Source organism: Crocuta crocuta, unplaced genomic scaffold (assembly GCF_008692635.1).
Source record: "Crocuta crocuta isolate KB4526 unplaced genomic scaffold, BGI_CrCroc_1.0 scaffold84, whole genome shotgun sequence".
Classification (NCBI taxonomy): domain Eukaryota; kingdom Metazoa; phylum Chordata; class Mammalia; order Carnivora; family Hyaenidae; genus Crocuta; species Crocuta crocuta.
The window spans coordinates 2,476,393-2,548,481 of NW_027530213.1; the positions used below are offsets into that span (position 1 = coordinate 2,476,393).

Sequence of the window (72,089 nt, forward strand, 5' to 3'; positions counted from 1 at the left end):
ATGAGTGAAGTATAAAGAAGTTGAAACACAGATCAAATTCTCCTCAAAATATGAGAAGTCTCACTCAAATGAGGAGAAGCATGCTTTGCAGAACCATGGTTTTGGTTTTTTTTGAACCAAAAGCACTTGAGCAGAATAGTTTGAGACATTCAGTAATTCCAAACTGTGGCTGGGCTCACTCATCCCTAATTTCAAGGGAAATTAAATCCATGTGTTTCTCATTCATTTACACTCAGCTCACCAAGATACTGTTCTGTGAGAGCGACGAGACTACCAGGAAGCCGCCCAGGCTGTTTTTAAGACATGTCCTCAGCTGGGAAGGGGGCCTGGCCAACGTCCCCTTGGATCAGCTTCTCTGGTGGCCGATATTCCACTCTGTGGAACCCACAAAGTCCTAACAGACTCAAAACTCTCTAGACTTCTAGATCCATGAGGGCTTGGGGAGGTCAAGAGTCCAGGTCCCTGCCTCAGAGAAGATCCACAGAGCCCTTGTTACTCCAGTTTAGAGTAATTTGCTAATCCGTTCATTTCATCAACAACCTCGCCCTTCAGGAAACACCTCCTTCCAGCTTCCAGAAGGGCTTCTGTGCTGTACTAGATACTGTCAATGCATCACTCAGATGTTCTTGGACGCTGTGCCCAGCTCCCAACTTCTGAAAGCTTTGCTGCTAGAGTCTCACCCTGGGACCCTGGAGCTGTCTTACCGTCAGTCCTGTAGAGAAACCATGTATTGTATGGAATAGTTGTGCTACTTAAAACAGGTTTCTTTGGTGATGGATCTGGGTGGAGACAGAATAACACAACAGAGAGAGGGGCATATGAAAGTAAAAGGGATTGATTATACTTGCAGGGTCTGGAGGGGGAGGCATAGCACAGAGCAGCACACAGTGACCACCTGGGCAGAACACCCAAGGGGTGGGCTCAACCAGGCAGGCAGGGAGCCAGAGGGGGTTACATCATAGGCAAGTGCCTTTAGTGAGGTCAGGTGGAGGACACCAGCAACAAGCACAAGGGTGGTTTACTGGTGCATAGGAATGTCACTAGGTCACAGTCAGAGAAGGCAAGGAGGGGACCTTGTGGCAGGGGCCAGCCTTATCACCCTGCTGCACCTGGTTGCCTGGGTGGGGTGCTTGCAGCCTACTTGTGGGGATATTGAGACAATAGGAAAATAGGAAGTTTTAAAAATTTACAATCATGAGACTTCTTGGAGGATGGATGATGAAACCAGGGCGTCAGTTCCCTCCCTGGAAACTGACTGGATATAAATGTTTGATGGGCCTCTGGAAAGAAATTCCAGAGTTTTCTCTGCCTTCTGCCTCACACACGAGCTCCATTACAGCAAGGAGATCTGATCAACACTCCATTCCCTTGATAGCAGGGATCAAAAGGGTAGCCCGAGACCTCAGAAGCTCGTATCATGGCTCTCCCACAGCCTGGGCTCTGGTCAGGAGACACTAGGGGAAACGGTGGTGTGGATTCTGATCTGACACAACTGCAAAACTAGGAAGACGGGAGGAGGGTAAAGAATGCCGGTTGGCATCCTCAACAAACCGCTCAAAGAGCAAACTGCCAGTGGATGCCGTAACTCCAGGAGCATACAGCAAGATCGCTGCCATCTTGTGGCTAAAGCCTGACCCATGGCAAGTGCTCAATAAATATTTGATGTGGAAGCAACAAAGCTCTCCCTATAGAACGACATAGCGGGAAGACTATTGGCACAGGTCAGTAGCTCTGACTTCCTTTCAGGCCAAACCCCGTCCCACTTGGAAGATGATTGTTCTTCTGAGGAGGAGACATAGAGCACAATGGTTATGTGGGCGATGACTAAGGCGGAGTCTGCCTCTTCAGGGGATAAGCTAAATAGACTTGGGCAAGTCCTTTAAATTCTCTGCTTTGGTTTTGGCACTTGCTGTTATAGGATAATGATACTACCTGCCTTGGCATCAAGGATTAAATGGGTAAATTCCTGTGCAGCTGTGAGAACAGTATCCGACACTTAGTATGTGATTGTTACTGCCATTAGAGTCTCACGGATTGATAAGGCTGTATAGGAGAAGTTGTGGGACATAACACAGCTATATAAGAGTGGAAGCGGCAATGCTGATCACACACGTGGAGAGGCTCTAAGATACTCTGCAGCTATATCTTCTCTAGATTGAGTCATGTGGTCCTAGGCTCCTGTAAGTGTGGAAGTCAGACTAGCACCTTGGGCATCAGCTGGGAGCTTGTGACAAATGCAGAATCTCGGGAGCCATCCCAAATCTAGAGAACCAAAATCTTCATTTTAACCAGCTCCCTAGTGGTCAGCCTGCACACGAATTCCTTCATCTGATTTATTGTGGTAAAATTAAGATACAACAACTGCATTCATTTAAATTGTCCTGGTTGTGTGTGTGTGTGTGTGTGTGTATAGCTTGTTGAGGTATAATTGACATACAAAACCAGAACATGTTAAATGCATATGTCTTTATCAACCAAAGTTCTAAACATATCTATTATTTCAAAAAATGACCTGATCTTTTATTTTGTGGAGTTGTTTGTTTGTTTGTTTGTTTTTGGAAGATCACTTAACATGAGGTCTAAATGCTTAACATATTACAAATGTTAAATGTTATAACAGTGTATTGTTGTTTATACATACTATGTCTACAACAGATCTCTAAGACTTAGTTTTGAGATATATAGACTCTGCACCATCACCACAACAAAAATTCTGGGCATGTCCCTCACCTTCAAGAGTTTCTTCATGCCCTTTTGCTTTCTGTTTCTCCACCCTTGACCTCAGGCTGATAAGCATCTGACTTGTTTTCTGTTAATATAGATTATTTGGAATATTTTAGAATTGTATATGGAATAAACCAGTATGTATTCTCCTTATGTGGTTTCTTTTGCTCATTATAACATGACTCTGAGATCCATCTATATTGTTGTCTTCATCAGTAGATCATTAGTTTTTATTGTATTCCATTTTACAGGTAGATGACATTTTGTTAACCCATTCAACTATTGATAAACATTTAGGCTGTTCACAGATTTTCTGGCTACTGCAAATAAAGCTTCTATTAACAATGATGTATATGTCTTTGAGTGGATATACATTTTCATTTTATTTGGGTAATGAGTAAAAGTGGAATGACTGGGTATCTGCTTGCTGGTACGTTAGACATTTCACGTTATCCATCAATTCCCTGGGCTTTGTTAACTTTTCCCTCTCTGTCCTTCAGTTTAGATAATTCTACTGATTTATATTCAGGTTACCTATCCTTGCCTTTTTCACTTCCATTCTGCTATTCAACCAATTAATAAATTTGTTATTTCAGATATTTTATTGTTGCAGTTCCAAAATTTCAGATTGGCTCGTATTTATATATTCTATATCACTAGTGAGATTTCTTTATTTTTTCATTCATCACCGTTGTATTTTCTCTACTTCACTGAGCAGTTTTAACAACTCTAATCTCGGGGTCAACCTCTATTAATTGTCTTTTTTCTTGAGTCTAGGTCACATTTTTCTGGCTTTTCATATGTCGTTTAATTTTGGACTGTACACCCTGAATATTGTCAAGGATATATAGTAGAGATTCTGAATTCTGTGTTTTTCTTATGAAGTGTGCTTATGTTTTCTCTTTCTTTCTTTTTTTTTTTTAGCATTTATTTATTTTTGAGAGAGAGAGACAGAGTGTGAGCAGGGGAGGTACAGAAAGAGAGCGAGATACAGAATCCGAAGCAGGCTCCAGGCTCCAAGACATCAGCACAGAGCCTGATGCAGGGCTCGAACTCACAGATTGCAAGATCGTGATCTGAGCCAAAGTCGGACGTTCAACCGACTGAGCCACCCAGGCGCCCCTATGCTTTTTCTTTTAACAGGCAATGACTTGGTTAGGGTTAAACTTCAAACTTGACCTCACCTGTGGTTATGCAGTGCCTATGTTCTCAGTTTGGACTTTGCAGTCTGTCTTGTATGTGAATGGTTCAGTGGTCACCCACAGATTTTTCTAGAGTTTATGCACAGAATTAGGGATTCCCACTTCATGTTCCTTCCTTTCTTAGATTTTTGCCACCCTCCAGGTACCCTGGTTGCCACGGGCGCCTTCCCTTTTCTCCAGAGCCAGAATAATAGTGACTTTTCTTTGGAGTTTTCTCTGACCTCTGACACATCCCAACTGCAATTGCCTTAGGGCGAAGCTACAGAGAAGGGAACTTTCCCCCATGCTTGCTGCTCCTGTGAGTTTCAAGGCTCCTTAATAGTTTACTCGCTTCTGTTCACTCTGTAGAATCCTTGGGAAGTTGATTTTATGCATTTTTTCCCAGCATATACAGCTGCTATCTGTAGGAGGTTAAATTTGCTACCTCGGACAGAACTATTGTTTGTGTACTTTTTATTTCATTGATTTCTATCTCGTTTTTGATATTTCCTTCCTTCCATTTATTCTTTTTCTAACTTCTTGAGGCTGGAACTTAAATAATTGATTTTAGGCTTTTCTCCTTCTCTGAAATAAAGACCTGAAGCTATAGATTGTCTTTTGAGCATTCTTATTGATCTTATAACTTTATTTAAAATTTTGATAGTTTATCCATCATGGATTTCTTGCATTAATTTTAATTTTAAAAAACACTGCTTCAAAATATGTGTCTTGATGACTCAGCTTTTTAGCACACCTTACATTTAGTACCCAAGGCAAATGTCTCATTATTTGACCTCACCCCACCTAGTTTTATAAGAGCCAGTGTTGAGTCAGTTACATAAGTGAACCAAGGCCTGGGAACAGCTCGTTGCAATGCCTGGCTCCGGAGGTACAGCTGGGAAGTTGTGGACTGTTATCTAGAGGCACTGTAAGCTCAGTCGCGTGTCAGGGAAGCCCTTCTGAGAGGTGAGAGCTATGCATCATGGGGAGTCCATAGAGTGGTCGGGAGCCCTCAGCTGAGATGTCATAGACATTTTCAAGAAAGCCATTCATACAAGGCTGCCAGGAGACCTAGCAGGACTTGGCCAGGGAAATCCCAGACAGAAGGAGAAGCATAACCCATAGCCTAGAGGCTAAAAGAGGAGGAAGCATTCAGGGAATCCAAATGACTCAGGGTGTTTGAAGACAGAGCGCAAAGCAAAGGGATGACAAGGGAGGAGGTTATCAGGTACAAGATCTCAGAAAGCCATCAATCCCATGTTAGGACCCTTGGCCTTTGTCCTGAAGAGGCAGGTTTGGTGTGAGGGCATAATCTGGTCAGATGTTAATGTCATCTGTTCTAGAACAACCACTCTGGGCACATCACGGGTGGGGGAATTGAAAGGGGGAAAGACTAGGGGCGCCTGGGTGGCTTAGTCGGGTAAGCGTCCGACTTTCGCTTGGGTCATGATCTCGCGGTTCGTGGGTTCGAGCCCCGCGTTGGGCTCTGTGCTGACTGCCAGCTCAGAGCCTGGAGCCTGTTTCAGTCTGTGACTCCCTCTCTCTCTGACCCTCCTCTGCTCACGCTGTCTCTCTCTCTCCTAAAAATAAATTTAAAAAAATTATAAAAAAAAAAAAAAAAAGAAAGGGAGAAAGACTAGAGATAGTAGAGCCAGTGCAAAACTTTTCAGAAAAACCAGATAAGGGATAATGGTGGCCTACGTGAAGCATGGAGCAATAGAAAGGGATCCATGCCAGGGGCTCTGGGGACAGGGACTGGCAATGCATTAGATGCTGGTGGAGGGAAGGTGGGAGAAGCCAGGTTGGGCCTCAGGTTTCCAGTACTGGGGGAGAGATGGTTTGGGGATGAGAACAATATACAAGAGCATCATTCTCAGAAACATGTGAATCCACCTGATTCAGCAAAATGATGCAAGTGTGAGAACCCAGCAGGTGTCCCTCAGCTTCTAAAGGGTGGTCCCTGCAAAGCCTCCTTCATGAAGCGCACCTTGATTAAAAGAAGAGTTTTTTCTAACCTTTGTAGGAGGAGACACAAATGCCAAAATTACAGACACATAATTATAAAATGCATCTACAAGTCAAGTACTTTCAAGTCTTGGGAAATCAGCAAACTCTTTGTGATAGCAGTCGGGATGATGGGGAACCCAGCATACGATTAACTTGTAGAGACTACAGTTAGTCTCTGGCTATTTGAAAACCAGTGTCAAAACGCCTTCTTTTGTATGAAGCAATGGAGAGAATTCCCAGGAAGAAGCCTCTTCGTTCTCTACACTGAGACCCAGAAACCCTCTCAGAAGGGGTGTCTAAGGATGTTCCTTGCCATGGATTCCACACAGCTGGAATCAAATCACAAGGGAACACCTACTGGAGGTCTCCTTTACCTGTCCGTTCCGCAGGACTCGGAAATCCAGATAAATGGGAGCCTTTATCTCTTCCAAGAAGAAGAAAAGGAGGAGTGATGGGTATGAATAAGCTTGCAATGAAGAGGACAGGAAAGAATAGTTGTAGGTTGAATTGTCCCTTCAAAAAGATATGCGGAGGTCCTACCTCTTAGAAGCTCAGAATGTGACCTTATTTGAAAAATAAGGTCTTTTCAAAGGTAATCAAATCAGGATGAGCTAATTACATCGTCCCTAATTTAATGCAACATGTGTCCTTGAGAGGGAAAGACACACATTATTGGGGCAATCACAGAACTCCAAAGGACGTGGCTTTGTAATAGGTGTTTGTTAAAGCGTCTGGCTTGACTGAGTAAATATTAAGTGAAAGAAGGAACCACGTTTTCTTTCAACAAACTACACACCATGTCTGTAAGGGTGTGCTTGCCTCCTGGCCTCTGAGTTTTGCTTAGGGAACCCTGAAGCATGAGCTCTGGATTCCAGCTTTGACTCCTTCTCAGGGAAAGTGAAGATGCAAGGGGCCATTGGGTCCTCACCAAGTCTACCTAGGCTTAGGTCCTGCTCACTGTGACCCCTTCTTTCCAGGGAGGAAGCCACTATATTTTGCCCAGTTCCTTTCCTACCTTGGCCAGCCTCTTTGTGCTGGCCTGAAGTTCCAAATTCAGGGTTTTTTTTTTTGTTCCAGAAATAAGATTTGCCTTGTTTTTCTTCTTCACTGACTCCCTCCTAGGGACAGGGCTCTGCTTCTGATTTGGAATCCCTAGGACTGGAGACCTGCTCCTGAACCCTTGATCCCATCCTCTGTTGTGGATTCATACCACCCTTCCCTCCCATTTGCCCATGAAATGACGTCAGGACCCGTCCATCAGAACCACCTTCCACAGTTAGCTTCTAGAGACTCTTCCTTGTGACCTTGCCCATGTTTCTAGCTTTTCTCGATGTCTAGCTCTTGACCACTCTCGCTCCAACCCTAGTCATTATTACAGCAGTGTGCAGAGGCCACTCCTTGCCCCCAGTAGGACCGAAAACTTAGTATCAGATTCCAGAGAGTTCTGCTGATTCTGTGGTCTTTGCTAATCTCTACAAAGCTCTCTGTCTCTTGTTCAATCAGCCAAGACCCTGAAGTGGTTACCTACCTCAGAGTTTCACTGAAGTTCCCGGTATCAGTCCTTATAGCTCATGTCTTCAGCACCCAGCAAAACAATCAGTAGGAAACGTAATGTCCCGTCGCCGGTAGGCAACACTCAAGCGAAATCCATATCTGTGCTGCTGTTGTTCATTATTAATTTTGGACTCATGGGCCAGGTCTGTGGTAACACAGCAACTCAACCATGGTTTTGTTTTCACTTGGCAAAAACACTTGAAGGCCAAGCAAATGCAGCTTTGTTTGCTCCAAGAACATCAACCACTAAATCCCTTAGGCTCCTTTGGATGCCCACCTGGGAGGCAGGGTAGAGCCTGGGGGAGAAGACAGGCTTTCACCTTGGTCCATCCTGGGTTTTATGCCTGGCTCTGTTACTTACTGGCCATGTAACTTTGACCAAGTTACTTAATTTCTCTTAACCTTGTTTTTGTCTTCTGTAAAATGGGGAATCCTAACAATGTTTACTCATGTTAAGGAGATATGATGCAGTCATAATGAATATAAGGAACTTTGAACCAACCAAGGTATGGAACTCATGAACCGAGAGGTTGTTTGCTTGGTCACCATGACCTTCCTCCAGGAAAGTACAGGTGATCAGACCTGTGCTTTCTTCTTCACCAGGTATGCAGCAAACTATTAAATGTTCAAAGTTGTTGAAGTATTCAGAATGAAAGCTATAAGGGTAGTATGGTTTCTTCTCTGTCAATTCAAGGTGTGGCCAGAAGTCATGAGACGTGTGTGTGTGTGTGTGTGTGTGTGTGTGTGTGTGTATGAGCAGAAGAAACGTGCAGGCAATATAGCAGATCGGGCATATTCATGTGGGGGGATAAGGGAAAGGACGCATTATTCTGTGTGGGTGTAAAACTGTGAGTCCGTAGTTTGTAGCCGACTTGTGGTAGATCTTTTAAAAATTTTTGTTAATGTTTATTTATTTTTGAAGGAGAGACAGAGCGTGAATGGGGAAATTATAGAGAAAGAGGAAGACATAGAAACTGAAGGGGCTCCAGGCTCTGAGCTGTCAGCACAGAGCCTGACACAAGGCTCAAACCCACGAGCGGTGAGTTCATAACCTAAGCTGAAGCTGGACACTTAACCAACTGAGCCACCCAGGTGCCCCTGTGGTAGACCTTTAAGTCACATATAAACAGGGTTTATAGGAAGGCATACCTGTCAAGAGCAAGAGTTTCCGACAGACTCAGTAGAGATGAACCAAGAAATATAGACAGTGGTCCTTTAGACTTATGAAAAGACATTTGGGACACTCAAATATACTACAAGTTGAGTCCTGTGATAGGTATATTAAATTCAAGTAAATATATAGAAAATCTGGTTTAAAAATATTCATATAAGTACAAATCTCTAGGAAGAATGTGGATTTTTGCGTGAAAACTTAAACCATTAAACTTGATGCCTGACAGTTTGGAACGCAGGTTACCAAAACCAAGGATTTTTGAGAAGAGAGATCACAGCTGCTAGGATGCCTTGTTTTCAGCCCAGAAGCAAAGCTTTGCACGCTGCTGTGACAAATGCCTATCTTCACTGGCCCAGCGACATGGTGCAGAGAAGGCAAAACTATCGTATGTCTTAGACATGGCTAACTTGGTTCTTGCAAAGGCAAGGAGATTCTTGAGAAAATGGGTTGTAAAAAACACATATCAGCACAAATTAAAATTAATAAAATAGTTCCTACTCCCAAGCCTCATTACTGTGTTCCAAAATACTGTGCACTTTCTGGAAAACATTTTGTTTTCATTCCCAAACAGCCTTCTCACATTTGACTTCTTACTATGTGCACTAGCCTTTTTTTATTTCTAACTCACATTCTCGCTCAATGAACAGTCTTGCCACTACTGAGACAGTGGCAGTGGGTGAGTTAAAATTCCACAAGAGAAGGTTTCGAAAGAGACACCTGTCAGGGGTTTAGAGCTGCAGCCGCTACTTTGTTGTAGGTGTGTGTGGTTTCCCTGCAAGGTGCTTCCAGGAAGATAGCTGTCCCCAGTGCATGTCTCTGCCATGTGGATTTTAAACAGTTGTGCCTTTAAGGGTTATGTAACTATGTGTTCTCTTTCTTTTAATCCATTAAAGCAAAAGAGCAATGAAACATAAGGGACTTTGGTAAGGGATGAGGGGCAGAAAGGATGCTGTTAAATAGTTACTTGATCTTTAATCATTGATGAAAACGAAATGATCACTAGAGCATCAAGACAAAAGAAAGAGATGAGACAGGGCTTTCATCTTCTTTTCTCTGATTAAAAAAGAAGAAAAGTACATTCTTTCAGGCCCTGACAGGTAACGACACCTTAGCAAGGTTTTAGGACCCACTCACTCCCAAATTATTGTGGTTGCTGCCATTGGTAACAGCCTCTGAGGTCTCCAGGGAAATACTAAGTCCCTCTCCATCAGAGTTCCATTGGTAGCACTGTTACCATTCCAATGAAATTAGGAGACTCTGTCTCTTTTCCTCCCAGAGTCTTGCAGTTCAGCGTCCTATGGCTTCAGCCCTTCTTTGTTTGAGAGATGCGGGCAGGTGAAAAGTACAGAGCTCCCTACTTCTCTGCCATCTTGCCTCACCTCGAGGAGGTCCCGATCCAATGAAATTTTTAAAAAATGCTCAAGTCTATAAAATCAACTTTATTGTATTTGCTATTGCTTCACAGACTGGAGAGATTCCACATGTAAACAGGAAGAGGAGGAGATACTTACGAAAGCAAGAAATGGCTTGACAAATAGGGGTGTGGGTTTTTAGAGCATAAAGGTACATATGCCAAGAACAATCACTGATCGGTCAGAGGTTGGCTGGGCTTGGTGGTCTCATAGCGTACATGTATCAACAGTCACCAGTGGCAGCTCCATCTTGAGAACTGGGAGTCACGATTCTGCTTAGGCAAATGCTTAATCCTAAAAACAGCTCAAAAGTCATGGGCAAGCAAGGACAGTCATTCTGTGGCACAGTGTGGCAATCAGACATAGTGCTGTATGTGGCAAGATACTGAGGCGTGATTGAAATTTCACTCCACGCACACGGCCAGGGGTTTATAAGTCGTGGGACCATTTGCTTGTGAAATCTGCACGGCATTGGGTCCTTTTGGAATGGAACTATTTACCAGAGTGAAACATGCTTTTGGTAACTTGCAATTCCATGACACCCTACAGAAATAATTCTTCCAAAATAGATCCGAGTTGGCTGTTACCCTATCTTCCTGTCCTGACTGCTATTTAATGCTCTGTGTCAGCACACAAACACAGCTTCCTCTTGTGATCTGGAAGTTTGTTTTTGTAAAAAGTCCCTGATACAGTCATACTTCCTGTAATGATTGGATTTAATGCAACATCCTTAATCTTAAGATTTGATTGCAGATGAGAGAATAAAGTTAAATTACAGTGATTTTTTTTTTTTAAATCCCTCCTTTGAGCTTTCTAATCACCTTCTTGGAAGCTTTTTACTTTTTCCATCATATTAAGAACATTTGCAATATAAGAATAATAGTAGTTAAGAGCTAAGGGGTCACATTTCTTAGCTCAGAGTCAACAACTTCTGATTTTTTTTTAAGGAGATAGGTAACCTATAATCAATTGTGGTAGCTTCCTTAGAGTCTAATTTTTTTTTAATTTTTAAATGTTTTATTTATTTTTGACAGACATAAAGCAAGCAGGGGAGGGGCAGAGAGAGAGGTAGACACAGAATTTGGAGTGGCTCCAGGCTCCAAGCTGTCAACACAGAACCCGATGCAGGGCTTGAAGCCACAGACAGTGAGACCATGACCTGAGCCGAAGTCGGATCCGTAACCAACTAAGCCACCAGGACACCCACTTGGAGTCTATTTTTGAGTGGGTTCTACATTTACTTGAATATTTTTGAGGGGTGAAATTGGGTATCTTCAGGGCATGGGTGTGCCTGGATGCTAGACACGGTTTGGCCTTGAATGAAGATGAGACTGTGGTAAAGTACATACACCATGATGTAGTGGACGTGCTGAGAAAAATGCTTGGAGATGGACTTTGCTGTTGACTTTCCCATCTTTGGCTTTGCACCCCACACCCCACCCCACCCCCGCCGCCCAATGCTCATCTAGAATCCATCCTAACCTAACAAGCCTGATTCTCTTGAAGGCGGTAGGAAACCGGGATTTCTGTCCACCATGTGGCCAAGGACTTTGAACCCATTACCTTTGGCCTCCTTGATAGACAGCCTCAGAGAACATGCTGTTTTGCACTGCATGGAATGTCTCATAGACCCTCTGTGTTTTGCTGAAATTTACTTTCACTGATGGGGCAAGCCAGGAAAATCCCTTTCTGGAACACTCCCTTTCTTTATTATCTGCTGTACGAAGACTGCAGCTTCTGAGTGAAGGCTTCTTCTAAATATGAGCATAGTTCTTCTAAAGATGAACATATGTGACTACTCTCTGCAGGACTGTCAGATTTAGTAAATAAACATACAAGACATCTGGTTAAATTTGAAATCTTCTTCCAATTGTCTGTGCAATTTTGTAAATGTTTTTGGGGGAAAATGAGTACAGAACACTTAAAGCGTTTTATTTATTTATTTATTTATTTATTTATTTATTTATTTATTTATTTTGAGAGAAAGAGAGAGCACGAGTGAGGGAGAGCAGACAGAGAGGGAGAGAGAGAATCCCAAGCATGTTCTGCACTGTCAGCGCAGAGCCCCATGTGGGGCCTGAGCTCACAAACTTTGAGATCATGACCTCAGTGGAAATCAACAGTTGGACGCTTAACTGACTGAGCCACTCAGGTGCCCCTGAACACTTAGAACATCTTAATAAAGTCCATACAGGATGCAGGTCAAAAAAAATAATTAAATTCAAGACATGTCCTAAAGACCGATCATGCCTGGCATTCCTCACTCTGGTATTATTATTAATACTTAGAATTCTACAGCCTTTACCTATCTATCCACTATCTTTGGCTTTTGTACTCTTATATCAATTAAGTCCATTGACTTCCACAATCGATTATTGTAATTTAATTGAGAATTAACTGTCAACTACAATTATCAGCTGTTCCTTGGTCTTCTATTTTTTTAAGTTTTATTTATTTATTTTGAGAGAGACAGGGACAGTGTGAGTGGGGGGCAGGGAGAGAGAGAGGGAGAGAGAGTCCTAAGCAGGCTCCGCACTGCCAGCACAGAGCCCGATACAGGGCTTGAACTCATGAAACCATGAGATCATGACCTGAGCTGAAACTGAGAGTCAGATGCTTAACAGACTGAGCCACCCAGGCACCCTGGTGTTCTGTTTCTTATACATCAGCAAATGCCAACTGAAAAGTAAAAATTCTTGTTCCCAAATTTTGGCCATCTAAATGTTCACAAGTTACTAATTTGAATCAATTATTTTTTAAAAATAATTTTTAGTTTTGAGAGAGAGACAGGGCATGAGTGGGGGTGTGGATGAGGGAGAGGGAGACAGAATCCAAAGCAGGCTCCAGGCTCTGAGCTGTCAGCACAGAACCTGATGTGGGGCTTGAACCCGTGAGACACAAGATCATGACCTGAGCCAAAGTCGGATGCTCAACTGACTGAGCCACCCAGGTGCCCCCTGAGTCAATTCTTTTTAACCCACAGAATAATTTGACTTGATAGAGTAGATAGCAAAGATGAAAAACAGCAAGGAACACACGGTAAGTGAGAGGAAGCCGAGCTCAGCAGAACTGACAGGGGAAGAAGATGAAGTAAAGTGGCTAACACCTCATTCCTGCCTTCAGTTTCTTTTTCAGTAAGTATTTACTGGAAAGCTTCAGGAAAAAGTTTGACTTAATTCATCAGTGCTTCTTCAAGGCTAGGAAAATTGCTGTCCACAGGCCTAAGTTGGAGTGGGCAACCCATTCTGATTAAGATAAACTGAAGTGCACAGAGGGTTAAATGTAGGTAATCAATGAGGAGTGAGATGTTAAGCTTCAGTCTTTCAAGTGTGTCTTCCTAGAAGAAGAAAGTTAAGTGCATCTTGGCTCTATCCAGAGTCAAATGCTGGAATTCAAGTGCACATCACAGAACATGGAAATCAAGCCTTAAAATGCTAACATTTCATTTTTAAAAACATCATCCCAGAAAGCTTTAATAAAATAACCTGCATTCCGAGTGTGTGTTTCAAATGTTTAACAGGCAAAGAAAAAAAGTCTAGCAAGAATGGAAACAAAGATTGAGACACTGGAAGCATTTGTTATGCTACTTGGTCAATGTCGACACTTTGACCACAGTGACAAAGTACAGAACCAAGCCCAAGGATTAGGATGGTCCTTGACTGAGCTACCAATGCAAAGACCTAGGGTCTTCTATGATTTTCCTCTCTCTTTCCTACTTTCTCCAGATGATATAAGTATTGAGGATCCAGGCAAGGACAAAAGAATAATACAGGTGTAGTAGTGCTACTTTTTAAATATTTCTTAATATACATTTAGTGGTATCAAAATCACCATCAATTAAAATTGAAAAATTAATTTAAAGAAAAATCAAATGAATCATCATTTAAATTCATCTCAATATCTGATCCTCTTATTCATGGTGTTTTTCAGCTTTAGCCCATTATTTTAGATTTCTGGAGTCTCATCTGGTGCTGTAATTTCCCCTTGAGTGGGAAAGGGAGTCAATGTGTGTCTCTACTTTGACTCAAAAGGTAGTTCCTGAGGAGGGTCAATGAGTGAATCTTGGCTATGCTGTTGAGACCGTTGGTACCAGGTACTTTCCCTGTACAATGTATTTTCTTACTGAAGTAAGACACAGCTTGTAGACTACATTGATTTGCTGCTATTGACTTCTGGTTTTCCAAATGGAACATGACATTTTTAAATGGTCTCACTGAGAAGCCTGATACATTGGAAATGTTTCAAAACGCAGAAGGCGTTTTGGGTCAGGAATGTTCCATTAGTTCAATTACTTCTTAGTTGGGTGTGGAGCATGAATCTGTTTCAGTCAAAAGACTGTCCAGATATAATCAAATAAGTTTGCCACCTACATCTTTGGTAAGTTTGTTAACACCAGAGCATTGTGCACCAAGTAATAATAATAAGTGTGCCTGAGAAATGCTAAGTTTCAAACCAGAGGCAAGTATAGAACTATTTACAAGATATCATATTACTGTATGATTTATCGTCTTATACAAGTATCGGCTTGTAAGATACTGCTTATTTGTCCTGCGAGTAGTGCCAAGGATCAGATGACCAAGTCTTCCAGATTTGGCTGAAATAGATAAACTCAGTGAACACACAAAAGATTTCTCCATCTCATGCTACATCAGTGTACCAAATACTATGTAGATATGCAAGATTTCTTATCTTGATCACATTTAAAGTAGCATTGACGTTAATACCTTAATAGTGCAACAGAAAACCTGTAAACATGTCTGTGGCATTACTTTCCTATTGATTACACCACAATATACAATTTTAAAAAACATATAATAAGTAAAAGGGCGAATGTCTAACTAAACTAACGTGATTTAAGAGAATAAAGATCTAAAACAATCTGCCATTAAATTATCAACAGAAAGAGAAAAAAGATTCCTGAACAATAAAAGAAAAAGCCTCTTGTGCATTGAGCTTGTGCTTTAAACCGCCTCTACCACTAACTTTACCCCCATTATTCTTCCATCTGCATTAAATGTTCAGTCCCAGGTGAGGGGTATGAGCCACATCTTCTCTTCCATGGAAGGACATTTGAAAATGCGGTAGCACAAAGGCAAGGCCGATTTTGCTGTGAACCATATCGTCATTTCACTGATAACCTGAACCCAGATTATTTTCCCTTGTTCCTCTGAGCCCCGGTGTCCCCATTTTTATAGAATAAGCCATATATGAGCACTTCAGTCGAGGATTTGCTCTCTTAATTGCAAACATCTTTCATTGATTATTTCCACAATTATGCTTGAAAAGCCAGGATGTGCATGTGTGTGTGTGTGTGTGTGTGTGCATCCGGTGTGTGTACACATATGTGAGCTCACGTGTATGTCTATGCAGTGCCTACCCACGTATAGTCACATTCCTCTTGAGGGAATACACAAATCGACCCCGGTTTGAATGAAATGAGAATTCACCTGTGGCACGTTTAGCTGGTCCTGGCCCATGTATATTCTTTGCCCCAAAGAAATGTGGTTCATGGCCCCTAGGTTCTGCCAAGAGCAAAATGTTACCGCCGTACGACTCAGTTGCATGAGGTTTATTTAAATATTGGGGGCATTCTTTACATGTTACCAGATGATCAAAAGTTTGTTCATGCTTCAAGGGGTCATCTGTATGTGAATTCATTATCCTCGCCCCTTTTGACCCTCGTGACCCCATCCAACCTTGTGGAGTTCAACACCTGAGCAAGTTTCCGAGTGTAATGCAGCTTCGTTTTTCTTTTGTGCTGATTAGAGTCAACTGCTTAGTGTAAGACAGCTGTTAATCTCAAGTAGTTTTTTCGATCTTGGAATATCAGTGGCAGTTCTTTTGCAGACGAGGAGGGAGATGACTGACACGAATATTGGCCCATAATAATAAGCTGAAGAAAGAAGGACAGGCCTGGGGGCCATATGGATTTGGGGCCAACAGGGTCCCACAGCTTCTGAAAGTTCCCAAGAAAACTTTGAGAGTGGACACTTTTCAGACTTTTATTTGTATACAAATCACTTGTTAAGGTACAGCTTCTGATTCTCTAAGTCTGGGTGGGACTTGAGCATCTAGAACGCTAATAAGCTCCCAGATGGTGCTGATGCTGTTGGTTTTGAATAGAAAATAGCAGCCTATTCCAACCAAAAAATTAATATGAACAATAGCGTCAACTCCATTTGTATGTTTTCGCAACTGTTAACTCCTGGCTTGATCAATTTCACTCCATACAATTCAATCCAATGAAGAAAGGTAGAAATGGAATTATTATTTTTATGAGTACAGAGTCCCTTCGCCCCTTTTTATGTGTTACCAGATAACTTCCATTATATATAACATTTTCTCTTCTGGAAAAAAAGAAGGTGTTTTAAAGCAATGGCATAAAGGAATATAGAAACACATTTCAACTCTGGGACATAATGTCTTTGATCATTGTTTTGAATAAATATCTTATATTATAGCCGATAACCTGATAGGAATGCAATTCCTTTCAATACCAGCATTGCTAAATGTCTGTCCACCAGGCAGGACATCATTCCAATTGCCCTATACCAAGTTTTTGGAAATGTAGCCCCATTTTAGAAAATACAGATTTTGAGAGTTTGCTCTAGACCAAGCATTAAAAAAGGAACTTCTCAAATGTGGAAATGCTTGCTTAGGCACCAGACCCAAGGGAGTGGGGATGATTGTGTATGCGTGTGCAGTTTTTTAGAATGAATCCACACCTTTGCATTTTCATGATGACCTTTGCATCCAAAGGGAGCTGAAATGCGGAAACAGCTCTCAGAGTTCAACCCGGGGCAATCACTGCCATCAGACGTTGCTCTGTTGTAACAAAAGAGTTCTCAGTTCCCTTTCCCTCTGCTCCTCCTGCCTGTACTTCTCCTCAAGTTTCTGCTTCTCAGAATCCGCGCAGTAAAAGGTACAATCTGGGCTCTTTCGGATCTGTTCGAACTGACTGAAATCAGCCACGTACTTTCCGTTCTTTGAGAGAGAAACTACAGGCACAAATTCAAAGCCCCAGTAGATCTCCTCTGGGATGTAAGATGTGCGGCTCTGGCAGACGGCGCTGGTGGATTCCACGGTGGCATTGAGGAGGACGACGAGTTCAAACTCCTTTTCCTTCAAGTTTTGGGGTGTGAGGTCTCTCAGGGGGCTTGTCTCATCCAGCACATGGTAGAATGTCATGGGCAAAATGAGGAATGGGCTCTCTGAAGAGGAATCCACGTGGAATTTGACGGTGGCTTGGTTGAGCAGGATCCGCTCCCCCTCCTTGGTGACATGGGTCTGCAGGAGCTTGCCAGAGAGCTGGCATTGGATCAGGAGGCTCTTCCTCATGTTGGCCACCTGGATCACCAAACACAGCTTCCCGTTCTGCTTGGTGATGACCGCGCAGTGGCTGAACTTGATGGTCTCCGCCCGCTTCTTGGGTCTGGCGATCTTGGCCAGGAAGGTGCCTGTGATGAAGATCTCAATCAAGGTTGTGATGACCAGCTGAGCAACCAGCAGGAAGATGGCATGAGGGCATTCCTCCGTGATGGAACGGACTCCATAGCCAATGGTTGTCTGGGATTCCAGGGAAAAGAGAAACGCCCCAGTGAGAGAGTCCACTTTCATGATGCAGGGGGTGTGATTCGAAGCATCCTCACTCGGCTCTAAGTCCCCATGAATGAACGCAATGGCGTAGTAGATCACGCCAAAAAGGAACCACGTCATCACAAACGTGGCGGCAAACAGGGTGAGCTTGTATCTCCACTTCATGTCGATGACGGTGGTCCACAAGTCTTGAAGGTAGAGTAAGTATATGCCGTCCACTTTGTCAAGCCTCACATTGCTGTGCCCGCTCTTAGACATGACTCGGGGTCGGTTGGTCTTGAGTCCAGCTCCTGAAGGGCGCTTCACCAGGGGAGCACTGGACATGCTGAGATGAATGGCATCCATTGTCAGGCTCTTGGGACCACCTAAGGAAATGACGAAGAAAGATGTTCCGTTACTGTCACATGTGGTAGGACACCCAGAAAGCAAAAATAAGATAATCGGGTGAAATACAGAGGAACGTACACAGACGTATATAAGAAAGGAGAATTTGGAAGGCAAGGCTAGTCTACAAGTGCTTGAAGAAGGCAGGGAGTGCAGTGGGGAGTATGGAATCTGGAGATCAGTAAATCCGGGCTAAATGCTGATTCTCCAGTTCATTTGCTGTGTGTCCCGGGGCAAGCTATTTAACCTCTCTGGATCTCAGCTCCTGAATCTGTAAAATGGGAACACAATCTACTTCTCAGAGTTTTGGTGATGGTTACATGAGATAATGGCCAGAAAGTTTGCCAAAACAAAGCCTCACCCTCAAAAGTGATGCTACTCTTCTCATTGTGAAATCACACACACATGCATCTACCCCACAGAGATTATGAATATTTATGTATACTCAATTATCGCAGATTTCCAATTCTAGAAAATTTAAAAATACATTGACTGAGCATAGAGTCAGTACCAACTAAGATGTACCATCTATAAGATAGTTTTGATGCCATAATGGAGAATATGAATATACATATTTTTAAAACATGGGTAATATTAATAAACTTTTTAAAAACTTATTCTTTCGTGTGGTATTCTTTACAACAGAAATTCATTCCCCCCCAATTCAATGAATAATTTAGAATCTATTGCCTCTCCTACTTCTTGATTATATCAGAAGGGATTAAGCTATCAAACAACCAACAACAAACACATAGTGAATAATTACGCTTTCTTAATAGCTTGGTTGCTATGCTGGTTATTCCTAGGAAAATGCCATAAAATCCCACATTAGATATGATTTAAGTATGGCACAAAACTTCTGCATCACTCCTTTAGAACTAAGTAGAGCCATCATAGGAATCTCTTTTCAAGAGCTAAGGAACAAGTAAGCAAGGACAGGCATCCAACATCGTGGCAGAATAGACCCACCTAGAAGCATCAGTCTCCCACGCTAAGTCCCAGGAACACTCCCCTCTGCCTCAACAGACAGGAACAGGCTGGGTGTGGGGCCACGCAGCATCTTATACCACCTGCCTGGTGACTGAAGGAAATCACCCCTACATTCCTTGAAAAAGATCATGTGAGGGAGTACAGGAGAACTCTACCTGGTTGGCATGGGTTTTCCCACCTCATCGGTATTTTAAGGATAAAGGAAACCCATCCCTCCCCCTTAAAAAGGAACTGGATACAGTGGTCTGTGATTCATGCAATAATCTTTGCTGTTAGAGCAACATCATCTCAATAGAAGTTTTGGAAGTAATCTTCTGGGCAAACCCCTTCGAAGACACTGAAACCACCCATTAGAGACTACTGCTTGTTGAGCGTACAGTAAGTTGTTGCACTTTTTAATTTTCCTGTTATATTAAGAGTGTGTCATTTACTGAATGGCCCTTGAAATGGTTGTTTTTTTTTTTTTTCCTGGAAAGGAAACTTACCGTTTCATTTTCATTGCAAAGGAGGGCCCTACGCTATTTAGAATTTATTTTTCTTGTTGAAGCCTCTTCCACTCATTTGGAGCTCGATTTAAGAGAAAAATACAGGATGGGCTTCACTTTATCAGCCTCCCACACCCACTCCAGGAACTGAGAGGAAAGTGACCACAACAAAAGGTTGGAAACAAGATGCCAAGCTGCTGTGCCCGAAGGCAGAGCCACGCTCTGAACCTGAGCGCTGCCAGAGCCGGAGGCAGTTTATGTGCAAGTAGGCGCATGCACTCCGTGCTCTTTAAAAAGAGAGAGACAGAGAGAAACTGCTAGGGGAAAGTGCATGCCATTCAATCCACTGCAATAAAAACAGAGGCTTAAGTTTTCAAGAGTGAGTGACAGGCGAGGGGCCTGCGGGCATGAGCGAAGCTCCACGCTCAGACGTCGGCCGGGTTCTGGAGACGTTGGCCCTGTGTATGTGCAAGCAGGGCCATGAAGCTTCTGTTTTAACCTCTCTTTAAGAGGGGCAATGGGCAAGGCTTGGGATGAGTTGGATCTTTTTCCTCTTTCTGCAGAAAGCTCCCTTTGTTGCATTTCTACACATCTAGCATTGGAGGTGATAACACCAATAGCTATCTGAGATCTGTGCTCTTAAGAGGAAAAACATGGCCGACAGCATCTGGGGGAGAGGGGGTCTTGGGCTCAGCCTCTCTCCGTGGAAGAGTCACTGGAGGACCGCACTCATGGGGGAAACACATTTTCCCTCCCTCTCAACACCCCATGCCCCTCTGATTGTTTACTACCTGGTCACTCCCTCAGCAGGTCAGAAGGTTTCTTCTTCAAAGCAGGTGGGATGTCTTCGCTCCCCTTCACCCACCTGGCTACCATGGGATGCTGCTTCTGCCTGAAAGAAAGAGGGACGCGTGGCATTCACAGGTGTTTACAAAGAGACTGACCCTTAATGATTCCCCCCAGGGCTAGGGCCCTAGCGCTCACCTTCCAATCCCTGGTAATCTGGCACGGTGACCAGAATAGACCAAAGGCTCAAGGAGTGGTTTAAGAATTAAATTGAAGCCCCAACCACAGCCCCTCCTATAGAATTCCCACCCTCTGGAGGGAGCTCAATAGTAAAACACCCTGAAAAGAGTGAGTTAACTCACCCCCATTGAGGCCCACACTCAAGTGACCAGCAAACAGGGAGGCAGGAAGGGGAAGTGCAGAGGAAGTAAACACTGAGCATTGGAAGGGAAGAGTCTAGAATATTTTTACCGCCTGTGGAAATGCATTATTACTGTTGAGTCACAGAACATCAGAGCTGAAAAGACTGTCAAGCCCAAGGCATCTGACACACATTTCTCAAACGAGGACACACAGACCTGGGAGGTCAGAGTGACTGGTCTTCATAACACAGATGGCTCAGAGAGAAAACAAAGTCCAAAGTCTTTAAAAGCTAGACCAGAGCTCTTGTCAGCACACCACGAATGCCTTTTCAACCTCCAAAGTTTAATATAACCTGTTCGACACTCTGAAGGCTTTTTTGCAGTCTTCTTTTCTAGATAGCTTCTTCCTACGGTACGTATCTGTGGATCTCCCCACATTTCTGTCTGTCTTACACGCAGGGGCATCCATCCCCCTCCCACTTCCTTTCTGATCCACCAGCTACTATAAATAGTTAGAATACGTACTCTGTCCTCACGTCGGTAGCCCCAGTTATCAACCTGTATAGCCTCTTGCACACTCGATTCTCACAGTGTGTTTACGGTGTTTGGCAAACTGTCTTTTTATCACCACCTCTATTATCACCTGTAACCATCACCTGTGAAGGTCCCGCGTCTCCTTCTCTGCCCTCATCAATCTGCCCCCATCAATCTGACCCGTGTGCTTTACCATTCACACTTCATCACGTGCGCCGAATTTACAGTATTGTATTCTGTAGCAGGCTTCCTTCTCGAAATTGACTTCATTGTCTATACACACACCCATTTCACATAATTTTATGTCATGGCCTTAGATTTTTCCCCCTACCAATTCTGCAATCTAACTGGCTTCCCTCATAAAATGTTAAGAAAATAATAGCCGTTTCCAAAAGCTAAGGATGGAAAGAAGGATACAAGATATTCTCCCCTAACTTCTCCTCTCCTCATTCCACAAATAGGCAATATTCCATACAAACCATTAGAGTCTTCTTTAGTCTCTGAAAATTGTATCTATTTCTCCAGTTTTCATTATCTTGTTCCAACAATTGGTTGGGAATGTAATCTTAGAAGGGTAATATCTTTACTAAAGTGTAGTCCTTGAAACTACTGAATGGAGAGGTCCACATTCCTCTCTACTTCAAGCCAATAACACACTCATGGAGTGAAGTCATTTATTGCCAATGGTGTGTAGCATTTATTTTCTGGAGATAAAGAAAAGAAAAACACATTTTTGAGACAGAACGAAGCAGCAAGTACATTGACAGGTATTTAGTTATGTGACAAACTGCACTTCCAGTCTTAGGGACAAAACAATAAGAATGGCAAAAAATAAAGGGAGTTCCTATCATGTCCTCTGAGAGAAAATGCTATCAAAGAAAGAGGGTCTTATAAGAATGGATGATCAAAGAAATCAGCCACAGTAAGCTGGAACACTCTATTCTATCAGAGAGAAGTCAGTCTATAAATGACCAGAAAGCCACTGACCAAGTAGAAGAAATAGGTATACAAATAATAAGCATGAACAGAGTCAGAATAGAGTCAGAAGTGGTCTAATGTGGGAACGATCCAGACAAATAATAATAATGGCAATGATAAGATATTCAGATCAATTATAATCATCATCATCAACACAGATAACAGTACAATGCCACATGCCAGCCATTATTCCCAGTGCTTTCCATGCATGTACTTAGTCAACCCTCACCCCGAGCCCACGAGGCAGACATCATTATTTGAATGAGGAGGAAACTGAGACACAAAGAGGTAAAGTGACTCACCCAGCTTCCCAACAGCTGGCACGTGGCAGTAGTGCCCCTGTGAAGCTCCCGTGCCTACCCTCTCTGCCACCTTGACCAAGGTCCTCCAGCTTTAGCTGCATCAGAGTCCCCTGGAAGGGTCAGAGTTTCCAATTTCAGTAGCTTTGGGATGGAGCCTAAGAATGTGTGCATCCAACAGTCTCCCAGGTGATGCTGGGAAACACACAGAAACACACAGTTGAAAACGACCACACTATGATATACAACATACCATAGTAGAATGTGGATATGTGGAATATATCATGTGGAATGATAGCAACAGCTTTCCCCTCTTAATGAAGACCCTAATCCCTTCACTTTCCCTGAGCATTTCCCTGTTGCACACAGGCACTGAGAATATCTGGTTGTTAGTTTTCAGAAATGTCTAATCTCTACCATCCTCACAGATGATTGTCAACTACCTAGTGGGCTGGTGATAAGTACTGATATTTTAAAGCATGAAAGAATGACCCCCACTACCACGCCACTACCACGTGTTGCAAAACTGATTCCTTCTAAAATGTTAGCACTCTGTTGAGTCAAATTTTGGGAGTTTTCAATTTGTCCGTCCTGATGAAAACTTCATTCTGTATTCCCTGGTGTGCAGAAAAGTAACTGATTTTCGCCCACAGAAAAATAGCTAATAACCAAATAGGGAGGCAGCAGAGATCCTTCAACCGAAACTCAAGTGGTGATGTTCCACATTACCGTCAGAGGGAATACAATCCAAATCAAACCAGAACTTTGGATTTCCAGACGAAAATTGCAATTTGAGGGGATCTGACTTGAAGTTCTATCAAAACAGTTTCCTGTTTATGAGAAAAGTTGCTTTAAAAGCTTTCTTGGATATCAAATATTTCTAACAAAACATTTTTTGGATGATCTGTCTCTCGACTATGAGTCCAACATACCTGGATTAAATTTCACTTTAAGGAACCACGGTTTGAGCTAGTAAGTAGAAAAAGAAATGCTCGACAAGAATGTACTTGGGGTTCACTGAACTCAAAAGGTTTAAAAATAATTGAAAATAAAATCAATGAGGCTTGGCTATCTTCTCTTTGGATCCTGTGACTGTGGGCACACAGATTCATGTGCTGGGACCTTTGGCCTCCTGCCATATTCTTCCCTGCTCTTCAAAGCAGTCTGGGACTCGCTTCAGTGGTTTGTCTGACTGTTCTTAATGCAGTTCTCAACTCCATCCATGTCAGCTGAGGACACAGATGACTTTTCCCAGGTAGCCTCAGAAATGGACATGTCTACCAAAAAAAAAAAGGTGGATGAAGTTGACTCTCAGCAGATTCCAAAGAGGGGCTCTTTCGTTCTTATCTGCCGGGAAAATGACTCTTTTCTTCTGCAAACCCATTTTCCCCCCCAGGCCTTTGAGAACTGAGGATGGCTGGTAGGAATAGAAGCTTCTGGAAAGCCATGGAATTGGTTTCTCTTCTCCATAAGAATCTTGGGAAGCAGCAGTTGAGATGATGTCAGATTTGCACCTGAGTTTCCTCTGTCTTGCTCTATGTTTTGAAGATAAGAACTTGGATTCTAATCGACAAAGCTGTGGTAACTGTTGGTTGTTGTAGCTGGTTGTGGCTTCCAGTTATTTGCTGTCACTTTCTGTGAGGTCCGTCTAGAAAGAATCCTTCCCCGGGTCTGTCCCTGAGGGTAGGGAATGAAGAATCTGTTTCCATCCTTTAGTGTCAGATGTGGTCATGTGACTGTGTTAGCCAATGGAGTGTGAGCTTCAGTGACTGCTGCCTGGCAGGGTCTCCTGTCAGTCTCAGATTGGGCTGCTCCTTCTGGAGAATGGGAGAAGGGAGATACCAGCAGCCAAGCTAAAGCTGAGCCAAAGCTAATTTGCAACATGGGTGAGAAACTCTTATACCTTAAGCCACTGGGTTCTTAGAACTGATTGTTGCTGAAGCAAAGTCTAGTGGAAGCCTGACCACACGGACACACTTCCTGTAAGTTATTGGATTTTAGTATGATAGGAGAAGACAGGATGCAGGGGGCAGGGAGGGAAAAATTAGGACCTGAGGTCCCAGGTGGGGAAAAACACCTACTCTGGAACAATGCTGGGAGTGTCTAACCACAGCAAACTCCCTTAGGTGTAAGGTTCCTGTAAGGAATGTAACAGACTCCACCTACTCCCCCTCGGGTTTCCCTCAGGAATTTGACAAAAGACGCTAGTATGGCCATAGACCACCCCTCATACAATGAAAACCAATCAGGGATGGACCATCCAGGACCTAGAGCCAATGAGGAATGCACAACCCCTCACCTAGAGCTATCAAGCCAATATGGGTAGAACTTGAGAAGGAACAAGGAGGAAGGGGTTGGGGAGGGCTGACCAGAACCTTCCAAAACAAGGACCCTCACCTATAGTCCTCAGGCATTCACTTTTGAATGTCCCCTCTCTGTAAAGAGAGCTTTCCTACCATTCTTCCTTTCTAATCTTATACTCTAACAAATTTTTGCCTGTTGCTCATTTTGGGCCCACCTCTTCTTTCCGCAAAGTGGCAAAACAAATCCCACGTATTGTGGTAAAAAATCCTGGAACGTTAGGATTATATGCCTGACCTAAAAGATACTGTATTTAAAGGAAATATATAAAGTCTTAGAACACTTCTACTGTAAACTCTGAATGTTGGTCTATGAATAAATACTCAGTAGAGAAAGAAACCCAGATATAACAAGATTCCAGTAGGAAGAAAGATTCACCTGACCTATAAGGACAATTAGGAAAGGTGAATAAATTCTCATTAAATTGCTTCTAAATTTTTTTAATGTTTTTTAAATTTATTTCTAGGAGAGAGAGAGAGACAGCGTGAGCAGGGGAGGATCAGAGAGAGAGGGAGTCACAGACTCTGAAACAGGCTCCAGGCTCTGAGCTGGCAGTCAGCACAGAGCCCGACGCAGGGCTCAAACCCATGAACCACGAGATCATGACCTAAGAGAAAGTCGGACGCTTAACCAACTAAGCCACCCAGGTGCCCCAAATTGCTTCTAAATCAACATTTAAGTTTATCTTGACAAGACAACTTCTCAGGGCAGAGAGAAGGATAGAAGGGCCTTAGATGCTATATCACTCTAATATTCTGTCAAGCAAGAAGCCCTTAGTGAAGGCAGCCTCAGAACCCATGATGAGAGACACACGTTATCATTACTGACAACTTTCATTTGGGAAAGGGGCTACTTTCCAAAGCAATTACAGACAGTATTATATTTAATCCTTCTCTTTCCCTCATGAAGAAAGCATTTTCTCGAATTTCTAAATGAGGAAACGAAGTTTAGACCAGGTCGTTGACACATATTCACAGAGTTCACACATGGAGGACCTTGATGGCAAATGAGACCTGTCTCCAGAGCTGTGTCCCTGTCTAGCCACTGTGACCCTCTGTTATCAAATTCAACTCACAAAGAGCATCTCTACACATGATGAACTTTCTTTTTTAAAAAAATCTTTTTAACATTTATTCATTGTTTGAGAGACAGAGAGAGACAGTGTGAGTGGGGGAAGGACAGAGAGAGAGACACACACACAGGATCCAAAACAGCCTCCAGACTCTGAGCTGTCAGCACAGAGCCCGACACGGGGCTCGAACCCACAAACTGGGAGATCATGACCTGAGCGGACGTTTAACTGACTGAGCCACCCAGGTGCCCCTATACGTGGTGAACTTTCATGCAGCATAATGGAAGTTCTTGCTCACTACATGTTAACATCCGTTACAGAATAAATTGCTAGGATTGACTTATTGCTGATATTGTGCCAGACCTTATACAGGGACCATGTATTAATTTGAATTCTCACATTGATTCTGAAAGAGGTACTGCTATTTTTGGAGGATTCCAGGTTAGGAAACTATCATGCAGCACATGGTTTGCTTAAGCCTGTGTTCCATGCTTCTCCTCTCTACACTGTGATGTCTCTAACTTCCATGAGCCTCAGATCAACCAGAGGTCTTGAAACATGGCTGTGACCCACCATGAGTTTCTTTTTTTGTTTTTTTCTGGGTTTTTTTTGTTTTTTTTTTTAGTTTTTCTTAATGTTTGTTTATTTTGAGAGAGAACACACGCACTGGTAAGGGAGGGGCAGACAGAGAGGGGGACACAGAATTTGAAGCAGGATCCAGTCTCTGAGCTGTCAGCACAGAGCCCGACATGGAGCCTGAATTCATGAACCGTGAGACCATGATCTGAGCAGAAGTAGGACGCTTGACCGACTGAGCCACCCAGGCACCCCACTGAGTTTCTGATTCAGTGGGTCTAGACTGGAACCTGAGAATGTGCATTTCTAGTGAGTTCCCAGGTGATGCTGGCCCAGCTGGCCTTGAGATCACACTTGGAGAGGGTGACCCATGCTAGGTACCACCTAATGAATTATATAAAATACGTAGGAAATTCCCAAGCACATAAATTGGGTTGCCTCAAACGTTCATTACTTTCGAACAAAGGAATGGCCCTTCGGTGTAAGAAAGAAGAGAAAGTCAGTGGGGTTAAATATACAATTATGGTAGCTGCCCAGTGGAGTTTTCAATTGCCAGGAGAAGTGTCCCAGGGGATAGACGTTCAGGTACATTATCTTGGAGGTGAAACATGAATGTTGGGGGAAAAGGAAAGTAATTAATTGAAAATTTCCCCAAAGTCTCTTCCCTGGATGGTGGGTATCATTCTGTTCATTGCCCAAGAATGTCAGAGGCCTAAGGTGTGAGCCTAGACTCTATGGCTGAAAGAGTTAGAGCTGAAAGGTCTTAGCAGTTTTTGTTCAGCCTTCCCCCAAGTGCATGGTGCAGGTATTTCACAGATAAACGGATCTGTGCTCAGATAATTCGGGGAAGTTTTGCCTACCGAACACCCAAACAGCTCACCATCTATACCCATCGGAGATTGATATCTCATGTTTATATATTCCAAAGTCTGGGAAGTCCTGCCGAACTATATCTGGCATTTCTATAACACTTTGAGGAGCGCCGATTCAGTTTACACTCTGTACTTTATATCTGGGGGGAAAGTGGATCAGAAAGGCTGAGTGACTTGTTCAAGGTCACTGAGCCAGTGGCTGAGTGAGGGATGGAAGTAAGCAAGGCTTTGTGCTTGTCTATACGTTTTACAGGCAGGTATCTGTCTTTGTTGTGATGAGTTAACCATCTCACTGGATCCTGAAGAGGGGGTACCGTAGAAGAGGGTGAATCTGTCGCCCCCCACCCCCCGCCACACACACACACACACACACACACACACACTCATACCCCAAAAGCGGTAGAGTCAGTACCACTCAAAAGCTCATTTGAAATGTCACTTCTTAAGTTTCACACTTCAACTGATGAATCACAACCTTGCAGGTGCTGACCCCGATACCTGTGTCTTAAGAAGAGCCCAACTTCTGAAAGGATTATACGGCCAGAGTTGGTCAGCAGTGGCCTGACGGGTCGACAAAGTCTTTGTTTCGCCCTCACATCCATTGAAAAGCCGTCAAGGACTCCTTTAAAGACAGGCCCTGCATTTTGCATTGCATGTGAGTGTCTAATGATCCAATTTGCCTCTGTGGTTGAATATTTAGCCTTTTCCCTATGTTTCCATTCCATTATTATTGTTTCAAATTCCATAAGTACAAAAAAAAATCCTTTTCCATCTCTCAATGTGGTTTTGCATAGTTATACCCTTTACCCCTCAATGCAGATTCTTTTTTTTTTTAACTTTTTTCACTCCATAGAACATCAACCCTTCTCTACTCGGCAAAAACAAGTTTAAACAGACACAGGGTTCAACAGGAGACTCATTTTCCATTTTCCATGGCAAAGACTCCAAGAACTGGAAGAAGGAAGGAGTATCATTTGCAGAATATTTTGGTAAAGACAGTTTAATTTCAAGCCCTTTATTTGTGAAAGAGCCGGCTAACCTAAATAAAACATTATACATCTGTCTGTTGTTACAAGTGACCAACTTAGCCGAACGTTATTATTTAATAACAGCTAACTTTCCTATAGAGTAAGAGCGTGCAGTAACTAAACAGCAAATGGAAATTTCCTTTGGTTTACCACCCTTGGCTTCTCCGTGCTCCGACATGTGAAGAACTTGGGTAATAAGCATACTCTCCCCTCTAATCACAGCATGGCTTGGACATGCATTGTTGTGGAATGACTGGTAAAACAGGAAAATTTATGTCTGAGGGGGAAAAACAAAAACCAAGGCGAATTGTATTGCATTAGCCTCCCTAATGCACTGCCCCTGGTTTTCTCTTCAGGGAAGAGAGTTCTTTAACTAACTCATGGATACACACTCTTCTTGTCTGGATGAGTTCAAATGCAACACAGAGAAGGCGGTTCAACAGTGTCCTGTTCAGATTTTAGCTAAGGAAAAGAAAATGCAGAGGGTTTGGGTTTGTCTGACTGTAACCTGAAATACGTTAGAATGGAAGGCATCTGCTTTTGCAGACAGCGCTTGTGGAGAAATAAATCTTTTATTTGGTGTATTGTGTCTAATAAAACTCAAGCTGAGCATAGTTGGAGCATTAAAAGCGGGAGGAAAACAATGGGAAGCCAGCCAGGGGATTCCTTTTCTATAACCTTCATCTCAGTACTATTCGCCAGAGACCAGAGCACTGTGTTGTTACAATGTATCATTACATCAAACTTTCACATTTAATGATTTTCCCCTTAATGAATCTCTCACTCACTAAGACATTGAATCCACCACCTTTAACCCTTCCCATCTTTCTTTGCCTCACATATATAATATTTTTACTATAAGAAATGCATAGGAATATAAAAAGAGTATCACATTATAAATCTACATACCGATTTCAGGCTGCCTTGTTTTTCTGGCTGCACGGTGACTGCTTTTTCTTCTGTTTAGAATACATTTGGAATTGTTGGTCTCTATCAATTGATGATTAATGGCCTTGGGGGTGATTCACCTGGACACAAGAGTGGAATTCTTCTCTTGGTTGATTTCCACGCACATTATTATCATAATTGGGATTTCATCCCAGACAAAGGCAATCAGGACTTTCACTTGATTTGGAACCTGATTACTTAACAATGGGATGGGTGTCCAAAGGTTTTGAAATTCAGTCTCACTGTCAGTCTCAACTTTGACCACATTTCTCTGATAGAGAATCTGGGTATCACAGGATCTCAGGGGAACACAGTTTATACCCAAATTCTTGGATTGTGGTCAATTGACTTGAAGGAATCCTCATATTTCTGAGCTGTCTGCTTGTCCCAAAGTTGAAAACATAGGTGCTTATGATCACTGAGTGATAATAAGAAAACTTCAAAAATCCCTTCAAATCCCTTCAAACTTCAAACTTCAAAATCCCTTTCCATCCAATCAAAGTCTGATATGCTTGACAGTTAACCAATCTGCATCAGTAAACAGCATAAGAAGACACTTTCTAACCATCTATAGTTAATTTGCTGGAGGACTATCAGCCCAATTTTGGAGTTTTTAGGGGTTACCAGGTGGAATATGAGATTCCCAATCAAAAATGAGTTTCAGGTGGGCCACCAATGATTTTCTAGGATAACTATGTCCCATGCAATATTTGGTATATACTTACACTAAAATTATTTTCTGTTTATCTGAAATCCATAAGTATGTACTATATAGGTATAGTACAAAGGAGACCTATATTTAAAAAATAATTTTTAATGTTTATTTATTTTTGAGAGAGATACAGAGCATGAGCAGGGGAAGGGCAGAGAGAAGGAGACACAGAATCGAAAGCAGGCTCCAGGCTCCGAGCTGTCAGCACAGAGCCCGACATGGGGCTTGAACTCACAGACCATGAGATCATGACCTGAGCCAAAGTCAGCCGCTCAACCAACTGAACCACCCAGGTGCCCCAAGAGACCTATATTCTTATTTTCTAAACCTGGCATCTGTAGGGAAGAGCAAATGTATGCTCATGGGGAGCTCGGAAGGTCAAAAACTGTAAAGACAAGGTTTAATGCACAGACATTCTTAGAAGGGCAGCCAGTACTGAGAGCTGTGCAGTAAATGTAACCATTGTCGGATGAGAAAGAGAGGGGCCATTTCATGCCTGAGTCACCAGAAAGTGTCAGACCATCTAGCCAGCTGGCCTCAGTTTTCATCTTTTAGCTTGGGGTCCTTCTCCACTTTTGCATTATGGTCCTTTTGGTCAAAATGCCTTCTCAGAATGGGTTTACGCAGAAAAGAATTTAAAAAATATGATTACAGGAGGGCCTGGGTAGGTCAGTTAGTTAAACGTCTGACCCTTGGTTTCGGCTCAGGTCATGATCTCACAGTTTGTGAGCTTGAGCCCCATGTCCGGCTTGATGCTGACAGCACAGAGCCTGCTTGGGATTCTCTCTCTCTCTCTCTCTCTCTCTCTCTCTCTCTCTCTTTCTCACTCTGCCCCTCCCCAGCTTGTTCTCAATAAATAAATAAATAAACAAACAAACAAACATTAAAAAAAGAAATGTGATTACAGATGACACTGGTAAAGCACTTAAAAACACAACTGGGCTTCTTTTTCAACCATTGATAAGTACTAACATTTTGAAGGTGCGGTGAGCAGAAACGGTTATTTCGAATCTGGGAAACAACTGTACTGTAAAGTGGAATTTTCCGGTTCCCTCTGATTCCCATTGTCACCAAATCCCAGGTGGGGCTGGAAGGATTACAGTGTGCTCCCCATTCATAGTGAAAAAGTATACATTTTAGTTAGAGGTGACTGAGAACGAGCTGTTCCTCCCCCGCCCCAGCCTAGGCTGTAGACGTTCTACCCCTAACCCGCCCAGGCTCCATGGACCTGGCTTTAAACCCTGTTGTGAATGAGGCCCCCTGGTGCAGCGATTCTGATACTGTCCCAGAAATTAAGCCAACATATTGAGTCCTCCTTGATTGATTTCCCCGGGGACGCTCCTGACATTCGTAACAATATTTGTCTCTTCCAGAAGCACAGCTGGGATACCAAACAATTAGAAGCACAGTCCATTCCTTCTCCAGCAGGACGTCACCGCACGGCCCGGGGGTGGCAGTGACCAGTACGCAGGTACACGTGCGACCCGTGCAACAGTCCCTGGGGGAGACATCCCAGCACCCCTTACTCGGAAGCCACCTTACAGTTTCTTCTTACGTAGAAACAAAGAGGGAAATGACAGCTGAGAAACACACAGAAGCCTTTGTCTTCAGAGCCTGACACTATATTTCTCAGAATTGTGAAGCTGGATTTTTACAGTAAATGTGCTATTCAGGCACATGCAGCTTGATGTTACCACGATTTCATCATCACTCTTACCAAGAAGAAAGCAAGCTTACTCATCTACAGAATAGTTGCTCTGACAACACTCCCCTTTTATAAATCTTCCTACTGCTGCCAGGATAAATCTTGCACACCTTTGTGAAGGTAAAGCTTCCACTAAGCCCCAGCTCTTGCTCCCTCTTTATCTTTCTTCCCTTCAGGATGTAGCCTCAGTGCATGGCTGCCTTTTCCCCACGAGTTCAATGCCCTTGGGGCTCCTTGTCTCCCACACGACATTCCTTCCTAAAGGTTCTCATTCTCCCCTTCTCGGTTAACTTCTACCTGTTCTTTAAAAGTCAGGTTGAATATTACCTCCTCTGTACTTAAAAAAAAAAAAAAAAACTTTCTTCATAAACAGCATAAAGGTTAAGTGTACAGAGCCCTGCTTCTGTTAATCGTAACTGTGTGACTTTCGACAGCTTACTTAACCCCTCTGTGCTCAGCTTCTCATCTGCAGAATCATGACAATAAAAATTCTTACGCATGATGGGGCCGTGTGAGGTTATAATACATAAAGCACCATAGCTCGCTGCCTGCTCACACTAGTTATTATAGAAGCGCTACTATCATTAGGTGTTAACTATAAACAGAACATTCAGAATATGATGTACCAAAAGGAAATTACGTTTCACACGGATAACAGGAACGGGTTCTTATTTTGATTATAGCAAGTTCTTGTAAATGGATTAAAAAAAAACATTGCCCCCCTTCAAACAGCAATCTTTATAAACATACACTTCAAAAAAAATTAGGGGTGCCTGCGTGGCTCAGTTGGTTAAGCATCCGGCTTCGGCTCAGGTCATAATCTCACGGTATGTGAGTTCCAGCCCCACATTAGGCTCTGTGCTGACAGCTCAGAGCCTGGAGCCTGCTTTTGGATTTTGTGTCTCCCTCTCTCTCTGCTCCTCCCTTGCTCACACTCTGTCTCTCTCTCTCAAAAATAAATAACATTAAAAATAATTAAAAAGGGGAAAAGGGGGCGCCTGGGTGGCTTAGTCAGTTAAGCGTCTGACTTTCGCTTGGGTCATGATCTCGCGGTTCGTGGGTTCGAGCCCTGCTTCGGGCTCTGTGCTGACTGCCAGCTCAGAGCCTGGAGCCTTTTTCAGTCTGTGACTCCCTCTTTCTCTCTGCCCCTCCCCTGCTAACGCTGTCTCTCTCTCTCTCCTAGAAATAAATAAAACATTAAAAATTAAAAATAAATAAATAAATAAAAAGGTGAAAAATCTGAAGATATTTCAATACTTGTTCCTTCATTTGTACACCAAGAGATTGCTGAGCACCTGTTATGTGCTAAGCTCTGCACCAGGTGCTGGAGATCAAACAGGGAATAAGGAAGACGAGAGTGGTGCTTGCTTTCCTGTGGTTTATAACAGAGCAGGGAAGGGAGCTACTAAAGAAGCCAGGAGATGAATGGTTAAAGGCACGTGTGGGAAGCCCTAGGGAGAAATTCAGGAATGGATGAGAGACTCGAACACAGGGTGTGTAGTACATTGTCGTCGGGGGTCCCAGGAAACCTTCCCTGGCATTAAGGTGGGGACATAAAGAACGAAGAGCCCTTGGCAGGTAGGTTGGCGGGCTTGGAGGGAGATGAGTGTTCTGGCCAGAGGGACACATGGTATTTGCCAAGGCCCCAGGTGGCACGGAACCTGCACCTTCCAGGAAGTTGGGGAGTGGAGCAGAGCCAGGCAGGAGCTCGGGGGAGAGCCGTGCCACGCAGGACCTGGGGTGCTCCTTGCGGACCATGCCCGTCATCCTAGGGGAATGAGAAGCAGCTCAGGGTTTCAATCAAGGAAGAGAGGATCACACTTGCTTTTAAAGTCATCATTATTGACACAGCACGTGGGATGAGTTGGAAGAGGCTAGCATAGAGGCTGGCAGCCTGGAGAGCTGGTGCTTTCAGTCATCCAAGCGGTAAATACCGGCGCGTGGACAAGGACAGCGTCCGCAGACTGAGAGGAGCTGGGGGCTCCAGAGTTCCGTGTTGCAGACAGAGTCAGTAGGCACTTCTAACGGGGGGGGAGCAGGTGAGGTCTCCAAAATGACTCCTGACCTCCTGGCATGAAAATAATGTGGATGGGATGTGAGAAGGGGGGTGGTTAAAATGAACATACTCACAGGGCCCTGGATCTTCCACTGGAATTTAAAAATCCTTCATATGTTCTCCGATACCCATGCTGTTCGAAGATTTTGATATTATATGTGCGTGGAGCTTACTCCGGGGCACAATCTTAGCACAGAAGCAGGAACCAGGCCTTCCAGGGGTGAGGTCTGGGGGACTGCTCTGGGGTATGGGTGGGACAGACATGAGCGAGATAAGACCCGGGGTCTGGGCTGAGGTTCACCAGAGAGGGCTGGGCAGGAGGGATGTCTTTAATGTTTACACCTGCAAATGGACTTTGAAACGTGCAAGTGGATGAGATTCTCCCGGGCGTGGAGTGTGGGAGAAGCAGTCCCGGTCTGAGCCTCGGGCAGCACCGGGGACTGGCCGAGTAGGAGGTGCTGGCAAAGGAGACCCAGAAGCCACCGGTCCAAGAAACACAGCTTTTCGCTGGTCAGGTCATCACAGATTTTTAAAGACATGTCGACAGCCCAACCTATCACCCATGCTCAGATAAACAGCTTTACATACGGCTTCTGATAGAGTCACTTGCACAGCTTTTTCTGCTGGAAATTGACAATGTTACACTCAAAGTTCAAAATTGTTCGTTTAGGGGCTCCTGCGTGGCTCCGTTGCTTAAGCCTCCAACTTTGGCTCAGGTCATGATCTCACGGCTCATGAGTTCAAGCCCGGCATCGGGCTCTGTGCTGACAGCTCAGAGCCTGGACCCTGCTTCCGATTCCCTATCGCCCTCTCTCTCTGCCCCTCTCCTGCTCGTGCTCTGTCTCTCGTCCTTTCAAAAATAAATAAACATCAAAAATAGAATAAAATAAAAACCTCTTTATTTATACTCTTTGACCCAGTGACTTTATGTCTAAGAATTAATAAGTGTGAGTTGAGATTATGTGCAAGAATGTCTTCTACATTAGTTACAATATTGAAACATTCAGATCAACTTGCATCGCCAATAAGAGAGAAATGGTTTGAAATGTATAAAATGTTTATAAGCTAAGATAGTGTGGGGTCTTTAAAAATGAAGGCAAAACACTAAACGTGTTCCATTGAAAACAGGAATTTGATAAAGCGGGACATATGCGCATTTGCTCCATGTGTCTCTCTCCAGGTAAGATTAAAACGAAATGCGTCTAACATGTCCGTAGGAGTTATCTCTTCAAAGGAAAACAAAATCAGGAAGGTTTTCAACTAGACTTTCCATTTTATGGAGTTAATCTGAAAATTCAATTTCCCTAGTACAGACCATTCCCAAACATTCCAGATTTTACTATAAATGAGAAGTATGCACTGTGCCCTACTGAGAAACTTTCCACACAATGTTTTGGCCAAACCATATGAAATAATTTACTTTCAGAGACGTTTAGATTGTACAACCCCAAGAACCTAGTGTTCAGTAAGTGTTCAGGGTTATTATTCAAGGTTATTATTTTATGTCAGCCGAAGGCTTCATTTAATCGACTGGGTCGGAGGAATTTGCATTCCACCCAACAGGCATGCTGAGCAAGCAGGTTTCCTTCCCCATGCCTTTGTTCGGGCAGGTCCATTTGCCCCAAATTCCTTTTCTGTGCCCTATGTCTGGCAAACTCCTATTCATCCCTCAAAGCCCAGCTGGAACGCCCCTTCCTTCAGCTTCCAGGGAGAGTTCCCTGGTTCATTTCCTCTGCCTTTTGCAAGTGGTTCACACCTCGCAGTAATAATTGTGGCTGTAGTGATGTGCTTGAGACTCCTCTTTCTCCTTAAACCGGGCTCAGTCAGGGGGTGTTTCATCGAAATTTTTTTAATTTAATGTTTATTTATTTTTTTGAAAGAGAGACAGAGAGACAGCGCATGAGCGGAGAAGGGGCAGAGAGAAAGGGAGACGCAGAATCGGAAGCAGGCTCCAGGCTCTGAGCTGTCAGCACAGAGTCCAATGCGGGGCTCGAACCCACAAGCCATGAGATCATGATCTGAGTCAAAGTTGGACGCTTAACCGACTGAGCCACCCAGGCACCCCAAGGGGGGTTCATTTAACTTTTAACCCTAAAGCCAACACAAGTACTGCCACATGGCAGAGACATTATGTTAGAGGGAAGAGCGGGGTGACCAAAGATATCATGCAAGTGAACTCCTAGCTGTCCAGACTTAGTATCCGATGAAGCTTATTTAAAGATATGCCAGCTGATGTTTTGGGTCAGAGGGGAGGCCAGTCCAAAGCCCGGCACATCAGAGAGAAGAGAGTACAAATGTGCCACTGACTTGAATCACTGAACTAGCAACAAAGGTTTAGATTTCCAATTTTGACTCATAGCTCAAAGAATATCCTACAATATCCTGTCTTGAAGAGAAAATGGCTCTTACGTTTCTCTCACCGATAACACTGACAAGCACAAGGGCATAAATGTATTCAGTTGAGCCTAACCCAATTACTTTCTATGTGTCTCCTGTTCTGCACACTGGCCATCATAAGTTAAAGCCTTTAAGATCCCTTTGAGCGCTAGCTCTCTGTTTGATTCCTCACAACAGAGGGCTCTGACATTTTGTGCCTCAGGAATCCAAGAGCCAGGAAGGAACTGAAATATTCAAACTGAGTTTCTACTTTATCCTTTTCAATGTTTGTTTATATGTTGTGCATCTTTAAAAATGTGCATAATGCTAAGTGTCCATCAACAGACGAATAGATCAAGAAGATGTGGTTTATCTATACCATGGAATACTACATGACAATGAGAAAGAATGAAATCTGGCCATGTGTAGCAACATGGATGGACCTTGAGGGTGTTGTGCTGAGCGAAATAAGTCAGGCAGAGAAGGACAGATGCNAAAATGTGCACTGAAAAAGTAAAAAAAAAATGAAAAGAAAAAAAGAAAAAGAAAAAGGTGCATAATATATTAGTACATACTAGTATACGTATATTAGTACAAATATGTACAAAAGGGTGTGTATTGTGCCTGTAAGTCCAAAATGTTCTTGTGGGGGGGGGGGGTGTATGTGTGTATGGTGTGTGTGTGTGTGTGTGTGTGTGTTCTTGTGTATTTATGGTGTGTGTGTGTGTGTGTGGTATGTGTGAGGGGCAGGACACTGTACATTTTTGAATCCAGTGTTTATTATTATTTTTTAATGTTTATTTATTTTTGAGAGAGGGAGCCAGAGAGAGAGGAAGACAGAGGACCCAAAGTGGGTTCTGTGCTGACAGCAGAGAGCCCGATGTGTGGGTTGAACTCAGAAACCATGAGATCATGAGCTGAACCAAAGTTGGACACTCAGGACTGAGCCACTCAGGCGCCCACAATCTGATGCTTTAGACCAGTGCTTATTACACCTTAATGTGCAGACTGATGTCCTGGGGATCCTGTTAAAATGCAGATTCTGATTCAGAAGATCTGTGCTGAGGTCTAGGAATGTGCGTTTCTAACAGCCTCCCAGTGATGAGATGTGCAGTTAGCTCTGATTTGCAATCAGCATTTCGTAACCAGAGTTCCTCATCTGAACTACACAACACAGAACACAGAGAATGGGTTCAGTGACCCTTTTCTCTCCCACAGATGGCCATCACCAGCTGCTTTCCCTCACAGAACTCTATTGAGAAAGAGCTTTCTTCTTTTCCAACGTCGGTCCTCTTTTATGAGAAGCATAGCTAGAAACCAATGTTTTGACCATTCCTAATCATCAAAGGTCCTTTGGTACTAGTACTAAGCAGAAGAAAGCTAAGTCAGAAGTTTCTGATGCGTAAAAGCTACCTCCATCCGCCCTCACCCTGATGGGACCCTAGTGTTGAAAGTCAGTGGGTTACAAACGTTCTTTGTCCAAAAGAAGAGGAGAAAAAAAAAACCACACGGACATAGATAGTGCTCAATGAATATTTGTGAGTGAAAACACACATGCATACACACACACGATATTGACAAAATGGTTCTCTTAATTTGCAGAGTCCACATAGCCATTCATGTGTGTCCTTGTACAACATTCAAAAGACTACTTTGGTCCAATTTGAACCACATGCCTTAGCTTAGTTTCTGAGCTACTTTCTACGAGGCAATAGTAATTGTAAACCCATTCTCCAATATCTGCATCTTCTCTGCTGTGGGACTGGTATCAAGGAAGAGTGACGTGTGATTGAATGGGAACAATACTTCCTCCGGATCTAGGCCCACGTCCCACACAAACATAATGCAACCCACAGAGCTCAGACTCAGTGCCTGAGATCACGTTTTCAGGATTAGCAAGGACAGTGGAGTGGATGAAAGAGAAATCCTAAAGGGCCATTACATTGGCCGTTTGACATGAGTTGGCCCCCAAATTACATCTAGTTGACCAATTCTTCATGTTCTATCTTGGATCCATCTTCAGCCCTATTTTCAGTCAAGAGATCCCAGTTTCAGAGGGAGGAATGGGGAACAAGGCTCTGGTTGCAAACCTTGGGCAATGTTTTGTGTGTTTCCTGCACGCTGTCTTTTGTTCCTTTTTGATCATTGGTAGATATTGCTCATGGAACAAGAAAAGCCAAATTACTGTCTTTGGGTCGTGAGGAAGGACAAAAGGTTTTGCTGAGGAGAACTGGCTTGCATCACACAGCCAAGCCTTGAGGAACCCTAGTTTACATCAATATCCCGTGAAGCTGCCCCTCTCACTTCTCACTCCTACTGCCTTGGTTTAGAGACACATACCTTCTTTCTTTGGTGACCACAGGAGGCTCATAACCAGGTGCCTGTCCCCAGTAGCCAGTCCTCTAAGGCATTCCCCATGGTGCAGCCCTGATGATCTCCTGAAATCTCTCCTCCACAGCCCAGCTCAGCAGCCCTAGTTATCTACAAACCAAGGTCTGATCCCCTGACCTTATGAACATGGTGCACGCCTCCATCAGGAGCCACCCCACCTACCTCTTGGCGCCAACTTCTCTGCAGCCTGTGCAAGCCGTGCTGAATGACTCACCATTGCCCAAATGGGCTGGTCTTCTATTGACTGATTTGATACCTTCAAACGTGCCAGGCCATGTGCTAGAAAGCTCTCTCCCTTTCTTCACCTGCTTCCTCCTGTCTACCTTTGAGACCTTGCTCATTCTAGGGATGGGCTTCCCCCATTCTCAAGGGTTTAGCACTTGCCCTACATGCTCCCCCTTCCTTGCGCTTCTGTCTCTTGGAATATTTATCTGAGGGCTGTGGAGCTGTTGGTTTACATCTGTATATCAAATTAACAACAGCCATTAGCTGAGAGTATACACGTGGCAGCACTGGCTTGACAGTTCATATTCCTGAACTCCAAACTTCAGAGTAACTCTGGCAAAACTCCGGTAAAAATAAGGGACTCTGATAAGTTAGGAAGCTCGCCTAAGGCCACACAACCAGTCAGCAGTGGTGACAATATTTAGATCCTGGTCTGACTCAAACTCCAGCTCAGGCATCACCCACCATTGCCTCTCATTGAAACATAAGCTCTCAGACCCTATGTGCATGTGCCAGTGTCAAGGTTCCAACAGGCACTTAATGTTTATGAATGAATGAATAAATGGATGAGTGAATGGAAGCAAAGGCAGCTTGGAATCTTCCAGTGCTAGGAGAAGCAGCGATGGGTGTTAAAATGAATGCTCCCATGTATTGGTGTATTGATGAGCAAAGCAGAGAAAGAGTTCCTTTGCCTCAGTCAACTTACCGCTGAAAGATGGAGGGGGGACCATGCCTATGAAGCCAGTGTTCCTTGGATCTTCACAGGGCTGCCTTGCAGCACCCTCACCCTGAAGCTGCTGCTATGCCTCTATGCTTTCTTTCTAGGAGCAACTCCACAGCTGGTCAAGCCTGACCCAGTCCACCTCTCTTCCCATACTTCGTTTAGAACCACAACACATCATCTTCAGTTATACCTGCAGACTAATTCTTGTTTCCATCCCCTGCTCCTTTGCCCTTTCTAGGCTTCACCCTGCTCACTGTGCCCCTGGCCTCCTTTCGGCCCCTCTTTACTCTGACTCCCTTTTAGAGCCAATCTCCCTTTCAAGAATGAGAATGTGTCTGTGTCAGTCCTCAAACTGCTTTTCATGTCTTACATGATAAAGTCTAACCTTGTTACACAGTGTCTGAGTTTTCTAGGTGAGAGCCCCTGACTACCATTTTGGGCACATCTCTGGATGTTCACGCCATCATCCGTGCCTCAGTGATGGTGATCTGCATTTCTCTGCACACTGCGTGCTGCCCCACATCTTCCCACCTGCCTTTGCTCCAAGTGTGTCCACTGCCTGAAAGGCCCCGTCTAGTACCAGAGCCCCCAGTTGAAACCCCGGCAGTTCCCCTGCTAACTCCTCCCACTGGGGGTTCATTTAAGACCTGCTTCTCCTTTACCGCTATAAGGTATCACTACACTCACTCCAGTATCATGACTTTCTCTGAATGTATCTGTCTCCCCTTCTGGATGGTGAGTTCTTTGAGAGCAGGAATTAGGACATGTTCATCTCCATATCCACAGAAATACAGTCCGTGGCATATAGTAGGTGTTCAAAAAAAAAGTTTTAATAACTCATACTTATGACTCTATAAATGAGTCAACAAATGAAACAAGAAATGGATTAATAACCAATCCATAAATTAAAGAATGAATGAAGATCAAAGACATGGCCCAAAACATATGAGTGGTTTCGACATATTTATCATTACATGTGCAGTTTTCTAAATTCTTTCTTTGAAGTGACGTGTAGTCACATGTTGTCCTATCTCCGTGGGAAGTGGGTTTCCACTGAGCTACAATTCACCGGGTTCAGGAATGCTTCCTTTCATCTGTCCTGACTCAGACGTTCCCGGAAGCTGGCCTGACCATTTCAGCTTCCTCTGTTGATGACCCTTATGTTGTGATTCACTGATGTCCTCAAAGAGTACATACATGGATGTTCAGATATAGCTCTTCTCCCCAAGGATGGCTTACTTTTCTGGGAATGATTAATCATACCTGTAGTTATTTGAAGCATTAGAAGTTTCAACTAAAGACGTATAATTACGTTCACATGTGCTTTGTTTCCTTCCTTATTTACTTCGTTCCCCAGATACACACATACACAAAATTAGCCTGGAAATTGTTGCAGAATCCTATCTATCTTCATTCACTTGGTGGCCATTTTAGCAGCTTTCTCAACACCATCCTTAAGAATTCTAAGGACTTAACTTGAAGACCATGGTAAAATCAGAAGGAAGGGAGGGAAGGCTCATGAATCTGTACAGTGGCTAGGTGTTTCTTCCAATCTCTCCCCCCACCCCCAGTTCTTCCCTTCATCCATCAAACCATCACATTTGATTCCTAGGATTTACTTACTAAAATCAAAGGAACTAAACATTATTTGGGGCAAACCATTACCACCTTCTCGGTCATGAGAAATAGGATCCAGTTTTTAATGCTATTTCTATGACCATTTTACATAAACTATGGAATGAATGAGTGAGGAAAACTAAAACCACACATAGCCTAGGATTAAAAATGATGCCATGGATTTTAAACTCCAATGGGACAACCCCTCCATCTGGGTTATTATTTCCTAGAAGCTGTTAGTATTCCCCAGGGACTCCTAATCACCAACATATCATTTATTCACCCATTCACTCTCTCACTCACTTACTCAGCAAGTATTTAACACTATTATAAGAAAAATATGATCTTATGCCTGGTCCTGGTCCTCAAGTTTTGTCATCTAATGGAGGAGATGACATTGTTATAACACCAAGCAGAGTAGGATCCTTTCTGGCTAACTCTTAGGGACACGTATAAACTTCTATATTAAACTTATGATGTTTTTTGGTTCACGTGTTTCTCCCATCCCACAAGTCTGTAAGCTGCATAAACACAAGGATTTTGTCTTATTCTAATACTCTATATTGTCCTTATCTAACAGAGTGTCTTTCCGGCTGACGTGAATGAATGTAATACGTAGAAACATATGGAAAACATCCAAGAAAAGATCGATTCTTTCCAACGAGAAGAATCACAGAAGTCCTCATGCATTTTCTGCAGGAAGAGTAAATAGAAGAAAGAGAGTTCCCTGTGAGTGGAACTGCCCAGGCAAAAAAAGTATGATGTGGTTGGCAAAGTACTTTTCTTGAGTAGGTTCATTTGATTGGATCATAGGTTGTATCAATAATTCCAACTACGGCTGCATATAAGAAACATCTGGGGAAATTTTGAAATGCCCTAATACCTTGACTTCCCCACACATCAACTGAATCAGAATCTCTCAACAGGGCGAGGGAAAGGAGCAACATATTATTAGGAGCCTGAGTTTTTGCCCTTTTTAAAAATTTGCTATTTGCTTCCAGTGTGTATTGATGCTTAAGAATCACTGTGGTACCTTAAGAAATTTAGGATGAGGACAAATTGAAAGCTATAGTGGCAATAGATTTTAAGTCTCTTGAGGTCAAACTGAAGAGTTTGATCTTTCAACAGGTAAAAAGAAGCCAGGCTCATGTAGCAAGACAGACTGAGATGGGAAGAGTAGATATAGAGAGATTGTGTAGGATGCTGTTAATGCAATAAAAATAAAGCAATACATGACCTTCAGGGCACCACCACCTTGGCTTGCCAACAGGTAAGACTCACACGCCTATTAGATGTGAAGTGGTGGGGGAAATAGGAGCTGGAGGGTCTCTATGGTTTGGTCCCTGGGTGAAGAGGAAGACTCGCATGACAGAGAGTATTGAAGGCAACGCCGTGAGATTGGCTCTCATCATGTTTGCTTTGAAGCGTTCTTCTCTGGGAAATAAATTTGGGGCTGGTGATGAAGATTTAGGAATCACCGCACAGGAGCAGAAGTGAACCACATGAGTCAATGGGATCTGTACAAAAGAAAAATACCAAAAGAAGAAGGAAGCTGAGGGCTGAATCTTGGAGACCACCTGCATTGAGGAGGATGGAAGACCTTCTGGCAACGCAGCTGGAGGAAGAGCAGCCAGATGGTCGGTTGGGCAGCCATGTAGCTCATCAGGTGGACAACTAGGGAAACAAGATTTCAGGAAAGAGGACCATGCACTAGGGGTCAAAGATTTGAGTGTGGACAGGAGACACTGCTGCCCCCAGGGGTAAGTCCTAGAAAACAGGGGACACCTGTTTCCCTAAGACAGAAAGGGAAGAAGAAAGGTTACACCTACTCCTCATGTATTTATTGAGCACCCACGATTTTCCAGACCCTTCCAAACACTGGGGACACCACAGTACAAGCAAAATGCTTATTCTCATGAAGCTTCTATTCCAGCTGAGAGAAAGGGGAAGAAAGATAGGAAAAGCTATAGAAAAACATTGAGCAGTAGATGATGAAAGTTGATGAACTTTGCTCTTAGTCCAGGGAATGGACTAATGATGGTCCTATGGGGAGATAGGAGAAGGGATGAAAGATGTGGAAGAGACCAAGGCTAGCTCTCGAGAGGCCAGGAGGCAAGGCAAGAGATGAAGGAGTTCAAGCAGCCACAGTCCTGGTCTCTTGGCTACACCTGCTGTGACTTTGCAGCTACCAAGGCCGAGCACCCTGGGAGCCCTGGCTGAGTATGAAAGACGGGAGGTGCTGGAGCTGGGGACTGGCAAGGCCTCAGCAGTAAAAGATTACCGGGACTCGGGATTACAAATGCCATGTTAGAAACATAAACATGTAAAAACCACAGAATGTAAATGCTCAAGGTCATGGCGCACTCATCAGCTCGTGGAATCCATATGGTAATTGAGCACATTAAGAAGCCTCCTAACTCTGCTATTGAGTTTTAGAAGGGCTGTAATTTAGTATCACCAGCTATCAATTAGGCCTGTTTTCCTCATCTGTAAAATGAAAGGGTTGGCCGAAATGGCCTCCAAGCTCTCTTCAGCATGGGCAGCAGTGAACATCAGAGAGCACGCGAAAATCTGAAACTTCATTTACTTCTTTAACGTGTACCTTGAATGTGTAACTACTGATCTCAGAAATGCAGCTACATAGCTAACACAGCTCTGAGATGACTAAGCCCTTGGCCTTATGGATCATCCTGGTTTTAAAGATAAATTGCCTGTGAAAATACACGCTTAAATTCCAGTGGGAGAAATCTCAGGTGTCATGGGTAATTGAGAAGTTATTGATAGACCATTGGAACAGACTGACAACATTCTTAGAGATGAAGAGGTTCTAATTATTCTCAAGCTGGGGAAATTGATTTGTCAATACTGGGGAAAAGGGGGAGACACTCATTAAAAGATACCAAGGAAGGAAGGAAGGAAGGAAGGAAGGAAGGAAGGAAGGAAGGAAAGAAAGAAAGAAGGAAGGAACTAAGAAACGAAAGAAAAGAAATAAAAGGAAGGAATGGAAAGGAAAGAAGAGAAAGGGAAGGGAAGGAGCTTTTCAAATATTACAATGAACAGCTAGGGATATTAAATAGAGTTATACACATACAAGTCATCTCTCAGAGCAAGAAGATGAATTTACAGCAATCTATGTAGGATCTTTTTCACTCTCAAAAATTGTGAATTAGAGTTAACCAGGCCTTAAGCAGATCCTAAAAGCCTAAGGTAAAATGTGATCAACTGGACAATCAGTTAAGGATAACCAGGCTACTAGCTAGCTATCAGCATTTAATATTTTAAACATCTTACCTCTTTTCACAAGCCATGCGTTTTGTGAATAATACAATACATGATATTGGAAGAAGGAAACCAAAGTATGTGCTTGTTCAAACAGCTGCATTTGTTAGACACCTTGTCATTGAAGTCAAGGTCTTTAAGTCTCAAAAATCAGCCCTAATTCTGCAAGTTATTTATTTGTGAATTTAATCTGAATGAGTCTCTAATTGCTATTTTTAGAAGCCTGCTTGTTCTTTACTCATAGTGGTATACCCAAAGCCTTTGTTCAGGAAAATAAATTAGGGCTTCAATCTTTACAGTACAGTACAAGTATTCATCATTCTTTCCTAACACAGTTAATACTGTATTTTATTTGAAATCCCATAGTGTAGTGCTTTCTCATATTTAAGCCCTAGAAGTTTCAAACATGGGAGTTTTCTTCAAACCAGTAAGATTCACAGTAGTTGAAATGGAAAAGAGCGGAGAGCAGGGGGGAAAAATATCATGCCTGAGGTCAAGATGAATCATTTGGGTTGGACCTTCCAGAAATTCCCTGGTCTGTTGAGGTTTGGATGTTTTCTTTTTCCCTTCCCTCCGTACCACCCTGGGTGGCCAGCGGGAAGCCCTCTGAGGGTCTTACCTTGAGTCCAGGTGCGGGGACCCAGCTCGATCAAAGGTCCCGGGGATCCGGGGCAGTGACCAGGGGGCCCGGCTCTGCCGGAAAGACCTGAGAGAGTGTGTGCAGTGCAACTCTTGGGCTCCATGCTCACGTGGTAGCAGAAGCGGGGCAATGGAGCATTCCTCACCCACTTCCATGGTGGATGAACAACAGAGCCCTTGGCCCGCAAGGAATTCCAGCCTGGGACTTTGGATTTTATGGGTGAATGACAGCCCCCTTGCAAAAAATAAAGGTACTTGTATCTGATTTGGCTCAAGATTCTTTTAAAAGCTATTTGACACTAGAAACTGCCCAACAGAACTACCACATAAGGCGGCACAGCATTTGCTCATGCTTCATAGGTGCTGGGGAACACCAAGCATTCTTCCTCTCTCTCGAATGCTCTCCAACTGGCTCTGGAGACTTGGAAACTTATCTGCCCAAGAATCACATTTTAATCATTCTCAAAGCTGTCGTGGACCTCATACCCTCCACCAAGGGACCGATCGTGGTGCTGGGTCACAGGTGGTGTGGTTTGTTTTTAAACCACTGGGTTACTGGGGCACCTGGGTGGCTCAGGTCATGATCTTGTGGTCCGTGAGTTCAAGCCCTGTGCTGGGCCCTGTGCTGGCAACTCAGAGCCTGGAGCTGCTTCAGATTCTGTGTCTCACTCTCTCTCTTCCCCTCCCCTGATTATTCTCTCTTCTCTCTCTCTCTCTCTCTCTCTCTCTCTCTTTCAAAAATACACAAACATTAGAACACCAGGTTACCAAGCAGCCCCTTGTGGTAGAGAATTACTATAAACAAAGGAAAACACACTAGAAGTTCCCTGTGTTGTTGGATGGATCTCGGGCACCATCATTCTTGATGACCTCCACATGCATTTCTACAGATGGTTCTTCTCTCCCAGCCTGTTCCCATAACGACCTCTGGACAGGATGTGGACTATCTGCCCGGAATAATAATGACCAGGCCCGCCGCCAGGGTGTAGACAGTTGTATCGTGGAACATGCTAGCACACAGGCTCACTGCTTTCTGCCTAGAAAAATACGGAAATGGTGCTCAGCTCAGCTCTCAGCACTGCCTTTATAGGATTGTCCCTGGGAATGACAGCATTCAGGGAAGGAACTATTAACAAATGTCAATAGTTTAGGAGAGCAGGGATTGTTTTGCTGTGTTAAACCTGTTCTCTCTCTCTTTCTCTCTCTCTCTCTCCACACACACACACACACACACACACACACACACACACACACACACTAGTCCGATTTACAGTTTTGGTCATCTTCCCTTGGTTTTGACGAAATCAGATGAATCATCACATATTCATTGAATATGATTCCATACTCAGATTTGTCTTGAGCATTTTGGTCATGGGGAAACAACATGAAACAGCAGAAAAATATAGGGTTGGAGCCAAACAGACTTGGGTTCAAACCTCAAGTCTTCTGATACACCAGTGGGGGTGGGGGGCAAGTCCTTAAAGTCTGGAAGCTTGTGCCAAGGCCCACCTGAGGGGGTTATCCTGAGGATGAAGGAAGATGCCCTGTGGAAGTTACTTGGGAAAGCGACTTTGGACAAGTATTCCATCTCCCTGATTTTCAGATTCCTCCTTTCAAAAAAGGGAGATAACAGGGCACCTGGGTGGCTCAGCCATTTGAGCATCTGACTCTTGATTTCAGCTCAGGTCATGATCCCAGGGTCATGGGATTGAGCCCTACATTGGACTCTGTGCTGAGCATAAAGCCTACTTAAGATTGTCTCTTCTCTCTCTCTCTCTCTCTCTCTCTCCCTTTCCCCCTCTCCCATGCTCACCCACAGTCTCTCTAAAAATAAATAAATAAATAAAAATAAATAAGGGAGATAATAAAGCTCATCTTCCATTAGACTAAGATCAAAAACAGCTAGCTGAATGCACCCAACACAGAGTGCAATGCAGGACTCTGAGAAGCATAGCTGGCCGTCATTCAGTCAAGGGCAAGGGACCCCCAGCAATCAGGGGCTTGTCATCTGCTTGGGGTAAGAGGCAACGCCTGTACTGAACAAACACCTACCTGGGGACCCAACATACAAAAAGGTCTTCATTGCACAGACACATTCTAGGTTTGGTGCAGCCTAGAGAGAAGGAAAGGCAGGGTGAGGTGGTGAGGCCCCCGTGGAAAAGAAAGCAAAGCCTCCTGGGCCTTGAAGGGAGGGTGTTCAAGGGGGATAATGAGACCAGAAGGGGAAAGGGGCCACACAGGCAAAGCCAATAAGGTGAGGACGAATCCAGAGCAACTGAACAGGAGGTAAGGAGAGGTGGGAGAGGAGCTTGGAAACTGAGGTCAGGTGATGGAGAACTTTGGCGATAAGCAGGTCAGTTAACAGATACCCTGGTCAGTGCTAATGACAGTCAGATTTCATAAGTCTGGGTGAGACCACTATTAGCTGCATGCGTCCCCGAGTCTCAGGGACACCTGGCGTTTTGGTGGCAAACTTCCTCTCCCTCTCCTTTTCACTGATTTTAGAGAGCACTGCGGTTTCTTTCCCCACCGGCCTGTGCAGCATGTACTCAATTTATAGTTTACAGGGGTTTCTCACACACCCATGTATGTTTTCCACTGAAGTCTGTACTTTTTCCTAGACCCACCCGAATTCCAGAGCATGGCTCATTTGTATGCCAAGTTCATAATATTTCTCTTTGTCACTCTCCTCTTCTTATAAAACCTAGGAGAAAGTTACCTTTTTAATGTTTCTGTGTGTTTTTAACAGCAAAAAAATATAAAGGATATCAAAAAAAATAATTATAAGGGTAATTTATGTTTCAATTTGCACTGAGAACAACCTAGTCAATGGGCTTCTGCCAAATCTAAAATCTTGTTTATCAGAGTTTGAGTACCTATAGGGGCATAATCCCTTTTATAAGTAAAAGAATAATTTAAAAGAATCTGTTTGAAGATTTTGTAAGAGTGGCGACCTAGGCTCTGGAATTCTGGGTTCCCTTATAAAGTAAGGCTTTAGAAAACACAACTGGATAAAAAGGGAGTTAGGTCTTCAGGGAGGAAGTCAGCTCATTTTGGTCATTTTGAGAATGCGTCTTATCTGTGGATTCCCAGCAGACAGAAGAGCCTTCCTGATCGGTTGATCAAACACATCTTCCTTAACTCCCCAGTATCACTGTGGCAGGAATTCCTCCAAGCTCACAGATGAGAAACTGAGAAGTTAGGTAACCTGCAGAGGGTCACACAGCCTGTAAGTGGGGGCTCCGATCCAGGGCTCTCACCTCCAAATCTACCTTTCTTCTTGCCGGGCACCAAAAGGAAAGGCCTGTGCTCACCTTGGGCTGGGGTGGGGGGCTGCTGAGGAATCTATGCGGGACGTGGGGACCAGAGGTGGAGACATAAGGAACCAGTCACTGTTGGTTGATGGCTTTCCATGTGCCCCAAATAGGCAAAGACACCGGGGCTCAGAATATCAGTGCACCTTACCCAGGGCTCTGTGGCTGGGAGTTCCCACCTCTGAAATTCACATCTAGAATATCTGCTCCCAGAGTCCACAAAGTCTCTTGTCACGAAAGCATCCTGCTTCTTTCTTCACAAAGTGAACTTCTTTTTGTCAAGTTTCTATCATTACCCGCCATGGGCTTTTTCTCTCTCACCTCTTGTTTTTGTAGGGCTTTAAGAATTCTTACCACCTCTGTATATTCTCCTTTCCAGAAGTTTCTGAAATATTACTCATTTGACTTTTGCTAAGAACACTAAGGCTTCCACTCTCTTAATCCAGGTATATATTTTTCAAAATGACTATAATACTACACTTTATGTTTCGCTGAAGTTTTGTTTAATCACAGCACGGCACCAAAAACCCAGAAGGTATTCCCTGCAAAATAAACTTCAAGGTATAGGCTCAATGCCAACAGCACTAATTGTTCAGAGGGAACTGGCATTGCTTGCTCATTCTTTCTCCCTCGTTATGACTGTCTTTGTCAGATCCTGCCTGTGTTCACAAGGTCGCTGATCTTATGAAAGAATAAACTTGAAAAGTCTTGCTTTAATCATTGCAGTAATTAGCAAATTTGGACACCGCATTATCTTTCCCTTTTTACTGGAAACACATTCAAGAATGGGCTTGTCGTTTCTCCAGAGCATCTCAGGAAGACTGAAGCTCGTAACTTGCAAAAACCAGGTATTCACCCGGCTACGAAAGAGCCTGAGTTGCTGGAATCTTCCTTTAGGAGCACGTGTCAGTGCCCCTCCTCACTAAGCCTATACTTTTACAGTCTTGATGGGGGTTGAATTATTGAATTACTTGGTGGACTTTCAGGAGGAAGAGGAATGGGCTAGCCACCCTTAGAATGGGGCATGGAGGAAAAGAAACTTTCACCATCAACAGGCTTAGAAGGAGGAATCCTGCAATCCTGAGGACTCTGATTTGCCAGCCGCAATAATGTCTCAGTCCTCTGAGTTTTTATCTGGAGTGTGAGTTGGGAAGAGGCTACCAAGCCTTCTCCACCATCTTTTCTTGTTGGCACCATCAGACCACCTGCTGCTTCTTCCCCTCAACTTCCAGACCTGCTGCCTGCCCGCTCTGATAAGTGAGTCAAGGCGGTATCAGTAAGAGTGTCTCCAGAAACTTCCTACTGTCTGTTGCTATTTTGGTCTTGTATCTGCTTCTCTGATGATTCATTCTCTTTCTGCCTGGTGTACTTTTCCTCTCAGCTATGTCTGCCCCTCACCGGTTATGTTACCCAAGGTCCTGTGCTCACCATTCTTTACAGCTCTTTATACTATCTCTCGTGTCTTCCACCTGATGCTCTTGACCATGTCTGGTCCTATTATGTTAACTGTTACCGACTGACAGCACCTCCTCTGAGATCCACTGTTTTTCCAACATCCCTTGGGATACCAGTCCTAGAGAAGTGCCCAGAACTGACTTGTCCCAAACAGAAGGCATATTATTTATTCTCCCAAAAAGCAGTTACTTCTCCTGATTTTTGGTTCCAACAATGGCACCTTCATTCTGCCACCTGTAAAGTCCTTCCCTCCTGCCTAATCTAGTGGGAGCGCTTGTAACGCACCTTGCGAATGCCTCCCTTTCCCCTTCTAGTATCGCTCTGGGCTCCAGGCCTTCATGCTTCTTACCAGCCTCTCAACACACCCTTCTAGCAAGTCACGTGGCCTTCACTGCCAGACTGATATCCCTAGAGTGCAGCTCAGAACCCCCCCAAACCAGAGCCTTCGTGACTCCTCACTGCTTACCAAACCGAACCTCAGACAGTCCTTGATAACCGGCCTACCCTTGAGTCTCATCGCTCCAGAGACTCAGCACTAAAGGCTGTGGACTCTAGAGGCCAATGACCTTGCATCAAAGTTGGCTTCACCCCTTATGAAACAAGTTACATAACCTCTACACCCTGCTTTCCTCCTCTCAGAAATAAGGCTAATAGCAAAGCCTACCAGATAGGATAGACAGCTGTTGTGAGGATTAAGGTGGACCTGGAACCAAATGGTCTTTAGTCAGCACTCAGCGTCACCTTGACTCTTGCCATCAGCCCTCCCCCGCCGCCCCCGTCCCTCTCCTCCCTGGTGCACCTGTCATTCTCCTCACTCTGATGGCTTCTCTCATCCTGACTCTCAAAGTCCTACCCATTCTCCTATGCTCTCTCAGACTCCCCAATGCCTTTCCCAACTGCCCCAAACAGATCTGGTCTTATCTCTTGACTCTCCCCAACTGTTTGCCTGTGCACTTCTTCTCTTCAGCCTGATGCCACAGACATTCTGCTCTTTGAGTGGATTCTACTTTTTCTCCACTTCTGTTCCCATCCACACGTCATCACAGAAGCAGACTGGGGGATCCCTGAGATCAAGGACTGAGTCTTTTCCCAACACAACTCAGCCTCCTGCTGAGCACGCTGCCTGCACACACGTGCTGGGCGAAGGGGCTTGGGGCTGGAGCCCAACTATCCAAACCCCTAATAGGATTTGATTAAAAACTCATTAAATATGCATTCCCACCAACTTTCGGGCTAACACATCATAGACTATTTCTAAAGATATTGAAAGTTAAACAAAGGCTGCTACAAAAAGCATGGTTTAGAGAACATTCCCAGGAGGCTGGGCTAGACAGGCCAATATCCAAAATAACCAAAATTTATTCTTAAATTTTTTAATGTTTATTTTTGAGAGAGAGAAACAGACAGACAGACAGAGAGACACAGAATCTGAAGCAGGCTCCAGGCTCCGAGCTGTCAGCACAGAGCCTGACACAGGGCTCAAACTCACAGACCAAGAGGTTATGAGCTGAGCTGAAGCCAGACACTTAACAAACTTAACCACCCAGGGGCCCCTATAGAATTTATTTTAAAATATACATACCCTCACACAGCCTTAGACTCTGAAACACCATGTACTGACATAGGCTGCTCCCCGTCAGAGTGAGATGTATTTGATTATAATCACAGAAAAGAGGCTCTTCTAAGTTTTAGTCCTATAATATTTCATTCCCAAATTGAGGAAATCTTAGAAAATTCGCTTTGACTTAAAATTTAAAACACACTGAGAGCCAAATACCCTGATTGCCACAAGTATGCTAACACAGGCCATAACTAAGCATGGCACTGAGGGAGACGAGAAACGATGTGATGATAGGATCTTGTCCCCTGGATTGGCCACACCGTGAATCAAATCCCTCTCTTCCTCCCGGGATTGCGGCAAATCCCTCTTCTTCTTTATTTCCCTTGTTTTCATCCCCAGGATCCAACTTTCAGTCCACACTCCCAGGCGAAAGCCAAGGAGTTTTATTTCAGTGTCCTTGTTTTCAAAATACTTTGCATGCTGCTTACTTTCCCTGTATGGGATTTATTCAACTACTTTGTCTAGGTGAGTGGTGCCCCATCTAAGCAATTCTAACAGCCGATCTATTGCTTTGAAATGTTCGCCAAGGGAAATAAATGCACCCGTTAGGCGTTTTCAGATATATGTTATTTTAAAACACTTTGGATAAAAAGTTCTCCATTGGCATAAACGCAGGTCACAGTTCAAGTGAAGATGTAATTATAGCCAAAATTCCACCTTCATGTCAATGCCTGTTGATTCAACCAGCATTGCCCAAGGGATTATTTGGACCAAGCTCTGGGAGCCCCGAGAAAGAATCAGGTAAATCCATTGTCATGGCGCTTACAAGTCAGTCAGTAGGCGAGAGAGACACATAGATTGCCTTGTAACGTAGGGCTGAGTGGGACTAGCCAGCTAATACGCGATGGGGAGGGATGTCTACAGGAACTTCCTAGCCTCGGCGTGGCTGGTCATAGATGGCTTCCTGGCACTAGTGCCAGACCCGAGTCTAAACCAGTGGAGAACATTTATCACCTCACTTGAGGACAATTAGATTATAGACACAGTGACAATTAAATTAGAGACAGTGATTTTTAAAAAAGGCAAAGAGCCAGATGCCGTCTTTCAAAAGAATTATAGAAAGTGATGCATGTGAAACTAAACACTGCAAGGGCCTATTGATTCCCAGTTTCAAATGTGAAATGTATTTGAAATTTGCATTTAATTCTGAGGTCACAAACAAGAGTCTGCCACTGTGGGCCTGTGTACATGAAATTTGTGGTTTTTAAAAAATAGATAAAACTCGGGGCACCTAGGTGGGTCGATTGAGAGACAGAGAATCAGTGGGGGAGGGGCAGAGAGAGAGGGAGACACAGAACCTGAAGCAGGCTCCAGGCCCTGAGCTGTCAGCACAGAACCCGACAAGGGGTTCGAACTCAAGAACCGCAAGATCATGACCTGAGCCAAAGCCGGATGCTTACCTACTGAGGCACCCAGGCGCCCCTTGAGTGTTTCTTGGTCAGATTATCCCAACTTTCATATGGATAAGAATCGACTCGTGTGACATAGCACCCAGCTCCTTTGTTAAGGAATGTTGTTAAGACCTACATCCCTATAATAACATTTTTTAAATACTGTTTAGAGGGAAGTTTGGGGGGATGTTTCATCTTTAATATGGACCTCAGGTGGAAGTTACAGATTTGAAATTTATTAAACAAGATAAGATGTTGAAAACAAAGCACCACCATGTGGTGATGTTGTTAGCATTGGGATACTCTCTATACCTACAGTTTCATTATTAATGTTCATGCTAAGTACTCACCCATGAGGCGTTTGTCACTTGCATATATATATTTGTATCTCATGTTGCCCCCTGTTTATATATAAATTCTTTCCATGGACTTTTGAAAATATAAAGAAGACAGGGCAGATTCTCATTGTGTAGTATTTAAAGAATTCTAGACAAAGGAACCAGACGCGTTAGCGGGTATGTGGGGGGTGGCGTTTTTAGGAAGAGTACAGATGATGTCAAATCTCAAGATGTTTCAAAGCAAAGGATAAACTGTTCTTAAAAGGTAGGAAGAAAAGGTAACTCAGGAAGTGAGAAAGCCAGAATTGGAAAGCCAATCTTGTATTGTTTGGCAGTGCGGAGTAGAATGGAGCAAGATATCAATGTGTCAACATTTGAAGGGACAAACATCGCTGAGTGGGAGCGTTATCTGGCGTGGTAGGCACGGGCTTTGCAAGCATTCATACTGAGAAATGGCGCTGTTAACTGCCTGCAGAGCTGGGAACAACATTAACAGAAACCGAGGCAAGAGACTCTCCCTTGCCAGACATGCGGACATTTCATGCCAATGTCAGGGGGGAACCTCCAGCCTGTTAGCAGAGAAGAACATTCTTTTTTTCCTTTTTTTTTAAATTTTAAGTTTATTTGTTTTTTGAGAGAGAGAGAGAAAGAGAAAGCAAGAGCACAAGTGGGGTTGAATTAGAGAGAGAGGCTCCCAAGCAGGTTCTACGCTGTCAGCATAGAGCCCCATGCAGGACTTGAACTCACGAACTGTGTGATCATGACCCGAGCCGAAATCAAGAGTCAGATGCTTAACCGACTGAGCCACCCGGATGCCCCAAGAAGCACATTCTTGATGCCTTTAATATCGTGCTAGGTTCTAGGCTCACCACTAGCATGGTGTTCTTTGAGTTTTAACTTGAGCGCACCGTGAATTTCAGCACCCGCACACTCTGCTGTAGGAAAAACAGAACTTTGATAACAGCTTGTCCTTGGGCCTAGTTATGGCCTAAAGGTTTGGCCACAGCACAAGTATCTACATTTCACGGCAACCCGCCAGTGACATGAGAAACACTCCACCTATCGCCCAGATCAATTTTCCATATATCACCGATCATTAGATATGCGTAAGCACGATGGTATTTCCGCTTATCATTTTCCAGTTACTTAGAGGGCAGCCAGCAGTTAAAATTTACATAAGTGAATGCAACCGCTCCCTCAAAGATAAAAAAAGTATTGAGCCTTTATTATGTATGACAGGGTGGATTTAGGTAATGACACTAAGCCTCGGGATGCCTCACTTGTGCTAAAGCTTTGTACCTAATTTTCTAGTCACCTTTTTCCTTAAAGAGGGCCCCCAAATCGTATATTATTCAAGCTCCACACCACCTCGATGAGCGTCCGGTGCCAGTACTGGAGAAAACACAAGAATTTCATAGTTATCAGCCCGACACCAGGGGGCAACTTCAGCCAAAATTGGATGTGGATTGAAACCCAAATCCGACTACCTGGGTCCTCCAAACAGCCTGAGAATTGGGTCCCTACTCAGAGGCATCCCTCTGTATTCTAATGGCCCCATGGTGATGTGTAATCCCAGGGTCATGGTCAGATTAAGAACCCTGAACCTTAGATGGGAGCATTAGTGCCCAGTGTAGTCTCCTGGCCTTTGACCAGCGCCACAGCCCCCATCCCAGAAAGAACTGCTTACTTCTGCTCCTTTCACTGCGGACCAACACATACCCAGATTGCTCTGAATTTGAACCCCAGAGCTGCAGGAAAGAACAAAACAAAACTGTACTTATTCTGTTGCTAATTCTTTGCAACATTTCCTTCCCACCCTCAGCCCCGGGGCAGAGGCAGGCTCTTCCGCATAATTGCTAACTGCTTCCTATGGACATGTGTGTTTTTGTATCAAATATCAACACCCTGTCCTTCTCTGTCCAGTCTGTCTGATGCTAGGAGCATGATTAGACATCCCTGGTTCGTGTCCATATCATGGCTAAAATACCTGGCCTTTTGTGCTCTAGAATTTTAGGTGTAGAACCACAGACTGTATTCTGGAATGAGGCTACATGTGACCTTCTAGAGTCAAACTGGATGGTGGTGACTATGGGTTTATCGATCTTTTCACCTGTGAAGGCTTCCTGCCCGCTGAAGGGAACACAGGTACACAGACCCCTCACAAGCTCTGACGACCTTTCTTTAGGAGGCGCGTTTTGGGCTAAAACGCCCTGGGAATATGGTCAGAATTTCCACGTGGACTCCGGCTGCACCCTACTGAGTGGAGAAGCCCCCAGCACTGTCTGTATTAACCCACAGCACTTTTTGCGACATTTGTCAGATTCCAGATTTTGCCTGAACGGCAGGAACTTGGATTTTGCTCCTTTCCCCCCTTTCACCTCAACAAAGTAACACTCACAAAATAAAACGTTTTTCCCAGAACGCATTTTTTAGATGATAAATTATTTTCTCCCTGCCCGTGCCCTCCACCCTCCCCGTCAGAGTGGGAAAGCAGGCCGTCCTCCTCTCCTTCAGTGGAGGGAAGGTTTGGCATTTCTAGAACTGCTTACTTCTGGCCACACGGTTCCCTTCACCTGCCTGTGAGCCGGCATGGGGAAGCCACCTGATCGGCAGCAGAGCGCCGGGTGTGTTGGGTCAGGGCTCTCTGCTTCCCCGGCCACTGCATCCTTAACGGTTACAGAGCAGGGCTCTCCCACGACCCAGCCCCACTGCCAGGATGGCTCTATGACACAGAGGTGAGGGCCAGGGAGACAGAAGGAAGGACAATAACTCCAGTCTGACAGGCCTCTTGCATCTGTCCATTAATACGCAACACCCTCTTCTTCGCAGGCATAAAAACTGACATCAACTCTTGCCATAGCTTCCTAACTATTTTCCAAGCCAAGTTACCTTGACTTGAAAGAAGAATTAAGACGCATTTGGAGATACCCGAGTTTGTCCAGTGTGAGGTACTTAATTAAATTGCTGCAGGCTGGGCGGTTGGGGAAGGGGCCCAGGTGGCTCAGTCAGTTGAGCGACGACTTCACCTCAGGTCATGATCTCTCAGTCCATGGGTTCGAGCCCCATGTCGGGCTCTGTGCTGACAGCTCAGAGTCTGGAGCTGCTTCAGATTCTGTGTCTCCCTCTCTCTCTGCCCCTCCCCCACTCTCACTCTTTCTCTCTAAAACAACATTTAAAAAAATTTTTTAAAAAGTGCCACAGGGGAAAAGACAGTAGCTGAATTACTTACATATTAAAGACTGCAGGAAAACGATTAAGGAGGTTTGTACGCCTTGAACGGGGACAGTCACCGGTGCCCTATCATGCCGACGGCGACGCTTGCTTTGGTTCTAAGATTCTGATGCGGCCAACAGGCAAGTACGGTCCCGAACCACCCAGACTCTGATGTGAGGCATGTGAGGAAGTCAGCGGATTGCTCGTGTCGAGGAGGGGCGCGGCAGGAAAGGCTGTCCGAGGGTTTGACATTTACTGATTGAGGCTGAGAACGCTTGTCTGTCTGCAGTCGGTGCCTCCCATCGGTGGTTCCTCTTGTACCAAGTATGTTGCTTTCAGGTATATAATTACACACACACACACGCACACATGCACACACGCACACACATGCACACACGCACCAAAACGAGAAAGCACAGCCCTTTGGAGATCTCCTCCCTGCCAGGGCAGAGCAGGAGCCCTGGGCGAAGGAGCCAGCAGACCTGCTTTCATTGGCTCTCACGGCCCAGTTGGGAAGCCTGGGGTCTCGCTTTCGTTCCCGCAAAAACGCGCCGTCTGCCCTGGTTTGAAGTGTGAGGAGAGGAAATTGGGAAAATAGCACTTTCTGTAAAATGACCACAACCGTTGGTGGAGGAGGGAGTGGTACGAGGGTGGGAGGGCTTTTTAAAAATGTGTTTTCCTTAAGCTTCCAGAATCACAACATTCAACCTGGTCTATTCCTGCAAACCCCCACGGCCACCCCCCACAAGCACTTATGTGTTTATTTAATTCAGGGAACACATGGCAGCTCCGTTATTTGATTAGCATTTCTGAGATGCTGATGTCCCCGATCTGGTTAAACTTTTCTCTTTTCCAGCCTTTGGGGAAGCTTTGCCGTGTTTCCTCTGGGTCACTCCCCACATGCTCATTGATTACATTCACAGTTAGGAAGGAAGGAAAACTACTAAAAACAAAACCAAAAAGACAAAAAAAAAAAAAAAAAAAAACCCAGGAAAGGAAGAGGGGAGGGAGCCCTGTGTCAGGTAAGTGCTTGCTCGGTCTACCAGCAAACTTCCGGATACTTGGGGCCAAGCGATGGTATTTGAACCCAAGTGCCTGCTGCACTTGACTCTCCCTTTGGGTTCTTAGGACAAGTTTAAGTTGAGAGAACCTATCACCTAAGGCTATGCTGGATCGTTACACAGTTGTTTAAACATTTATGAGACGGGGCACAATAGGGTGAGATCTGGGAAGGCAGTCCATGGTGCGTGCGTGCCAGTGTGATTCTGAGGTTTCAAAGAAAGGACTTTACACATCATTTGTCATTTCCTTTTTTCAAAATTCTTCCTTTAAGTAAAAAAAAAAAAATTACAATATTTTCTGCTCAGAAGAAAGAAACCTGCAGGCATGAATTGATTGGGACACTAATTTGAGTCTTTGGTTTTCTCGAGTTGAACATTGCGTTATGTGGTCAGTTTCCCAACCCGTGGCTTAAAGAAGCGGGGAGGTCAAGAAACACCTCGCTGAACGGCAAGTTCATATTTCCTCCGGGCGGCTAAATGCGGAAGTGCAGAGAGGAGATAAAGCACTAGCTTCACGGGAGCGGTGTGGAAATTTCACTCCGAGTAACACCGCTTCGCTGAGAGCAGTGTAAACTCACAGGAAATCACACGCAGGGTCTAAGCCACGTTACCCCGCCAGGTTGTGAACCGGGTTCATAATGTTTCCAAAGCCAGAATTGTTTACCTTCCTTCCACCTTCCGTGGAAAACTTACATAACTTTTCTTTTCTCTTTCTCTCTCTCTCTCTCTCTCTCATAAGGATAGGTAACAGATTTTAAAATATTCCGGTGAGGTTTCGCCTTACGGCAACCTACCCTGACTGTCCCCGGGGCAAAGGAAAGGAACAGCCAGAGAACGACCCAAGAAGTATCTAATCACTGCAAATCAGTACCAAACCCACTCTGACAGACACTGTGAGAGAAAACACTTGCAAGGAGAAGCCAGAGTCATTCCTTCCCTCCACCTAGATCACTTACACTCAGAGCAAACAAGACAACATCTGGATATGGTTTCACAAGCAAGAAGGAAAGCACTTTTTCCCCTTTTTGCCCCATCATTAAGTAAAAAACGCGTTTTCCACATGCAAACAGCACTTGTAAATTTCCCCCAGATAAGCTGGGAAGTTTTGAATGATTTAAGTGAGTTTCAAGAGAATCACCACCCGTTCATTGCATTGGAGTACAGTTTTTCAGAAAACTCTGCAGCCGGCTGAGTGCCCTGGTGTTGACCGAGGCGCGTACCTCTTACCTGCAGAGATGCACCGGGCTCCTGGCTAGATGGGAGACAATGACCTGGCAAAGAACCGGTCTGGGCGATGGAGGTCGCCTTGGGAAAGATAGGTGTTTGAGGTTCTCTCAGAGTGAAGAAAGGTCTCTCGCTGTTCACTGTCAGTCAAAAAACTAGTTGGTACAAGTTTGAGTAGGATTTACCTGAAGGAACTGAAGAGAGGAGGAAAGAGATTGGGAGAGATTGAGCAGAGGGAGGAGGGACCTGGAGGGAGGAGGGCAAGGGGGGAGGGAGGAGAGGGAGAGAGAGAGAGGGAGAGGGAGAGAGAGGGCTCCATGATGTCAGCAGTGTGCCTTAAGGAAATCTACAGACCAGCAAAACATTCTAGTGGGCACCCAGCCCTGAGCTCCCTCAACACCTGCAGGAAAGAAAATGAATGTCCTTTTGAAGAAAAGGGCCAGTTAACCTTTGAGGAAATTTTGGCCACTCTTATCAAAGCCTCTTTTTTTTTTAAAGGCCCCTTTGCCTACATAAACCATAAATAAGTAACCAGACGATCTCTTTGAGCCAGCTCTCCTATACCTCCTCCTCCTCCCTCCACTGCAAATGAATATTAACAGACATCCCTGCCTCTTGGGAAAGGCAGAGGAGCCCGTACAGATGACACATATATTGAATATATATGAAAGCAAAATGTCACAGAGAAAAAACTGTGTTTTTAGCTCAATCCCCTTATGGCCACGTTGATTTTTTCCTATAGCCTCTGTGTTCTCAGATCAGAAAGCATAAAGAAGTTGGATGGATGTGCGTGAGATCAGGTTCTTCTGGACCGTGAAAGTTGGGATGGGGGTTCCATGTTGGACTCTGGTTTCCAGCATGTGTGCGGAGTCTGGCGCTTCCGTGAGGAATGGCCTTACTTCCATCCTTGAAGCCAAAGGCTAAGGGGAAGGCTCAGTCTCTGGAAACGGAGGCAGAGTTTCTTTCTGGAACACCGTGGTATGTCCTCCCTACACCAAGCAAGCCATTTCTTGCCGCCATGATGCCAAGGGAGGCCCGTCCAAGGCCCGTGTGGGTCTCCAGGCTCCCGGCGGCCAGAGTACACAGGGGGAAGCCCTGGCAAACACTGAGCGGATGACTGTGCCACAGGCACCTTTCCCCAGTGAGATTTCCCTGCACAGGTCCAAAGGCGCCGCCAAGGGAAGCGAAGGCCATCTGTCACCAAAGATGACCATGACACCCTCACACTCCCACCCCCTACACGGGCACCTGGGCAGGGTCAGGGCTCTGCAGCTGCTTTATGCTGGAGGAAAGAGGGTGTCACTTGATGGATTTGTTGGAAGCAAATGATATGCCCCCTCCCCTGATTTCTGGGGTCCACGCTGCTGTCATCATCCTCTCTACTCCATGCTGGGTACAGCTGTGGCTTTTCAGGGGGCTCGAACTAAATGCGGGCAGGAAGGGGTGAAGGGTTATTCTCCTTTTTAAGGGGGAAAGTCTGAAACTCCCTATTTTGTCCCATCCCCTCCCTTGACTCCAAGCCCTGGTGTAAATCATTCCTTTTTCTGACTCCCCAGGGGGAACGGTGCACCCTTTTTTTCTTCTCTTTCCCGGGAAGCAAGGGTCTCCTCTTCAGCCTGCGAGAGTATGGTGGCCCGTCAGAGAAGATGCTGGGTTTCCGGGGAGCTCAGGGCTTGAGAGAATGAAGAAGACACGGAAGGTACAGATACCTTCAAGCTGGTGATCTTACTCCAGATCATAGAATCAGGTGGACATCATAGGAGGCTAGTACAGAAGTCCCATATAAAACAGGCAAGGGAGCCTGGGTGGCTCAGTCAGTTGAGTGTCCGTCTTTGGCTCAGGTCATGATCTCACAGTTTGTGAGTTTGAGCCCCCCATCAGGCTCTGTGCTGACAGCTCACAACCTGGAGCCTGCTTCAGATTCTGTGTCTCCCTCTCTCTCTGCTCCTCCTCTGCTCATGCTCTGTCTCTCTCTCCCAAAAATAAACATTAAAAATTTTTTAAAAATAATAAAACAGGTAAACACAGAGGTAGAGATAACAAGAAAGGGGAAACCCGACATCAAGGTGTGACTATATCCTACCTCAGGTGATTTGCACAGGCTGTCCCATCAGCCCAGAATGTTCCCCATCAGATCTTCATTTACCCAATTGACCCCATTCAGGACTTAGCACAATGGCACCTGCTCTGGGGGGCTGGGCCCCTCATCTCATGGGGCCCCAACCCAATTCTCTTCCTAGTTCCCCCTTTCACTCTGCATGTCACTTAGCACTGCCTGAATTGTGCCAATTCTTTAATCATTTCCTGCTGGTTCCCTTTAGCGCTCAGCTGCACCAGTCATGTTCACCACACGTCCCTAAAACCATTAATTGTCACGTAGATTTGTAACTGTACACTACGATTTGTTATAATTGAAATGTAATTCTTATTTTCTTACTTTTGATGAACATTTCCAGTCTCAGCTTTAATTAATAAACTAAAATTTGAATACTTATTCTCAACTGATAAAGTTCTTTCAGAAATGTTATTAATTTGATGCTCAGGCCAAAGAGGCATGATTAGTTGCATTGAAGGATGAGGAAGCCAGAGAGGCTAAGTGATTTTCTCAGAGTCACAGAGCTGGAAGGGGGTCAGGGGTGAGGCTGAAAAAGGTTCTTCTCTCTCTCAGCGCATGCATTTTTCATTAGGCTACATTTTTCTCAAATTAGTCTATTGTGGGCATACATACACATGTGTCGATTCCTTTGACTATCAAGCCATATACTACATGAATGATAATCACGGTCTAGTATTCTGGTCTTAATTCTTGTAGGACTGTACACAGTAGAGCTCATGTGCATTCATCACACACTCTTAAACCTTGTGAAAGAAGAAAATGAGTTCAAAATAGTATGAATACATGAAATAATTTAGAGGTTAAGACAATTAGATGTTGAGGTTGTAGGTATGACAGAATTCACAAAAGGTGGCAAGGCATTAAAAATGCAAGACAGAGTGTTGTCAGGTGAATGGGAGAGTTCTAGAAAAGTATCTATGAGATTTCTGTCACAGGGAGACAGACAGCATCAAAAATAATTAATAAATTATTTTAATAACCGATTTATTTATTTATTAAAAAAATAAAATTATTTAATAACCGAATTACATCATTCAGTTATTAAAACATGCTAAATGAGGGAACAGGACAAAGTATTAATCTTGACAGAAAACATTTTGTGTCACCCAGTCTCCCTCCTATCCAGTGAGTGAAATCTGCTTTTCAATCCACTTTTAAAGAGGGGGATCTGGAATCTACAATCAGATTACTTCAAAAAACATAGCTTATCATCTTGTAATTGAAGATAGTCAATGTCATTGGTCTTTTCCCCTAAACTAAAATATAAACATGAATGAGTATTCAGTGAATCTTCCTCCCTCCCTCCCTCCCTTCCTTCCTTCCTTCCTTCCTTCCTTCCTTCCCTTCCCTCCCCTTCCCTTCTCTTCTCTTCCCTTCCTTCTCTCCCAGTTAATTGAAAGCAAGACTCTTACATGTGTCAAATTTAAATAGAGTACACACCTAAAGTCTGAATTTTTATCCAAAGTTCCAAAATGATGTCTTAAAACTGGACAGAAAGGATCGCGAGACCTAGGTCTTTCAGGAGAGCCATTTCCCAAGAATAATTTTCAAAAGAAAAAAGAAAAAGAAAATACTGAAGTGCTTCCTATTCTCATCTTGGCTTAAATTGAGACATAAAAACCTTCAAGCATGATGAAAGGAAAGAAGTATATTTTTACCTTTGGATAGATCTATTTAAGTTGCATTAGATATGGGACTGTTTAAGGAGGGTTATGTCAGTGTTAAAACCTCCTGGAAGCTGCCTATGACCCCACCGGCTTCAAGTGCCCTGCACAGGGTCACTGGGGGTGGCCAGGTGCCTCCTTTGCTCCCACACTCCTGTCCCAGAGGCATGTAAAACATCCCCCGCCCCCCGGAATGTAGGTGAGCCATGGGGAATGAAGAATGCACATTTCAATCCTTCCAAGACCCTGCAGACCAGAGCTGGGGCCCTGCTTGTCTTTGACCTTGCCAGCGGGAGGCTTGCATCAGGAAATCACAGAGCTGAACTCGTCTTGGAGTGGCTTTCTAGAAGCAGGTGTTGTGACCAGGAGGCACTTGCGATTTATTCAAGTGCTCTTGGAAGCACTCTGATGGAGGAAGGGGAGGCAGGCAGGGAAGGGACGAAGTTAAGGAAGGGGACAATTTTAGGCTCAGGCCAGAATCTGGAGAGGGTTCTGCAGTGAAAGTAGCATCTTAGATAAGGGAGCTGGAATTTCTTGCTCCTGCCCCAACCACCCTTGCTAAGAGGTGAAGGGCTGATGGGCCATCCAACTTCCCCGGTGCTCTGGCTTTCTGTGTCTGCAAGGAAGTGGCTTTGGTAGCCCACAGCAGCTCTAAGGCGAAGGTGGCTGGGGGTGACATATATGCACAGAGAAGTGGGGAAGGAGGTCCAAGGGGATCTGGGCAGACCACCAGGGGCTTTGGTTCATCCTGTGAACGCTGGAAGTGATCCCTTCCACTGGTACGGTGAACCTTCACCCCTCAGCGTCTGCCACCCTCCTCCTCTGCTACATCAGTTTCCCAATCAAAATAAAATCGGGGATCTCAGCACTCAGCTTTGGAATTTGTCTTAAGACACACGCGGTCTTAAGTGCCAGGTGTCTTAAGTGTCTGCCTCCAAGTGCCAGGCGGACCCCAGCAGGGCCCTCCATCACTAACAGAACACTTGCTATTGAGGCCATGTCAATTTAATTGATTAATAACTGAACTGGGTGTCTTCTCTTTGCTGGGCTACAAAGACCCCACGGTCCCAGGCCTGGAGGAAAGTGCAAGATTGGGAAGTAGCCGACTATGATAAATGCTATATTACGAAAATATTCTAGAAGCCCATAGGAAAGGCAACGGACTGTGCTCTGGAGTTTGAAGGTTAGGCTTCCCGAGGAGGGAACAATTGAGTTCAGCTGATAAGGTTTTCATAGGCAGGGATAAAGAAGGGCTGTAGGCATTATGGAAAAAAGGAACAGAATGAAAAAGGGTAAAGGTGGAAAGAGCCAATGATCTCACTTGTGGGGCAACTCAGCAATGTGGCTCTAACCCCATCGTTTGGATGGCAAAAATCACAAAAACAAAAATGCATTCAGTTACAGAATCATTAAAGGTATTTCATTAAGTATGAAAGTATATAGGTCATACTGGTCTTAGTATGAAACTCAAGAGCCTGAAAGGTAGCCTTCTCTTAGTAACATCAGAAGAACATAGAGTTTGGGATGCCTGGGTGGCTCGGTCGGTTAAGCATCTGCAGCTCAGGTCATGATCTCACAGTTCATGAGTTCAAGCCCTACATCAGGCTCTGTGCTCGCTGCGCAGAGCCTGTTTGGGATTCTCTCTCTCTCCCTCTCTTTCTGCCCCTCCCTCACTCACACTTGTTCTCTCTCTCTCTCAAAATAAATAAACTTAAAAAAAGAATAAAGGGGGGGCGCCTGGGTGGCTTAGTCGGTTAAACGTCCAACTTTCGCTTAGGTCATGATCTCGCGGTTCGTGGGTTCGAGCCCCGCGTCGGGCCCTGTGCTGACTGCCAGCTCGGAGCCTGGAGCCTGTTTCAGTCTGTGACTCCCTCTCTCTCTGACCCTCCCCTGCTCACGCTGTCTCTCTCTCTCTCCTAGAAATAAATAAAACATTAAAAAAAAAAAAGAATAAAGGGCACATTTTTGTTTTTTAACCTTAAAATTTGTGAATATTAATTTTTTAACTAAGAGATTGAAGCTCACATTTGTTCTCCATCCTTTCTGCCTCCCATTCGGACATTCCAGTCACCAATTAGAAGTGAGTTTGCTCCAGACCCCACAAACCCCATTTTATCAGGGAAACTCACCACCGGCTCTCCAAGCCATCCCGTTCATGTAAACACCTCGTCTCCCCCTTGTTCCCTCCTGCCTCCCCCACCGGACATCTCTTCATGGAGTGGCTCTGAGGGAGAGGTTATGTTCCAGAAAGGAAGCAAGGAGAAGTATCAGCAAGTCTTAGTTACAGCTCAAAGGAGCTTACAGGCCATCCTGTCCAGTTTCTTAATATTTGGCTTTAGACTCCAAAGACCAGAGGGACAGTGACCTTCACAATGTCCACAGAGCCTGAAATCCGGGATCTACACCAACATCTCATTGCAGCTTCTCATGCCTTGTGCTGTACTATGTTTGTCCCCAGATAATTTATTCAAATGGCAGAAACCTATGTCAGAGCTCGTATTGGTATAAAAAGAGCTGCGGGTATCAGTGTGAGGCTGGCAGGATGTGAGGGCAAACTGTTTAACTCATTCTATCCCCAGATTTGGCTGATGGGCCTGGAGCTTCAAGCTGATAAAGTGCTAATAGGACGATAAGAATAATTTCTCCAAAGTTTCAAGCATAAGAAGATCTCTTAGTGCACACTTTGCCAGATCAGGCTAGAAGCAAAGTAGTGTCCCCAAGGCATTTAACTCAGTGTGGAAGCAGGCACCAGCCCTCATTGCCAGAGCTTGCCCTTTGCTTTTGGAGCTTTAGTGGCTGCTCACTGACAATACACTCAACATCTTGGCAGGGACAGGGATCTCTCAGAACTGTATTATTTTGCCTTTCAAGGATTGTGACCAGTTCTAGCCTTCTCTCTCTGCTCCTCCTTCCCGTAACACGCCCTATGGCCCAAACAAGGTCCCTGTTGCATTAACTTCTTCTTGATGCCAGCTTGCCTCAACCCAGAGCTCACAACCCACTCCATTTTTTTTCTTAATTGAGGTTGAGACAGTTGGGGAAGCAGATAAATACATGTTTGGCCCTCTTCTGTTGAAGACAATCATGATCAAACATGCCAAGTTTGAGGATGTCATTTAGGATAAGGAATGTGGCTGTGTTGTGTTCCATGGAGGACTTGAGAGAACTTTGAAATTACCAACAGCAGCAAATTCTGAAAAGGAGCTTAACAAGCCAACTACTCGAGGTATAGAAAGACTTGGTAAGACAAAGTAATGGTATTTCTGTAAACCCAATAGAAAAGCTGGCCTCGTAGGTAAGCTTTCCCAACTTTTATGACAAAGCCAGTTACCCCTAAAGACTGTGAAGGATGATTTCTTGCATAGAACAGGTGAATGGCCCTCAATGAATTATTTACTTGGTCATATGTTCTTAAACTTGATTTCATTTATTGATTTTTAGACCATCCCATAGGGCACAGCCTCCAAACTAGTAAGTCATTTGCCCTGTTCACTCTTCTAGCAGATTTCCAGTGACCTGTCTCCTTGTCCTCAGGTTTCTTAGCAGAGGAACAGGTGAGACTGAGAGCAACCTGTGGTCAGTCACTGGAGAGATTTCTCCATTTTCCGACCATCATTCCCAACAATAACAACAAAATCCTCCCTCAGGAAAACACGAGGGCTTTCTCATACGCTTCTTTTGTTTATGAATTTTTTTTGATAGAGAGAGAGAGACAGAGCATGAGTGGGACATGGGGGGCAGAGAGAGAGGGAGACACAGGATCTGAAGCAGGCTCCAGGCTCTGAGCTGTCAGCACAGAGCCCGACGCGGGGCTCGAACCCACAAACTGTGAGATCATGACCTGAGCCGAAGTTAGATGCTTAACTGACTAAGCCACCCAGGCACCCCTCTCACGTGCTTCTATAATGGATGGCACAAGGGGCACCTGGGTGGCTCATTCACTTAAGTGTCTGACTCTTAGTTTTGACTCAGGTCATGATCTCAGTTTGTGAGTTTGAGTCCTGCGTCGGGCTCTGTGCTGCCAATGAGGAGCCTGCTTGGGATTCTCTCTCTCTCTTTCTCTGACCCTCCTCAACTCTTCCCTCTCTCTCTCAGAATAAATAAACTTACAAAATAATAATGGGACGGCACAAAAATTACCCCAAAATGCAAAAGTTACGTAACAGAAAGGAATCTCCAAGTTATTCCTCTAGAGCATGAGTAACCATCTTCTGGGTTTCCCATGATTCTCCCTGGGAAAGTCTCTGGACTTTCCCTGGAAAGTCTCTGGACTTAGCCCTGGAAGTCTCACATCCTGCAAAACCCCTTAGATCTTTTGCAGTCAACTGCTAAATTTTTCAAACTTAGTTTGAAAATAAAAGTGTTAGCAGAGGCATGATGTCCTAATTTGTTAGCACCAATCAGACCTTTGCTAGGGCATTTGTGTGATGCAATTTGGTCACATGGGAAAATGTGTGCTTACAACGTTAGACACAGGAAATGATCACCACTCTTCATGGGGGGCTAGACACCTTCTTTTAAACTTTGCCAGAGCTAGTTGTTGATTCCAGGCCCCCACCTGCGGCAAGGCTCGGGTGTTGGTGAGGTACAAAGCCCCACTGACGTGAACCCAATGGTGATCCAGTTTCCCCTTGCCTTATTCAAGTTGAACTCTGTTGCTTTAGCTATTGTTGGTGCAACCTCATATCTCATGTTAAATACACACAATTTGTTTCTGGTTCACCGGAGATCCACTTCTACTAAGTGAACGGTGGGGATTCCCATCAACGAAAGGTAGATGGTAGATTTTGGTTCCTGAGCACACACAGAACCTCTTTTCTGCTTCTCCCAAGTTCAGTCCCTGGCCTCTGGCACAGTCCACTGGGTGCACATTGCCTGTTTTCTGGCTTTTTTTTTTTTTTTTTTGATTTAGCAGTTATTGACATTGTTATGCTGTAACTCTCTCTTTTGGAGCATCCTGAATCACTTCCCTATGAGCCCGTACAGCTCCCAACTCTGATAGCCACACAGAAGAACATCACAAAACATTCTGGTTCTGCATCAGTACCCCTTTTTCTATATGACATAAATGCACTTAGGACCCTTTTAGACATTTATGATTAGCAAAATTGGGTAAACAGCTAGGGTTTTTCCTTTTGGATCTTTCCCATCGCAGAACTGTGACTTTTGCCAAATATTCTGGTTATTGCGGAAAAACTGAGCCATGCAAATTGGCTAAATTAGGCAAAATGAAAATCCCAGCCCAGCTGTCATAAACTCTAAAGGACTTCACACCAAAGATGTAGTCGGAGTGCAGAAAGAGGGTATCAGGCACACATAAATATCAGCTGCAAACCCATCTATTCTTTGTCGACCTCAGCAGAGGGTCCGTGCTGCTTAGGAAAACACCCCCTGGAGAAGGTGCAGATCTACCCAAAGCTACGCACACGTTAAACAGAAAATGGGCTCAAAGGGAAGACCGTCCATGGTCACTCTTGTCACATGGTGTTTCACCTTATCAAGTGTACTTGTAGACACTACTGAGTCCTCAGCACAACAAAGAGATGATAAAGAATGCAAATAAAAGGATGCTTTTTTTTTCTTACTGTCCTTCTCCTTGATGGTCCAGCCTGAAGAAGAGAATTTGGAGAATTCTGAGACAAACTTGGGCTCCCGAAAGCCAGGCTGTGCCTCCTTCACCTCCCTCGATGACTGACAGGACCTACCCAGGCTGGAAATGGCATGACCGGATTTGCCTTACTCCCCCACTAAAGAAATAAGTCCTTGGGATAATCCCCCTTCATGCATTTATTTTTGGCCACATGCTGGAGGGCATTTTATGTCTCCGTCATCTGTTCTGTCCCGGTGGCTTCGGTTCACTGCTGTGGTCACCCTCGTCCAGAGGGAACGTTGACTTACAGCTTGCTCTTCTTCATCTTACATCCATTGTCAAATTTCTGCTAATCACTGAACACTTGCCTTCGCTCACTTCCCTTCTGAAATCTGTGTGTACTTACTAGGCGGCGGCAATTCCAAAGGCACCGCCTTATGGTTTATCAGTCAATAAATAGCACCTATCACCCACCAGAGCACACATACCAACCGGAGCACTACGGTTATCGGCTTAGACTCACAGTGATCTCTTGGGCAAACAGCGTCATGGTTTGTTTTTCAAATTGTTTAATGGTGTATCTTATCTTACTCGTCAGCTCTCACTTTGCAGTGTGGAGACCAACAGAAAAACCCAAAATGTAATCCTTGCCTCAGAATGCCAAACCGTGATATGATTTCTTTCTGGCAAAACAGTACACTGGAATGGGAAGAAAGTATAGGTTTAGTCTCTGTTAGGCATGGATTTGATTCTAGGATGTACTGACTGCATGACTGGGGGGTGAGTTAACTGATTCGTCTGAGCTGGTCTGTGCGCTAGTGAAACAAGGGAAGTAAATTTATCTCCTGGGGTTGTGCGTAGTTTAGATGAGGGAGAGGGATGTGTCTGGTTCCATGAGTGTTCTGTCAGGGGACCCCAGGGGAGTGGGGTTCTATGGGGAAGGTGGCTTGTATCAAGACACTCTTCCTGCCCATTGCGTTCGGCCACTGTGACAGGATACTCACTTGTTTTGCCTGAACCCACACCCCCACTAATGGTCTTATGCGAATCCCCATTCTAATACCTAGATTCTCTTCTTTTCTGTGTTTGAAATGAATTGTGGGACAGATCAATTGTGGGATACTTGGACTTCTCTAAGATCTGCTGTGTTTCATAGACCAATGGAACAGAATTGAGAACTCAGAAGTGGACCCAAAAGTATACAGCCAACTAATCTTTGACAAAGCAGGAAAGAATATCCAATGGAAAAAAGACAGCCTTTTTAACAGATGGTGTTGGGAGAACTGGACAGCAACATGCAGAAGAATGAAACTAGATCATTTTCTCACACCATGCACNTTAAAAAAATAAAAACATAAAAAAAAAAAGATCCGCTGTGTTTTCACCAGTCCTCAGGCAGAGACCGTGAGCTGGCCTAAAATATTGCAATTGATTTCATTCTCCAGAAGCCCTGCTTCTTCTTCCGAGGACAGCAATGTGGGTCTAAGAGTTTCCGAGAGGGTTTTCGGAGTGTCATTCTGTGTTTTCTTTATCAAAAACCACTTGAGTAGTCAAATAGTTTAGATTACTTGAATAAATAGGACATCGTTAGCTCGTTCCCAGGAAATGAATTTTATCATGCCAGTTTTCCTGAAGTGCCTTGCATGGCAGTGATAAGCTATATGCTTTGTGCCACTGAGTTAAGCATTGTTTCTTGACTTTTATGGGACATTGGTGTTCCCAGAAATCAAGCATGAGAATCTATCTCCAATCTTGGTGATAGAACCTAAAACAATATCTGACGTTACGCAAACACCCCTTCGGTTTCTTGTTTGCTGCTGATGTGTTGACTCTGCCTGATACTGAATCAAACACAGATACAACTAGCCTGCTTATGTGTGCAAGTGAGGAGGAGTGAGATATGGGGTGGGGAGTGCACAGACGGTGCTCCCGGTTCCCTGTGAGGCAATGCGCTCCTACAAGCAGTAAATATACGGGGGAAAGCTGGTGGCATGGAAACCACTTGGGAAGGATCAGCAGGGGGCCAAATGTGGAAGTAGCAATGCTGGTCAGTTCACTGAGTCCTAGAGATGGAATTTCAGTTAAGAGGGAAGACTGCGTCAGCAAGGTCGTATCTGGTTTTGTTAGGTGTTGATTTTGTTAGGTGAGTGGCAAGTAATGGAAAGCTTCTTTACAGTTGTTTGTGCAAAACCACGTGTGTATTCACGATGCACATGGGTAGGCATGGAGATACTGGCACAAGATGAAACACCCATGGGAGACGCCGAGGCTGTCTTTGCAATGTGTAAATAGGATCCTCATAAATCATCCATCATTTATTTTTGAAATTTTTTTTCTGATTTTTAGGTTTGTTCTCTAAGGAACTGTAATGAACAAATGTCAGGACACCCAATGTCAAATAATGATGTTGTATTTATTTTTTTAAAAGGAGCACCTGGCTGGCTCAGTCGGTTGAGCTTCTGACTCTTGATTTCGGCTCAGGTCATGATCTTACGGTCTTGGTCAGGCTCTGAACTGACAGCACAGAGCCTGCTTGGGATTCTCTCTCTCTCCCTCTCTTGCCCCTCCCCCCCACTCTCTCTCTCTGTTTAAATAAATAAAGATTTAAAAAACTCCTTTATTTAAAAAAAAATCTATCACAAACCTGCCAATAGTGACACCATCTTTCCACCCACAGGCTAAGTGTGGGAGTGACCTTGGGGGCCTTGGGAGTATGGTGTACTGTATTAAATCTATCTATCTATCTTCTGTCTGTCTATCTACCCATCCATCCACCCCTCTGTCCTTCATTTCCTGATTTTCTGACGAAACTTTCTGTTTTTCTTTAAATTGAAGGTCAGGATAGCTTCCAATTTAAAATGCCTCCTGTCAGAAAGACTAAGTTCAAGTTTGGTTCTCAAACATGCATTTATACTATTGTGAAGAGCTAGTCCTGGAAGTGAAATTTTGTGGAGTAGGACTGGTTCTATCAGTCTGATAGACAACTAGGTAAATACATGCCCCTTCAACACACACACACACACACACACACACACACACACACACACGCACCATATTGACCAGGTAGCCAGTATTGTGGTCACAAGGCAAGGCAACATAAAACATAATTTACCTCCTAAAGATTATGTTGGAATCCCACTTGCTTTGTGGTATATTTCTACTTTTTTTTTTTTTTTAAGTTGAAATCAAGCACTGGAGATGTTCATACTTTACCTAAATGATTAACACTGATTTTAACCAAGACTATAGAAACACTCCCTTTGGGGTCCTTAACTCATCTCCTAACCTCCAGCAGATAATAAGGAATATGGAAATATCCTCATCCCTCACATGAGTTGCTATGAATTCAAAGAAAATCAAAGGCAGCCCTGGAATTTTTATTTTTGGCCTGCATTCTGCAAAAAGATTCCTCCAAGAGTTTGTCCTCACTGTAAGCTGAAAGTAACTGATACCCCTGGATCTGATTGTACTTGGCAACACAAGAAAATTTTAGTGAGTTCACTGCGCAGGAAAAATCAAGACTTGATTCATGGGCTTGATTCCTCTTCTTGAGCCATTATCCCATAAGAAAAGACATTGTGACTCTGGCCCAGACACACCATTCATTTTGGTTTTCATGAGAAAAATTGTCATTTGTTGAAGTCTTGCCATGGATCAGCAATTTGATTGAGGTGTATTATATCCATTACCTTGTTTAATTATTATTATCTATTAAGTTATTTATGCTAATAGTACATTTACTATTATATTAACAAATCAGAGACCCCTGGGCGGCTCTATTGGTCGAGCGTCTAACTCTTGGTTTTGGCTCAGGTCATGATCTCACAGTTCGTGAGTTCAAGCTCTGTGTCAGGTTCTACGCTGATTGTGCAGAGCTTGCTTGGGATTCTCTCTCTCCCTCTCTCCCTGACCCCCTCTGTAAACAAATCAGTGTCTGTGAGGTAAGGATTATCCTTTCTACTTTATAGATGAGAAAACTAAGTTTTAGGTTAAGTCATGTGCCCAAGACCAAATAGCTAGTAATTTGAGGCACAAATTGGTGCCTCAAGTTGAGA

At 44.2% G+C, this 72,089-nt stretch overlaps 1 protein-coding gene across 2 annotated transcripts; it reads right to left on the bottom strand.

Annotated features, from left to right (window-relative positions):
* Positions 1 to 14,883: 14,883 nt before the first annotated feature.
* KCNJ15 (potassium inwardly rectifying channel subfamily J member 15) lies at positions 14,884 to 56,645 on the bottom strand. 2 transcript variants are annotated; one of them, XM_077765443.1, is made up of 2 exons: positions 56,396 to 56,645; positions 14,884 to 18,013 (listed from the first exon to the last, which is right to left on the bottom strand). In XM_077765443.1, the coding sequence occupies exon 2, from the start codon at positions 17,991 to 17,993 to the stop codon at positions 16,866 to 16,868; it is 1,128 nt and encodes a 375-aa protein (XP_077621569.1). In that variant the 5' UTR covers positions 17,994 to 18,013; positions 56,396 to 56,645; the 3' UTR covers positions 14,884 to 16,865. The 2 variants fall into 2 exon arrangements, with proteins under 2 accessions (XP_077621569.1, XP_077621568.1); XM_077765442.1 differs by lacking the exon at positions 56,396 to 56,645 and adding an exon at positions 20,299 to 20,386.
* Positions 56,646 to 72,089: the final 15,444 nt, after the last annotated feature.

Excerpts from the sequence above, each read along its gene's own strand:
- KCNJ15 (XM_077765443.1), bottom strand. The coding sequence starts at position 17,993 with ATGGATGCCATTCATCTCAGCATGTCCAGTGCTCCCCTGGTGAAGCGC.